Source organism: Dreissena polymorpha, chromosome 9, assembly GCF_020536995.1.
Source record: "Dreissena polymorpha isolate Duluth1 chromosome 9, UMN_Dpol_1.0, whole genome shotgun sequence".
NCBI classification, from domain to species: Eukaryota; Metazoa; Mollusca; class Bivalvia; order Myida; family Dreissenidae; genus Dreissena; species Dreissena polymorpha.
The window spans coordinates 101,952,502-102,024,590 of NC_068363.1; the positions used below are offsets into that span (position 1 = coordinate 101,952,502).

Here is a 72,089-nt window from a genome sequence, read left to right on the forward strand (position 1 = left end):
AGATTTGCAAAACAGATGGATTGTCTGTGCACATGTTTATTATGTAATCTTATTTGTTAACTTATTGTGACTGTTTTTCTTCTTCAACTATTTTATCTTTGGCATGTACAATTGCTAACCTTTTTCATGCACCTGCAAAAATGTAAATTAGTGTACTTATGTGTGATTAGATTTACAAATTGTGGAAGTGATTCAAATTTTATATGAAAATGATGCAAGCAAAAAATTGTTGGCTTTTGACTTTGGCTTATCGAAAGGCGTATTGAACTTGTTTACCTTCCCATTATAACTGTACAGCTATCTTATAATGGGGCTGTAAGCTTAACAATTGTATTTGATAAGTTAATTACATGCTTCATCAAAATAAGCATTGTTGGAAAATTGGCCTATTAGTCCATCAAATTAGATTAATTATGGATTCAATTCCTTTGTTATATATCAGTAGGTTTCATGGTTCAAAACCGAAGATTGCTTGATGGATTTAATGTGTAAAGACTATTTGATTGTGTCTGGAATGTTTTTCAAAACTGGCATTTATGTTCATATCCCACCCCGCCTTATAAAAAGGCCATCTTTAAAAGTACAAGAACATGAATTGTCTGCCAGTTTTGATAATTGTTACAGAGTTATGTGATTTAGTTTATGGCTGAAATGTAATATGTTTAATTGCTACCTGATTCTATTCACAGTTACATGTGGTTGAACAGGTGTTTGCTAATTTCTGGTGGAATGTAACCTGTTGACATGATTATAATGCTTTGCTGTCTTTGATATGTGATTTATGGGTTCTAAAGTATATATAAGCCGTGCTCTGTGAAAAGGGGGTATAATGCATAAGCTTTAAGTCTCGTCCCAGATTACCCTATGCAGTCTGCACAGGCGAATCAGGGACTACACTTTCCGCTTTAATGATATTTTTCGTTTCAAGAAAGTCTCTTCTTAGCAAAAATAAAGTTTAGGCAGAAAGTGTCGTCCCTGATTAGCCTGTGCAGACTGCACATATGAGCCGTTTTTCAAAGTGTCTGGCTCATATATTTTGAAAACCTTTTTTTTAGGGTTTACAGATTTCGGTAGATGATATTTGTATTGTCTGTGTTTGCATAAAAATACTGAAAGTAATTTGATGGTAGAGTCTGTTAATTTACGAATTTAGTATATAAAGGGAAAAAATTTGGAAATTTATTTCTACACTGTCAATACACTAGTAAACACGACAATTGGTGTTAATGAAATGATTTTTAATGGAACTGTTAGTTTGCTTATGCAAGAAGTGCTCATGGTTAGCTATTGTGGTAGTTGGCTTTTCCATGGATACAATAATTATTAAATGGTGGGTATTGTGCTACAATACTGCCACCAATAATTTGCTTTAAACAGCTACTCCTCCTAAACTGCTCCATAGATTTTCACCAAACTTTACAGGCATGATCCTTTGATTCACCTTATTCAAAGTTGTTCAAATCGTTTCAGTCCTCTGCATATGTCACAAGAGTGAAAAATAGATTTTAAAAGTGGAATTAAAAAAATATCATCTGAAACTTCAATTCTTTGCGAATAAATATTTTGTGTGCCCAGGGATTCTATATTTGTCATGTAAAATTGTATGGTTTTCCTCTACAAAGTTTGTTCAAATCATTCCCCAGAGGTCACCATTGACACTGGCATTACTGTTATGTACATAATACAAACTTTAAAAATCTCTAAAAATGCAAGGGCCTTTAGATTTGGAATTTGGAATGTCACATTTCATTGTTGTCCTCTAGCCAATTTGTTCAAAGTTGGCCCTGCTCTGGGGGTCACTTGTTTTCCATATATGCATATTGTGAAAACTTTCAAAACGCGTCTGTTCTAAAATCCCACGGCCCAGAGGTTTAGATGTTTTGTCAGGAAACATCGGATGGTTGACCTCGACCAAGATTGTTAAATAGTCCTCCTGGAGTTAACTCTTTCAGTGCCGGAACCGAATTTTGAAGGTCTTTGCAAACAGTTTGGATCCATATGAGACACCACAGAACATGGCGTCTAATCGGGATCCAAACTGTTTGCTATTCTGATAGTATTCTTTGAAAAAATCTAAGAAAATGCTAATTTTAGAAATTCAGCAGACGACATTTTAGCAGAGGACAAATTTCCCAGCATGCAAAGGGCTAACATTGTCCCTGATCTAGAGGTTAATTGTTTTTCTTTCATTTTATAATTAAATGAAATCCTTTAATATCTTCTCTAAAACTATAAAGCTACATGAAAACGTATATATTGGCTCTTTATCATGATTTAGTAGTCCTGCACAAATTTTGTTCAAAACTGGCAATTTCCCAAGGGGTCACATGGTATATTATGATAGACTTAAATAGAATTACCACATTTACAATCTTCACATGGCATAACTCTAGTAGCAAAATTCCCTTAATCTACAAGGCCTAGAAATTTAGTATTTGGCATGAAACATGTCGTGTTTTTTTAACAAAAGTTTTCATATCTTGTCAAATTACTTCAAGTACATGGTCAAAATTGTTTGCTTATTGCAACTCAAATGGAAGATGTCGCCCCTTGGACTTTCCGATAAAATTTGGTTAGGTCGGGTATTATTCCCGAAATTGATGGTGCTCATAAAAACAAAACCAATCTGTAAAACTGTTTTTTTAATTTTTCAATCCTTATGCTGATCAGAAGTCCTCTGTTGCGTTCTCTGCATTGTCAAGATTTGATGCAAATGTCAGCAGTACATTTAGCAGCAGTTTCAACGAACGGAAAATTGTGAATAACTTTTAAATGAAAGTTTTACCATATGCTTTAATGGAAAAGGTTTAAATTAAGTTGTTATTTTATTAGCTCATCTATTTTTTGAAAAAAAATTATGAGCTATTGTCATCACCTTGGCGTCGGCGTCGGCGTCGGCGTCTGCGTCGGCGTCTGCGTCGGCGTCGGCGTCCGGTTAAGTTTTGCGTTTAGGTCCACTTTTCTCAGAAAGTATCAATGCTATTGCATTCAAACTTGGTACACTTACTAACTATCATGAGGGGACTGGGCAGGCAAAGTTAGATAACTCTGGCGTGCATTTTGACTGAATTATGTGCCCTTTTTATACTTAGAAAATTGAAAATTTTGGTTAAGTTTTGCGTTTAGGTCCACTTTTTTCAGAAAGTATCAATGCTATTGCATTCAAACTTGGTACACTTACTTACTATCATGAGGGGACTGGGCACGCAAAGTTAGATAACTCTGGCGTGCATTTTGACAGAATTATGTGCCCTTTTTATACTTAGAAAATTGAAAATTTTGGTTAAGTTTTGTGTTAAGGTCCATTTTTAGCCGGATTTTTTTCGAAAAAATCTCGGCTTATAGATTGATGTTGTCGGGCGGGCGGGCGGGGGTGGCGGGGTGGCGGGTTGGCGGGGTGGCGGGGTGGCGGCGTGCTCGAAAATGTTAAAGTTCTTATTTCATGGTATAACTTTGGTATGCTTGGACCTAGAGTCTTCAAACTTGACATGAAGGTTGGCCAGGATTAACAGATGACCACTGGTCATTTCAAGGTCATTCATTTGAAGGTCAAGGTCACTGTGACCTTCAATATAAAAAATGTTAAAGTTCTTATTTCATGGTATAACTTTGGTATGCTTGGACCTAGAGTCTTCAAACTTGACATGAAGGTTGGCCAGGATTAACAGATGACCACTGGTCATTTCAAGGTCATTCATTTGAAGGTCAAGGTCACTGTGACCTTCAATATAAAAAATGTTAAAGTTCTTATAACTTTGGTATGCTTGGACCTAGAGTCTTGAAACTTGACATGAAGGTTGGCCATAACTAGTTAGTAACCACTGGTCATTTCAAGGTCATTCATTTGAAGGTCAAGGTCACTGTGACCTTGAATGTAAAAATGTTAAAGTTCTTATTTCATGGTATAACTTTGGTATGCTTGGACCTAGAGTCTTCAAACTTGAAATGAAGGTTGGCCAGGATTAACAGATGACCACTGGTCATTTCAAGGTCATTCATTTGAAGGTGAAGGTCACTGTGACCTTCAATATAAAAATGTTAAAGTTGTTATAACTTTGGTATGCTTGGACCTAGAGTCTTGAAACTTGACATGAAGGTTGGCCAGAACTAGTAAGTAACCACTGGACATTTCAAGGTCATTCATTTGAAGGTCAAGGTCACTGTGACCTTGAATGTAAAAATGTTAAAGTTGTTATAACTTTGGTATGCTTGGACCTAGAGTCTTGAAACTTGACATGAAGGTTGGCCAGAACTAGTAAGTAACCACTGGACATTTCAAGGTCATTCATTTGAAGGTCAAGGTCACTGTGACCTTGAATGTAAAAATGTTAAAGTTCTTATTTCATGTTATAACTTTGGTATGCTTGTACCTAGAGTCTTCAAACTTGAAATAAAGATTGGCCAGTACTAGAAGATGACCACTGGTCATTTCAATGTCATTCATTTGAAGGTCAAGGTCACTGTGACCTTAAATGTTAAAATGTAAAAATTGTTATAACTTTGGTATGCTTGGACATAGAGTCTTCAAACTTGACATGAAGGTTTGCAAGCACACTTAGATGACCACTGGTCATTTCAAGGTCATTCATTCTAAGGTCAAGGTCACTGTGACCTTGAATGTAAAAATGTTAAAGTTCTTATAACTTTGGTAGGTAAAAATGTTAAAGTTCTTATTCCATGTTATAACTTTGGTATGCTTGTACCTAGAGTCTTCAAACTTGACATAAAGGTTGGCCAGTACTAGAAGATCACCACTGCTCATTTCAATGTCATTCATTTGAAGGTCAAGGTCACTGTGACCTTCAATGTTAAAATGTTAAAATTGTTATGTATATGCATGCATTCAAAACATAACACAAGGTTTGCTCATGCCTTGAAAAGTACTTACATTTCATTTTGACCTTTGAACAATATTTCAGTAATTTAAGTATTGCATTGACAAAAACACGAAAGGTACTTTCCTGTCATTTAAATCAAAAATCCGGCTTCAATGCGGTCATCTCCGACCGCGGAACTCTTGTATTCCTTAAGTATCAAAGCTATTGCTTTCATACTTGCAACACTTACTAACTACCGTAAGGGGACTGTGCAGGCAAAGTTATGTAACTCTGACTGGCATTTAAACGGAATTATGGGCCCTTTATACTTAGAAAATTGAAAGTTTGGTTAAGTTTTGTGTTTTGGTCCACTTTACCCCTAAAGTATCATAGATATTGCTATCATACTTGGAACACTCGCAAACTATCATAAGGGTACAGTAAAAGGACAAGTTGCATAACTCTGGATGTCATTTTTACGGAATTATGGCCCTTTTTTGACTTAGTAACTTTGAATATATGGTTAAATTTTGTGTTTCGATCCACTTTACTTCTTAAGTATCAAGGCTATTGCTTTCAAACTTCAAATACTTTCATGCTATCATGAGGTTACTGTACCTGGCAAGTTGAATTTTACCTTGACCTTTGAATGACCTTGACTCTCAAGGTCAAATTATTAAATTTCTCTAAAATTGCCATAACTTCTTTATTTATGATTAGATTTGATTGATACTTTGACAAAACTACTCTTACCTGACATACCACAATAGACTCCACCCAAACCATCGCCCGTGCCCCCCCCCCCCCTCCCAACCCCCCCTCCCCCCCCCCCCCCCTATTTTTTTTTTTTTTTTTTTTTTTTTTTTTTTTAAGATCATCTCACAAATGACCACCACACCCTCACACTATACCCCCCCCCCCCCACCCCACCCCCTCCCCAATTTTTTTTTAAACGGTTAAAAAACAAAACTATTTATTTTGATTATTTTATGTTTGAAATACCGTCCAACCATCGCACCCAAGAATCCCCCCCCACCCCCCCCTCCCCCCACCCGAATCCCCCCCCCCCCCCCCTATTTTTTTTTTTTTTTTTTGTTTTTTTTTTTTTAAGATCATCTCACAAATTACCACCACACCCTCACACTATACCCCCCCCTACCTCACCCCCCCCCCCATTTTTTTTTATGAAACGGTTTTAAAAAACACAAATATTTATTTTTATTATTTTATGTTTGAAATACCGTCCAACCATCGCACCCAAGAATCCCCCCCCCCCCCACCCCCCCCCCACCCTCCCCCCCACCCCCGATTTTTTTTTCCTTTTTTTCGCATTTTTGGAAGAAAATGTAATAAATGTCCACACCCCCACACAATGCACCGCTCTTCACTCCACCCCTCCCTCCTTTGTGATTGAAAATAAGAGTCCCTTCACCTTTAAAAAGAAAATAGATGAGCGGTCTGCACCCGCAAGGCGGTGCTCTTGTTGTGTTTAGAATGGTTAAACATTGTGAACGGCATGATGACAAAAATAAACTTTATAAAACGTATTTCTTATTGTTTGGTTAAAGAAGAACTAGGTCCGGTAAAATCTGGTGAGGTCACGTAAATTTTAAAAGTTATCGAACCTCATGTTCTGAAAAATGTTTTTGTCTTTCGCATGGGTTGTCTAATTGTACATTGTGGAAACTAATGTCCCAGATAAGATAACTCTAGTATTAAACTAATGTCCCAGATAAGATAACTCTAGTATTAAACTAATGTCCTAGATAAGATAACTCTAGTATTAAACTAATGTCCTAGATAAGATAACTCTAGTATTAAACTAATGTCCCAGATAAGATAACTCTAGTATTAAACTAATGTCCTAGATAAGATAACTCTAGTATTAAACTAATGTCCTAGATAAGATAACTCTAGTATTAAAGTGTGAATTCAGATGAGCGGTTCAGGGCCATCATTGACTTCTTGTTTATGCTTTTTCTTGTGACCCTTCCCAAAAAAGGACACTATTTACACTGACTGTTCTTTAATGCCTTAGTTAAAAATCATCATTAACATTTTTGGATTCTTCATGAAATAAGAAAACATTTGTTGAATGGTTTAATTACTGGTGTATTTAATCTATAAATGTTTTTACAGAAACTCAATCAACTTCCATTTCTCATCACCCGGAAGTACCAGTAAATTTGCTGGTGATGACAATATGTTAGTTAGGTACATAGTGTGGGCATTTTAGTTGCAAAAAAGATAGATCATGTTTGGGTTATATTAAAATTGATAACAGCTTTATAAATAGAAAACATATGCTTCTGAATGATTTGTTTAGATGAGGAATTGCAAGTGCACTATCAGATTGGAACAATATGTTCCTGTCCATTTACCAATAGTGGGGATTCTTTTAGATTAATTGTGTGACCTCATGCCTCTTCTGCTAGATTACAACACTGATTGCATATATTTGATCATTCTGGTTGATCATTAAAACACCGAATTGCATATATCGTAACATGATTCCATTTCTGGTAGATTATTACAACACGATTGTGTATATTGTGATGCGATACCATGTCTTGTTGATTATGACAACAGAATTTTTTTTTTGTGATGTGATACCATTTCTGGTAGATTATGTCATCACAATTGTATATATTGTGGTGCGATACCATGTATTGTTGATTATGACAACAGAATTGCATATATTGTGATGCCGTATCATTTCTGGTTGATTATGACAACACAATTGCATATTTTGTGATGTGATACCATTTCTGGTTGACTATAACAACACAATTGCATATATTGTGATGCGATACCATTTTTGGTTGATTATAAAAACAGTGAATTGTGTTTATTGTGAGATGATGCGGCTGATGCCATTTATGGTAAATTTTAATACCACTGAATCTGTATATTTTGACTTTATTTATATGGAAAAAAAATGCTCGTCAATATATATTTGTTTTATTCTTTTAAATTAGGGTCCGTGGATTGAACTGTCCGAAATCATGGCATATTAAAATTATGCAAATTATTGACTGATATATGGAAATTAAACATGGAAATTTTAGTGAGGTAAATAAAACATACTATTATAGAAGAACCCAGTTTAACATTGTTATTTGTTGTTAAAGCAGAGGAATTCCTTCACATTTACCTCTTGCTGGTTCGGAATTATTCCTGATACTTTCCTTACATGGTCCACAATTATTTTTGATTTGCCAGTCCTGTAGCTGTCAGGACCTATTTGTCTGCCCATATTTATTCAGCCTGTTTAATGCATATAATTTGAGGTCCAACAATGTGGTAAATTACAATGTGGTATAATTAGGTAATTAACTTGTACCTAATTTTTGTTTACACAGTACTGGAAGACACTTGTTCAACTTTCTAATGCCAGGCTTAAGAAATGAACTTTCTAATTAAGTGTGTCAGTGTGTGTCCTCTATTTTTCAACGCACTTCTTCTTCTTTCCCGCTTCAAAATGTCAGATAATTTGTACTTATATTGGGAATGGTGTATTTTCAGAGAAAAAAAGTGGTGCCTGTAGTTATTGTCCGCGGTTTCACCGGAGGGGATCTATAGTTTGCACTCTGTGCGTCTGTGAGTCTGTCACACTTTTCTGGATCCTGCGATAACTTTAAAAGTTCTTCATATTTTTTCATGAAACTTGAAACATGGATAGATGGCAATATGGAAATTATGCACGTCATTTTATTTTGTTCCTACACCAAAAATTGTGGTTGCTATGGCAACAAATGGACTAGAAATACTGCTGAAAATGGTGGTTTTCTGGATCCTGCGATAACTTTAAAAGTTCTTAATATTTTTTCATGAAACTTGCAACATGGATAGATGGCAATATGGACATTATGCACGTAATTTCATTTTGTTCCTACACCAAAAATTGTGGTTGCTAGGGTAACCCCATTTTTTTTTTATGAAATGGTGGAATTTCTGACAATGGTGGAGCCGGTAGGGGACCATATTGCTTGACAATAGCCTTGTATGACATGGACTGCATGCAGATATAAGCAAGTTAATATTATATCTTGTAGGAACTATTTCAGAAGGTCTTATTGAGTAACTGACTTTTTAAGTAGCTATGTTCTATTTTTGTATGTTTGCAGATCGTGTGTTGTCAAACTTTACCTTGTTGACACAGGCCACATTTAATCTTTATGAAACTTGGTCAAAAGGTTTCCCCAATCATACTAGGCAGATTTTGAAACCAGGTCAGGTGAGGTCAGGTAGTTTTCTTTATATGGGTATTGTGAATCCTTGTTATTACTCTGGAAGTCATATTTTTAGTCCAATGTTCATGAAACTTGATCAGTAAATAAAAACTTTGCTCTAATAATATCAGGGCTGTGTTTGAAAATTGTTCCAGTGCCTTGAAAAACATTGACAGCAGGGGGAAGCGTGCTTTTCTTTAAACGGCTATATAAGAAACCTTGTTAACACTCAAGAAGTCACATTTATATTCCAATTATCATGAATTTGGTTGAAATATTTATTTGAATGAATTCTCGGCTGAAAGGGTTCTGCTTTGACAATAAAAAAACATTGCCACCAGGGGGCGGGGAAGTTTCCTTATATGGTGATAATGAAACCTTTTTAACTCTGTATTGGCTGTATTATCTTCATGGAAACTGGTCAGAACATTTGTCCCAATGAAATCTTAGGAAAGTAGGTCATGTGAGTTCAAAAACTATGTCATATGAAAAAAGCATGTTTACCATGTAGAAGTCACTTTTTGTTGCCCAATCTTCTTGAACCTCGGTCAGAACGTTTGTTCTAATGATATATCAGCCTGTTTTGAAAATAAAAATGTACCTAGAAATTATTCATATGCGTTCCATAAAGTACTTTCATTATTTTCAATTCCATCTTCTCAGAATAGTTAAGTTCCTTCGGGTCGAAGGTAAGTGCTTTAGGACCAATAGCCCTCTCGTTTAAGGAAAAAATCTCAACCTATAACTGATTTGTTTACGCTAAGACAGTGCAAATATGTCCTTGATTGAAAAAGGGCAAATTTTACACCCTGCATATTCAAGTATTTTTACGGTATGATACATGTAGATACCAAATAATAAAATTTTAATGTTGTTTTGCAATCGTGCAAAATGTACCTATTTTGTCAACATGTGTCATTATGTTAAAAAAATCTGTAGTGTCAAGTCATTCAGTTCAAGTCATAATTAAGAATATATTGGGTTGGCTAATAATGCACAGAAGTGTCTGGCGGCATGCGATTCTCCCATTCAGTTTTTCGTGTCAATTTTTCTGAGGAAATAAACTTTGTGACAGGACCTAATAGTTACCGGTATTTAAATGGGGGCAACAAACAAGGAAATACGGAAATAAATGGGTAGCACTGTGGACTATTTGTCATGAGGTGGCTTGCATTTGGCAAGCTCATCAGAAAAACATTGCCAGCAGAGGATGCAAGTAAATTGCATGTAGTTATAGTTCCGACATTATTTACATGAAGAGTTGAATTTTAAATATGAATTGTCTTGACTGTTAGGGCTCAAAGTCTCACTGATTTTGTGTTAATTTGTTTTTATTCAATTGCGCATCTTATAGCATGGACAGTTTGTACAGTCCATGATTCACTTGAGTTCATAGAATTTATGCCCATTCCTTTGTTGATTCAGAATAGAAATTTCCTGCCCAGACCTTAAATCTTATTAAAACACTGATTAGCTGCACAGTCCTCAGTTCTTATTAGAACACTGATTGCCTGCACAGTCCTTTGTTCTTATTAGAACACTGATTGCCAGCACAGTCCTTTGTTCTTATTAGAACACTGATTGCCAGCACAGTCCTTTGTTCTTATTAGAACACTCATTGACTGCACAGTCCGTAGTTCATATTATAACACTTATATCCTGCACAGCCTGTAGTTCTTATTAAAACACTGTTTTGCTTGCACAGTCTTTAATTAATATTAGAAAATTGTTTTGCCTGCACAGTCTTTTGTTATTACAGAACAATGATTGGCTGTACAGTCCTTAGTTCATATTAGAACTCTGGTTGCCTGCTCAGTCCTGAGTTCTTATTAGATCACTGATTTCATGCACTGTGAGTCCTTAGATGTTGTTAGAACACTGATTGCATGCGTATTATTTGGTTCATATTAGAACATTGATTGCCTGAACAGTCTCTAATTTCATATTAGAACCCAGTTTGCCTTCACAATCCTTATGTAATATTAAAACCATGATTGCATACTCAGTCATTGGTTCATATTTAAACACCGTTGGTCTGCTGTAATTTGTACAGAGGTCATAAATCATAATCAAACTGCATAATTTTTCACATAGCTAAGTGGTCTATTATATTTCAACATAGCTCAGTGGTATACTGTATTTCTAACAAAGCTCAGTGGTCAACTCTATTTCTACAAATAGCTCAGTGGTCAACTATATTTCTACACATAGCTCAGTGGTCAACTCTATTTTTATATAGCACAGTGGTCCACTATATTGTACACATAGCACAGTGGTCCACTCTATTGTACTATTGTGCATGTAGCTCAGTAGTCCACTCTATTGTACACATAGCTCAATGGTCCACTCTATTGTACACATAGCTCAGTGGTCTACTATTTTTTACACATAGCTCAGTGGTCCACTCTATTGTACTATGGTACACATAGCTCAATGGTCCACTCTATTGTACACACAGCTCAGTGGTCCACTCTATTGTACACATAGCTCAGTGGTCCACTCTATTGTACACATAGCTCAGTGGTCCACTCTATTGTACACATAGCTCAGTGGTCCACTCTATTGTACACATAGCTCAGTGGTCTACTCTACTGTACACATAGCTCAGTGGTCCACTCTATTGTACTATTGTACATGTAGCTCAGTGGTCTTCTCTATTGTACACAAAGCTGAGTGGTCCACTATTTGTTACTATATTGTACACATAGCTCAGTAGTCCACTCTATTGTACATGTAGCTCAGTGGTCTTCTCTATTGTACACAAAGCTGAGTGGTCCACTATTTGTTACTATATTGTACACATAGCTCAGTAGTCCACTCTATTGTACATGTAGCTCAGTGGTCTTCTCTATTGTACACAAAGCTGAGTGGTCCACTATTTGTTACTATATTGTACACATAGCTCAGTAGTCCACTCTATTGTACATGTAGCTCAGTGGTCTTCTCTATTGTACACAAAGCTGAGTGGTCCACTATTTGTTACTATATTGTACACATAGCTCAGTAGTCCACTCTATTGTACATGTAGCTCAGTGGTCTTCTCTATTGTGCACAAAGCTCAGTGGTCTACTCTATTGTACACATAGCTCAGTGGTCCACTCTATTGTACATATAGCTCAGTGGTCTACTCTATTGTACATATAGCTCAGTGGTGTACTATATTGTACACATAGCTCAGTGGTCCACTCTATTGTACACATAGCTCAGTGGTCTACTCTATTGTACACATAGCTCAGTGGTCTACTCTATTGTGCATATAGCTCAGTAGTCCACTCTATTGTATATATATAGCACAGTGGCCCACTCTTTTGTACACATAGCTCAGTGAACCACTCTTATCGTACACATAGCTCAGTGGTCTACTCTATTGTGCATATAGCACAGTGGCCCACTTTATTGTACTATTTACAGGTAGCTCAGCGGTCCACTCTATTGTACACATAGCTAGGGGTCCACTATTGTACACATAGCTAAGTTGTTAACTCTATTGTACCCATAGCTCAGTGGTCCACTCTATTGTACACATAGCTCAGTGGTCCACTCTATTGTACACATAGCTAGTGGTCCACTCTATGGTACCCATTGCTCAGTGGTTCACTCTATTCTACATATAGCTAAGTGGTCCACTCTATTTTACACAAAGCTCCATGGTCCACTATTGTGTACATATATCTCAGTGGTTCATTCTTTTTGTTAAATAGCTCAGTGGTCCACTCTATTTTCTTACATAGCTTAGTGGTCTACTCTAATTTTTACATAGCTCTGTGGTCTACTCTATTTGTAACATAGCTCATTGGTCCATTCTATTTGTTACATAGCTCAGTGGTCCACTCTATTAGTTACATAGCTCAGTGGTCCACTCTATTTGTTACATAGCTCAGTGGTCTACTATATCTGTAACATAGCTCAGGGATCCACTCTATTGTACACATAGCTAATAGGTGTTCTCTATTTGTTACATAGCTCAAAGGTCCACTCTATTTGTTTCATGTGTCAATGGTTCACTCTATTTGTTACACAGCTCAGTGGTCTACTCTATTGTACACATAGCTCAGTGGTTTACCCTATTTTTTACACATAGCTCAGTGGTCTACTCTATTGTACACATATCTCAGTGGTTTACTCTATTGTACACATAGCTCAGTGGTCCACTCTATTGTACACATAGCTCAGTGGTCCACTCTATTGTACACATAGCTCAGTGGTCCACTCTATTGTACACATAGCTCAGTGGTCCACTCTATTGTACACATAACTCAGTGGTCTACTCTATTGTACACATAGCTCAAGGGTCTACTCTATTTTTTACACATAGCTCAGTGGTTCACTCTATTGTACACATAACTCAGTGGTTCACTTTATTGTACACATAGCTCAGTGGTCTACTCGATTTGTAACATAGCTCATGTATCCACTCTATTGTACCCATAGCTCAGTAGTGTACTCTATTTGTTACATAGCTCAGTGGTCCATTCTATTTTTACATAGCTCAGTGGTCCACTATTTTTGTTACATAGCTCAGTGGTCTACTATTGGTTACATAGCTCAGTGGTCCACACTATTGTACACATAACTCAGTGGTTCACTCAATTGTACACATAGCTCAGTGGTCTACTCTATTTGTAACATAGATTATGTATCCACTCTTTTGTACACATAACTCAGTGGTGTACTCTATTTGTTACATAGCTCAGTGGTCCATTCTATTTTTTACATAGCTCAGTGGTCCACTATTTTTGTTACATAGCTCAGTGGTCGACTATTGGTTACATAGCTCAGTGGTTCACTCTATTTGTAACATAGCTCAGTGGTTCACTCTATATGTTACAAAGCTCAGTGGTCCACTCTATTTGTAACATAGCTCAGTGGATTTGTTACATAGCTCTGTGGCCCACTCAATTTGTTACATAGCTCAGTGGTCTACTCAATTTGTTACATAGCTCAGTGGTCCACTCTATTTGTTACATAGCTCAGTGGTCTACTCAATTTGTTACATAGCTCAGTGGTCTACTCAATTTGTTACATAGCTCTGTGGCCCACTCAATTTGTTACATAGCTCAGTGGTCCACTCTATTTGTTACATAGCTCAGTGGTCTACTCAATTTGTTACATAGCTCAGTGGTCCACTCAATTTGTTACATAGCTCAGTGGTCCACTCTATTTGTTACATAGCTCAGTGGTCCACTCAATTTGTTACATAGCTCAGTGGTCTACTCTATTTGTAACATAGCTCGGGTACCCACTCTATTGTACACATAGCTCAGTGGTGTATTTTATTTTAGTCTTCTTATTTATAATATGTTATTGACATACCATAATACTATCACCAAATATCTTCATTTAAGATATTTCTGGACAGAATAAAAATCCATTTCACCTAGTTAAAGTCATAGCGTTTATGAAACATTTCTTTAACTGACCGCAAACTGACCTTAATACCTTGCGGGATGGACTGCCATGCATTTAAAGTGAGGTCACAAGTCCACTGCTTATTCGGCTGTTTGATTAAAACTGAATACTCTTAACATCTTTAAAGGTTAATTTTGAAAATGATTTAAAGTATTTTGGTCAAAACCAATACCAGGATAGGGAACATTAATACTTATTTGACATAAATTATAATGGTGCACAGAATGCAATATGGTAACAATTACTATATATTAGTACACAGCCTTTAAGTACAAATGCCATGATGCTTGCAATCTTCTTAATATGAAGGGGCAAACACAAACTGTATTGATGTCAAGTGTAAAACTGTTGTATCCCTAAAGACTGTTTATAAGAGATAAAAGAATATGCTGAACATGCATTTAACATTGTTGCAAAATGCAAATCTGTATTTCATTTCCTAAAAGCCCACCCTGAAATGGAATTTTGTTTACTGACATACTTCTCCAAATAGAAAGTCAATTGAATTACCGGTGAACGTAAATGGGATTAATGTTTGTAGATTGCATGTTTTCTACTTAGAACAGTTTTGGTATTTATAAAATATGAACATTCCATGCATTTATTTCGGCCTACTGGCAGGAAATCTTTATGCCCCCCTTCGAAGAAGAGGGGGTATATTGCTTTGCACATGTCTGTCTGTCTGTCCGTCTGTCCACCAGGTGGTTTCCGGATGATAACTCAAGAACGCTTAGGCCTAGGATCATGCAACTTCATAGGTAGATAGATCATGACTCGCAGATGACCCCTATTGATTTTTAGGTCAAAGGTCAAGGTCATGGTATCCAGAAATAGTAAAATGGTTTCCGGATGATAACTCAAGAACGCATATGCCTAGGATCATGAAACTTCATATGTAGATTGATCATGACTTTCAGATGACCCCTATTGATTTTGAGGTCACTAGGTCAAAGGTCAAGGTCACGGTGACCCGAAATAGTAAAATGGTTACCGGATGATAACTCAAGAACCCATACGCCTTGGATCATGAAACTTCATAGGTAAAAAGATCATGACTCGCAGATGACCCCTATTGATTTTGAGGTGAGTAGGTCAAAGGTCAAGGTCACGGTGACCCGAAATAGTAAAATGGTTTCCGGATGATAACTCAAGAACACATGCCTAGGATTATGAAACTTCATGGGTAGATTGATCATGACTTGCAGTGACCCCTATTGATTTTGAGGTCACTAGGTCAAAGGTCAAGGTCACGGTGACCCGAAATAGTTAAATGGTTTCCGGATGATAACTCAAGAACGCTTTTGCCTAGGATCATGAAACTTCATAGGTACATTGATCATGACATGCAGATGACCCTTATTGATTTTCAGGTCACTAGGTCAAAGGTCAAGGTCACGGTGACCCGAAACAGTAAAATTGTTTCCGGATGATAACACAAGAACGCTTTTGCCTAGGATCATGACACTTCATAGGTAGATTGATCATGACTTGCAGATGACCTCTATTGATTTTCAGGTCACTAGGTCAAAGGTCAAGGTCACAGTGACAAAAAACGTATTCACACAATGGCTGCTACTACAACGGACAGCCCATTAGGGGGGCATGCATGTTTTACAAACAGCCCTTGTATTCAAATTTCATTGGACACTTACAAAGGTTGGCCTTGGTGAAAAGCTGGGTTAAACAGCTATGCAAGAAAAAGTTTACGCCTAAAGCTTTACCTTAGGTAAAGTTAAAAACAATACTCTGTCAGTGGATAAAATCATATAAACAATTTTTGGAGGAAAATCTCCAAGGTGGCAAGAATAATATCTGCTCTATCCTGATGCTTCATGTTCTTGTGCTGTTTTTAGCTCACCTGAGCACAACGTGCTAATGGTGAGCTTTGGTGATCGCTTTTTGTCTGTCGTCCGTTGTGCGGCGTCAACATTTGCCTTGTTAACTCTCTAGGGGCCACATTTATTGTCCAATCTTCATGGTCAGAAGATTGGTTTCAATGATATCTTGGATGAGTTCGAAAATGGTTACGTTTGCTTGAAAAACATGGCTGCCAAGGGGCGGGGCATTTTTCCTAATATGGCTATATATGGCTATAGTTAAATCTTGTTAACACTCTAGAGGTCACATTTATTGTCCAATCTTCATGAAACTTGGTCAGAAGATTCATCCCACTAATATCTTGGATGAGTTCGAAAATGATGCCGGTTGGTTGAAAAACATGGCCGCCAGGGGGAAGGGCATTTTTCCTTATATGGCTTTAGTAAAACCATGTTAACACTCTAGAGGCCACATTTATTGTCCAATCTTCATTAAATTTGGTCAGAAGATTGGTCTCAATAATATCTTAGAAAATAATTATGGTTGCTAGAAAAAAATGGCTTCCAAGAGGCGGGCATTTTTCCTAATATGGCTATAGTAAAATCTTGTCAACACTCTAGAGGCCACATTTACTGTCCGATTTTCATGAAACTTCTTCAGAAGATTCATCCCGATAATATCTTGGAAAAGTTCAAAAATGATTCCGGTTGGTTGAAAAACATGGCTGCCAGGGGGTGGGGCATTTTCCTTATATGGCTATAGTAAAACCTTGTAAACACTCTAGAGGCCACATTTATTTTCCGATCTTCATGAAACTTGGTAAGAAGATTTGTCCCAATAATATCTTGTTATCTCAGGTGAGCAACTTTGGGCCTTTCAGGCCCTCTTGTTTTTGTGTGTTTTTTGACTGCTTATCAATTAAAATATAGACAAATTACCGCAAAATAACTGACATTCAAAGATGTTCTGCACTTTTTATCCACTTTTTGTTTTCCAATAACCTTTATCGTTAATATGATATTTGTGGAAATTTTCTTCGGATGGGGCCAGAGTTCTTTCTTGAATTGCAACAAAAAAAACGACATGTTTAGTTATTTATATGTGGAATTGTGTCTACTCCTTAAAAAAACATTTTTCTATTTTTATGGTCTAATTTGATGTGGGTTAAATTGCTCTTGACATGTTCAATAATGAGAACCATTGATGAAAAAGATGTAAAATGTCAACTTACGCTTCATTTGATACCCTGTTGAAAATGATTATTGATATTAGATGTATTTACAATAGTTTTTCTGGCACTTGATTTCCTTTTAATCATGATATTTCTTTCATTTGGGATTGGCCCTTAATTTACACATAATGATGGTTGGTACATAAAAATGTGTTTACAAATTGACCTGGATCTTGTGCACTCTAGTGTTTTCATGATTTCCAGATTCAGCGTCTCATGGTGACTAAATAAAGCCCCTGTATTTATAGAATATCTTATGACAAGGTTAAGTTACAAACAAGTTTTGTAGTTATAAAATAAAGTACAACGGCAATTAACAATATGTTGCTTAAAAAATTGACAAGTAAAACCTTAGTAACATTGGGCCTAAAGCAACACATTGAAGGGATCCATGTTAACATGTCATCACCTAGAGCAACACATTGCAGGGATCCATGTTAGCATGTCATCACCTTAAGCAACACATTGCAGGGATCCATGTTAGTGTGTCATAACCTTAAGCAACACATTGCAGGGATCCATGTTAGCATGGCATAACCTTAAGCAACACATTGCAGGGATCCATGTTAGCATGTCATCACCTTAAGCAACACATTGCAGGGATCCATGTTAACATGTCATAACCTTAAGCAACACATTGCAGGGATCCATGTTAGCATGTCATAACCTTAAGCAACACATTGCAGGGATCCATGTTAGCATGTCATAACCTTAAGCAACACATTGCAGGGATCCATGTTAGCATGTCATAACCTTAAGCAACACATTGCAGGGATCCATGTTAGCATGTCATCACCTTAAGCAACACATTGCAGGGATCCATGTTAGCATGGCATAACCTTAAGCAACAAATTGCAGGGATCCATGTTAGCATGGCATAACCTTAAGCAACACATTGCAGGGATCCATGTTAGCATGTCATCACCTTAAGCAACACATTGCAGGGATCCATGTTAACATGTCATAACCTTAAGCAACACATTGCAGGGATCCATGTTAGCATGTCATAACCTTAAGCAACACATTGCAGGGATCCATGTTAGCATGTCATAACCTTAAGCAACACATTGCAGGGATCCATGTTAGCATGTCATAACCTTAAGCAACACATTGCAGGGATCCATGTTAGCATGTCATCACCTTAAGCAACACATTGCAGGGATCAATGTTAGCATGTCATCACCTTAAGCAACACATTGCAGGGATCAATGTTAGCATGTCATAACCTTAAGCAACACATTGCAGGGATCCATGTTAGCATGTCATAACCTTAAGCAACATATTGCAGGGATCCATGTTAGCATGTCATCACCTTAAGCAACACATTGCAGGGATCCATGTTAGCATGGCATAACCTTAAGCAACACATTGCAGGGATCCATGTTAGCATGTCATCACCTTAAGCAACACATTGCAGGGATCCATGTTAACATGTCATCACCTTAAGCAACACATTGCAGGGATCCATGTTAGCATGTCATAACCTTAAGCAACACATTGCAGGGATCCATGTTAGCATGTCATAACCTTAAGCAACACATTGCAGGGATCCATGTTAGCATGTCATAACCTTAAGCAACACATTGCAGGGATCCATGTTAGCATGTCATCACCTTAAGCAACACATTGCAGGGATCCATGTTAGCATGGCATAACATTAAGCAACAAATTGCAGGGATCCATGTTAGCATGGCATAACCTTAAGCAACACATTGCAGGGATCCATGTTAGCATGTCATCACCTTAAGCAACACATTGCAGGGATCCATCTTAACATGTCATAACCTTAAGCAACACATTGCAGGGATCCATGTTAGCATGTCATCACCTTAAGCAACACATTGCAGGGATCCATGTTAGCATGTCATAACCTTAAGCAACACATTGCAGGGATCCATGTTAGCATGTCATAACCTTAAGCAACACATTGCAGGGATCCATGTTAGCATGTCATCACCTTAAGCAACACATTGCAGGGATCCATGTTAGCATGTCATAACCTTAAGCAACACATTGCAGGGATCCATGTTAGCATGTCATAACCTTAAGCAACACATTGCAGGGATCCATGTTAGCATGTCATCACCTTAAGCAACACATTGCAGGGATCCATGTTAGCATGGCATAACCTTAAGCAACACATTGCAGGGATCCATGTTAGCATGTTATCACCTTAAGCAACACATTGCAGGGATCCATGTTAACATGTCATAACCTTAAGCAACACATTGCAGGGATCCATGTTAGCATGTCATAACCTTAAGCAACACATTGCAGGGATCCATGTTAGCATGTCATAACCTTAAGCAACACATTGCAGGGATCCATGTTAGCATGTCATAACCTTAAGCAACACATTGCAGGGATCCATGTTAGCATGTCATCACCTTAAGCAACACATTGCAGGGATCCATGTTAGCATGGCATAACCTTAAGCAACAAATTGCAGGGATCCATGTTAGCATGGCATAACCTTAAGCAACACAATGCAGGGATCCATGTTAGCATGTCATCACCTTAAGCAACACATTGCAGGGATCCATGTTAACATGTCATAACCTTAAGCAACACATTGCAGGGATCCATGTTAGCATGTCATAACCTTAAGCAACACATTGCAGGGATCCATGTTAGCATGTCATAACCTTAAGCAACACATTGCAGGGATCCATGTTAGCATGTCATAACCTTAAGCAACACATTGCAGGGATCCATGTTAGCATGTCATCACCTTAAGCAACACATTGCGGGGATCCATGTTAGCATGTCATAACCTTAAGCAACACATTGCAGGGATCCATGTTAGCATGTCATAACCTTAAGCAACACATTGCAGGGATCCATGTTAGCATGTCATCACCTTAAGCAACACATTGCAGGGATCCATGTTAGCATGGCATAACCTTAAGCAACACATTGCAGGGATCCATGTTAGCATGTCATCACCTTAAGCAACACATTGCAGGGATCCATGTTAACATGTCATCACCTAGAGCAACACATGGCAGGGATCCATGTTAGCATGTCATCACTTAGAGCAACACATAGCAGGAATCCATGTTAGCATGTCATCACCTAGAGCAACACATTGTAGCGATCCATGTTAGCATGTCATCACCTAGAGCAACACATTGTAAGGATCCATGTTAGCATGTCATCACCTAGTGCAACACATTGCATGGATCCATGTTAGCATGTCATCACATTGAGCAACAAATTGCAGGGATCCATGTTAACATGGCATCACCTAGAGCAACACATTGCAGGGATCCATGTTAGCATGTCATCACCTAGAGCAACACATTGCAGGGATCCATGTTAGAATGGCATCACCTAGAGCAACACATTGCATGGATCCATGTTAGCATGTCATCACCTAGAGCAACACATTGCAGGGATCCATGTTATAATGTCATCACCTAGAGCAACAAATTGCAGGGATCCATGTTAGCATGTCATCACCTAGAGCAACACATTGCAGGGATCCATGTTAGCATGGCATTACCTAGAGCAACACATTGAAGGGATCCATGTTAGCATGTCATCACCTAGAGCAACACATGGCAGGGATCCATGTTAGCATGCCATCACCTAGAGCAACACATGGCAGGGATCCATGTTAGCATATCATCACCTAGAGCAAAACATGGCAGGGATCCATGTTAGCATGTCATCACCTAGAGCAACACATTGCAGGGATCCATGTTAGCATGTCATCACCTAGAGCAACACATTGCAGGGATCCATGTTAGAATGTCATCACATAGAGCAACACATTGCAGGGATCCATGTTAGCATGTCATCACCTAGAGCAACACATTGCATGGATCCATGTTAGCATGTCATCACCTAGAGCAACTAATTGCAGGGATCCATGTTAGCATGTCATCACCTAGAGCAACACATTGCAGGGATCCATGTTAGAATGTCATCACCTAGAGCAACACATTGCAGGGATCCATGTTAGAATGTCATCACCTAGAGCAACACATTGCAGGGATCCATGTTAGCATGTCATCACCTAGAGCAACACATTGCAGGGATCCATGTTAGAATGTCATCACCTAGAGCAACACATTGCAGGGATCCATGTTAGAATGTCATCACCTAGAGCAACACATTGCAGGGATCCATGTTAGCATGTCATCACCTAGAGCAACACATGGCAATGATCCCTGTTTCATGTTCAAAAGCATTGCAGAAGCTTTGTGTTGGCACAGCTGGCCAGAGAGATCACTGTAAGGAACGATGTAGGAATGCTGTAGCAACGCTGTTGGGTACAACTTCTGGTGCGCATTAAGAATGCCTCGACCTCTTAAGGGTGGATGGGATGACCCTGTAAGGACATTGTGAGGACATTGTGTGAACGCAAAAAAAAAAAAATTTCATATATTGTTTACATATTTGTAAGTGACCACAGAGCATAATATTATCAACACTGTTGCATTGTCTTTCTTGTTTTACAAATAAAATTTCTACTGAAATTAAGTATTCAAATATTATTATTTTATTATGTTGATGCCTGTGAAAATTTGATCCTAATGTAAAAAGTCAATATAATTTTTATATGGATTGATCCCTTTTTCGTGTATGTGTTTGTAAATTTCTGTTCCAGAAGATAAAAGTGACCTAATATTTCATCAATGAACGTACTTGCACTTGTTTGTTCCACTGGATTGCTACTACAAGTGCATCCTAAATTGTACCTCTTGTTAATGGGCCAGTACAGAGACATACTTACGTGAAGATGCAGGATTGCCTGTGAAAACATGCTGTAAATCGTTTTGAGCAAGGCTCATGATTGAAGTTACTCCATCCTCAAAGCTGTTTTCTAAGATATGGCATATTTTTGTTACATAATATTAAGATAATATTTTCTCAATCTTGACAGAACTTGATTAGATGTTAAATGTTCCTGGCAAAACAAAGAATGTCTGAAAGGAAATACTTGTTTTCATAAATATCACATTTTACTGTATGATAGTTTGAAGTGATTACCCAATAACTAGCGCAACCCATTCTTGTTTTGGCTTATCGCCAGGATCGAATTTTGTACTAAGCTAACCTGAGCATAACAAACACATGGTGGACTTTTTTCTATCGTCACGGCGTCATCATTATGTGCCTTGTGAAGACTATTGGTTGCCCAATATTAATAAAACGTGGTCAGAACATTTTTATCAATAATATTTCAGCCACGTTTGGAACTAGTAACATGGCTTTAACCCTTTCCCCACTAAGAAGCAAAGTCAAAATAGGCCCCCCATCCAAGCACTTGTGTGATGGATGGGGGACATTATTAGAATAAGGCCGGTGGCCGAAAGTATACAAGCATATTACTTCAGTGACCAGTCTATTTCGCTGTTTTTAAAGGTCAAAATTTTGACCTTACACCACGTGATTACCATCTATAAAGACAACGAAATGCACGAGGCGCTCATAGATTTTAAAGTCATTTATGTTGGTGTAAAAACTCTAGCTAAAATAACATGTTTATTTTATTTCCCCAGATCATAAGGGATGGGAGAAAAACGTTAAAATTCCTTTTACAAAAAAGAAAAGTATGGGTGGGTGCTTGTATACTTTTGGCCTCCGGCCTTATTCCAATAAGGTCGCCCATCCATCACACAAGTGCTTGGATGGGGGGCCCATTATTTTCACAAGGCCACCAGCCTACAGTATACAAGCATCTTTAAAGACGCCAACATAAACACCCAAAAAGAAACACACAAACTATCTGAAAGTCTATTTTATACAATTGTATTCAACATATATACTAAGTAATCCTTAACATATAAACGTTGTATGTTCAAATCATACACAATAAAGGCAATTTTCATATCATAATAATGATAATATTGACACCATTTCTAATAAGATTCTAATTTCTTCCAATTAAACCTTACATCTGTCCATGATAAAAAGTACAATTTTACAAAAATGATCAATAATTGACTGAAGATGTGTCCATTACGGACGTTTAGAAACATTTTTCATAACATAATTTGGGGGGAAAATCTTCCTAATGGAAATTCATAGGCAAAACAGAGCATTCATAATATCTATTAATACATTATCAAACAAATATAATTGTAACTGGAATTTGAAAACACTTATAAAAGTAATAATATAGATGCACATCAGAAAAGACAAATAACAACCTTCATATTACAGCAGGTATGAGATCTACAACGTGTAATCAAATAAAACTGTGACTTGTTGATCATTTTTAGTACTTTGTGGAAACAACATGTATCTTTAATTAATACTATTTTTTATCTCTAGACTAAACAGCAGTACTAAATGACTGAGCCGGATCACTTTCAGAATGCTCAATATCCCTAAGATAGAATTTTTTGAAATTTTTAAATGATGACCAATCAGCAGTTTTTAATATGTCAGACACTCTACAACCTTTCATGAACGCGGCAGAAACAGAGGCTACCCTAAATGAATGAGCCTGTTTATAAGTGTATCAATACCTGCAAGATCTAACACATATTTTAGCCATCTGGCAATGGTACTGGTGGACACAGCCTTAAAATTTGAATAAGAAACCAACAATTGTCTAGATTTTCTTAAATCCTTTGTTTTAGACAAAAAACTTTTCAAAGTCCTAACTGGATAGAGTCGAGGATCTTCAAAAGCCCTCAAAATTAAAATATGATCATTACCTGGCTTTGAATGCTTTAACTTATCACCACTATTAAACAAGACCCTATCGGCCTCCAAAACACAACGATCTACACAAAGAGATTTTAATGTCTGTACCCTAGCAGCAGTCGATAAAGTAACTAAAACTGTTAGTTTAAATGTTTACATTTTTACAGACAACTTATCAAGAGGCATCCATGTAGAAATCATATTAAGAACTTTACTGACATCCCAAGTAAAATTATATCTTGGTTTTGGTGGAATAGTGTTGTATAATCCCTTCATAAACCTAATAATAATCATACTAAAACCATTGAACATAGGATCAAGAAGCTTCAAGGTTTCCATAATCACAGATTTATGTGTACTTATTACACTGTAAGATTTATTCATGTTCTTCACATAAAACAAATATTTTAAAATTAGTTCTTGAGTTGGACAAATGGAATCTCTATATTGGATGTTACACCACAAAGTCCATTTCTTCCAAGCTGATGAATACTGCTTTCTTGTGCCTGATCGCCAGCTGTCGAGGATGCCTTCCACAATCTGCGGTGAAATGCCTCTATCAGCAAGGGATTTCCGGACACAACTGTTCCAATCAACTGCAACTTCTTCCCCATGGGATGTTGTGTGCGGTTGTGTGTGAGCTTCAAAATATCCTTGTGACGTGGTAATCTGACAAGCAAAGAAATCATACATTGTAGCAAGGATGGAAACCAAATTTGGTTTGTCCAGAAAGGACATACAATCAATGCCTGTTCAACATTATCTTCTCTGATTTTATTTAAAATATTTCCCATAAGACAAAAGGGTGGGAAAATGTATGGAGTAAATTTGGTTCAATTCAATGAAATTGCATTTGTTGCAAAAGCATTTGGATCTGGCATCCATGAAACATACACCTTGAATTGACAATTATGCCTTGAGGCAAATAAATCAATATTTGGACATACAAGTTGTGTGATCAGTCTAGAAAATATTTTCTTTTTAAGCATCCATTCAGTGCTATCTGAAAAATGTCTTGAGAAGAAATCTGCTTCTACATTATCCTTTCCTGGTATATGAAATGCTGTTATGAAAACATTTCTTGCCAAACACCATTCCCAAATATTTTTCGCCAGATAATCTAAAGTAGTATTTGCCATTCCACCAAAATCATTTATATATGCAATGGCTACCATAGAATCTGACTGAATTCCTACATGTTTGTCATGTTTATCTGAAACCCAAGATTTCAATTAAAAAAATATTGCAAGTAATTCTAACAAATTAATATGGTTTTTGATTTCTTAATAGACCATCTTCCATTTGTTGATATTTTTTCCTCAACACAATAGGACCCAAAACCAGCATTGGAGGCATTAGTTTGAATCCATAGAGTAATCGGATTCTGATGTATCTTTTTGCCATGTTTGTTTTGAACATTTTCAATCCACCAATTTATTTCCATCAAACCTGCAGGATTTAACTGAATTTTCGAGTTAAAATCTGGATTCTTTTGCAAAGCCTGAACTTTGAACCTTTCTAATGTTCTGTAATGTAACGGTCCTTCAAGGACAGCATCAACTGAACTTATGATCAACCCAATGAAAGATGCCAGCTCTCTTATTGAAATAAAATTTTTTACCAGGTTTTCCGAAGGAAAAAACTGGTTATTAGATTGGCGAATGCGGGCGGGCTGGCTGGCTGGCGGGCTGGCTGGCTGGCGGGCTGGCGGAATAAGCTTGTCCGGGCCATAACTATGTCGTTCATTGTCAGATTTTAAAATCATTTGGCACATTTGTTCACCATCATTGGACGGTGTGTCGCGCGAAATAATTACGTCGATATCTCCAAGGTCAAGGTCACACTTTGAGTTCAAAGGTCAAAAATGGCCATAAATGAGCTTGTCCGAGCCATAACTATGTCGTTCATTGTCAGATTTTAAAATCATTTGGCACATTTGTTCACCATCATTGGACGGTGTGTCGCGCGAAATAATTACGTCGATATCTCCAAGGTCAAGGTCACACTTTGAGTTCAAAGGTCAAAAATGGCCATAAATGAGCTTGTCCTGGCCATAACTATGTCATTCATTGTGAGATTTTAAAATCATTTGGCACATTTGTTCACCATCATGGGACGGTGTGTCCCACGAAAGAATCACGTCAATATCTCCAATGTCAAGGTCGCCACGACTAAAAATAGATTTAAAAAAAAAAAAAAAAATTACAAAGGGGGTTAATTTTTTTTGGTCATTTCAAAAGTTCAGTTTGAGTTTTCTCCCTTTATCAGATTTTTTTTTCACAATGAAAACCTGGTTTTGTGACAATTTTGTCCCTTGTTTACTTGATAAATTCACACCCATGATCTTAATTTTTTGTATTTTATCCTCTTGCAAGAAAATCTTGAACAGCTCTGAGTCAATCACAAACCCAAAATAGTTAATCCTTTTAACGGGCTCTACGACAGATTTCTCGTCATTAAGAATAAAACCCAATGTTTTAATCATATGTTCAGCATTTTTCTGTCATTATTCATTCCTATCGAATCATCTATGTAATAAGAACATCTTATTCCCAGTTTTCTAAAAGAAGCATACACTGGCTTCAATGTTTATGTAAAGGGTGCCGAACTTTGACCGAAAGGCAAAGACACAAAGGCATATAACTGATCTTGCCATAGAAATTTTAAAAACTTTATGCAGTCCTGATGAATGGGGATAGGCCAATAAGCTGAACGCAAATCCAGGGAAATAAACCATTCATTTGGTTGTATTAGTTCCAAAACAAACGCAAAGTTTCTTGTTTGAATTTATCATAGTGACATACATGCCATACGTCCCGGATTGTCCGGGACAGTCCCGGAAATGAAGAACTTGTCCCGCTGTCCTGGAAATCTGTCAAATGTCCCAGAATATACAAAATCCATATATACATGTACCTTATCTTAATAGGCTTAACTGCACCTCGAATCTGTGTATATCTGCAGCATCTCCATGACAATGCCTACCCGAATAGGCAGACTTCGCTACGTGTCAAAATCGATCAATTAACAGGGGTCCTGTTATCATATCAATTGTCTCACGTTCGCGGTCAAACCGAAAAGGCGGCATTGTTTAATGTGGTTGTTAATTGACTTTAATCTACTACATCATTATTTCTCGCTGCGTAAGGGCAAAGGTTAGTTGTTCACACATCTGAAGTCGAACATCGCTGAGTAAAACATTAAAAGCAGTTTATGTTCGCACGTTTAACCGACAAAGAAGTTGAGTAAAAAAGTAAGCATATAAAAACGTCATCCTCACTAGGTTTATTATTGTCTTGTCCTAAACCCCCAGTAAACATACGTTAAAAATAATAAGTGAATTTGAATTGCGTTCGCCATGTCGTATCAACAACTACGCGTTACACACCGGTCTTAATAACAATAACGCAGTAACGTCACCATCTATGTTTAGAACGCTTACACTGAAAACACGTGGCTTGTATCTAGTAACAGAAGTAGTAATTTAATTTGACTTTAATAGATCAAGTGTATTTCGGATAGGCTTTTGAACTTTTGCAATTAACGATGCGAAACAAAAAAAAACGTACCAAAAATGTCTATAAATATCGCTACATTTTATACATGTCCAGGAAAATCCGCAAAAGTCCCGGACAATTTAACTCAATGTCCCGGAATTGGTCTGAAAAATTATGGCATGTATGATAGTGAACATATTCATTCAGCTGCTTTAAATTTATAACTGGTCTAAATTTACCATTTGGTTTTGGAACTAAAAATATATTTGATATAAATTCTGCATTCTCATGAGTAGAATACTCTATAGCACCCTCTTTTAGCATTTTGTTTACTTTTTGATCAATCAAGGATTTTTCAATCTCTGCAAATTTTATTTGATTTGGAATATTTATTTGTATTGGAACCTGTTCAAAATTAATTTTGTATCCTTGAACAGTGTCTAAAACCCATGAATCTGAAGTTATATTTTTCCATTCATCAAAACATAACATTAATCTTTTAGAATTACTGTGAAACCATTACTATTCGTCAGACAATAATTTTCGTCTTTTTCGTCCTTCGATCGATGGACGAATTCAAGTTCCTAACGAACAATCATGTCCCATATTTGAAACAAATAAGACTGAATTACCGTAGGCATGAGGCATTTAAATCAAGCGTAATCCACGCATATACACAGGGCTCGAAATTAACACTCGCACACTCGCAAAATGCGAGTAAAAAAAGATTGCAAGGTAAGTTATAAGCCACTAGTACTTTTTGCAAGTAAAGAAATAGTGAAAAAAAAACGAGCTATATTGCTAAATGCGTTCGACGGCGTGAACGCTAAACCGTAGGTCAATTTTTTGAACGTCCGAGTACCCATATGCGGAAGCGCGCACCTTGTTTGTAGAGTGGTATACTTCTAGTTCAGATACCCGGATGGTATTGATACAAAGAACATGAAACAGTCGACTTTTCACACTCAAGTTAAATCCGGTTTTTACACAAAGGGGTGTACATTATACAGTGTACTGACAACTGACATTTCCTGTAAAACGCGAATGCAATAAGGCTGTATCGAATGCGTCGACTTCGTTTAGGTATAATAGTGTTGATTAGCGCTAATTGTTAACAACTTTATGACCCATTGTGTGTATTGTGTTTGTCAGGGGTGTTGTAGATTATACAGCCAACACGCGTCGAATCCGGATTAAAGACAATACTATTAAACGCAATTAAAATATGACGATGTGTAATCAACACCTGACTGAAATATATTCCGCGCTTTTATTACAAATTAATAAAGAACATATTGATATGTGTTTGGTTGTTTGGTTTTAACTGCATCTACTATTTTTGTACACATACATAAAAACTGGTACCTTTGTTTTTTTATAACAAAAACATTTTTTTTATAGATTTAATACTGTTGTTTATCAATAAATGCAGCGTTCCATTAAAAAAAAAAACACTTAACGAACTAGATCCTCTTTCGTATAATAGAACAAGCTTGATAACTGCATTGACCAAATTTTATTGAAATTAAGGTCATTCAGACTAAATCCCATACTCATGAAAAATGCACAAGTGTTAATTTTGTTTTATTTAGCTTACACTAATGATAAGCCATAATGTTCGCACCTTCACTAATTGGCGCCAATAAAGGTTAGATTGTTAACAGTTTGACCGGGATTGTAATGGAAAAAGACTAATTGGCAATTGGCTTCGTTGTTTAAAACACTGGTTAACGGTTATTCAGTCCCACTTTTCCGCTAATCATAACAAAGAACGTGTCAATGACATAAAATAATAAGGGACAGTTACTATCACCTGAAATAACAGACTTGTTAATTGGCATATGCCAAACAAGGCACGCCTCATGCAAGTGACTACCAAGTGTCACCCCTCTTTCCCCACCACGATTTTTTCGCAACCGCGTATTACATGTATTACAAACATTACAAACAAAGCGGACGCTTTTTTTTTAAACCAGAAATGGACGAATTTAAGTGCTGACGAAATAGTCATTTTTTCTAAAAGGACGAAATTTCGTGCTGACGAAAATGAATGGTTTCACAGTACTTACAGTAACATCAAAATCTTTCAGTTTGGGCCAGATGATGTTGCTGTTGCTACTGCTGCGGGTTTTCTGCCCCCTCTTGGCAGGTTGTGCTGATAGCCAAATTGTCCATATTGACTGGGTTGTGTGCCCATACCCCTTGGAATAAAGCTGTAGCCGTGTGTGGCATAATTGTATGGCCTCGAGCCTCCAGCTCCCCTACAGCCCCGATTCCTGGTTGGGCCAAAGCCCTGTAAATATTTAGGATACCTGTTATTTGGGACAAATTTTCCGACTTAAACAGTAGCATCACATTTTTTCAATACTTTTGAAACATCATCTTCAAACAAATATGATGTAATGGGGATACTCAGACTACAAATGTTTGAATATTTTGATTTCAGGGAGGGTCTTAACAAATCGCCTCCTTAAATACTCAGATGAAACTGAGCTTGTCCCAGCAATGTCAGTGCATCTGAAATGCAGTCTTTAGCTCCAGGAAGTTGGGCAATATGTGGCTTAATAATATTTGCCAATGACAAAATTGGGATCACTCCAGCTGTTATCAGCCCTTGAATGTCTCTCAAAGACTGGTCTGTTGTCTGAACCCTACTAGACTTCATCAAATCACTCCAAATTTCCTCATTTACACGAGGAGCTGACATAAAGTCGCAATTTGAGGGAACTTTATATTTGTTAATAATTTTGGTAATCTGACATTGCTGTGTACAAGCTGTATTGATTAATGATGCCAGTGACTCAGAAATTGGGTCTCCCATGTCAGGGGCCTTCAATTTTGGCAAATCCCAAGTAAAAGGATCATCGTCACCTTCATTCTCGTTCCCATTGAATAATGAATCACAAATGTTATGTGCCAAATTATTGTCCGAATCAGACATATCCAAATTCCCATGCAACAAGGCATATTCCTCTGGACAAGTTTGAGCAACAAACACAGAATTAGTTTGTCCGAAAAATGCATCTAAACCTAAAATTGATCGTAATTTGTTTACGGAATCTTCATTCAAATTATCAAGATCAACAAAATAACCATTCGAAACAGCAGCCTCTTTTTCTTTTTTTTTTATCGGAAGAAGACTCAACATTTGGAACTTTTTTGTTTTTATCGTTATTGTTAGATTATGAGGCACCCAACGGGTTATTTGGCAATGACTTTTCAATCATGACACTTTTGTTTTTATTTTCATTAACTCTTTACAACAGATTTTAGTTTCTTTGAGGCACCAGACGGGATAGGTTCATCGCACTCGAAGCCAGAGAATTCGCCCTTAGACGATTCAAAAATTGACAGGACATCGTCCTTGTCGTGTTTTTTAGACCTACTTGACATCGTCAAGCAAAAACACAGTAAACAGTATGCCGGCAAGCACGTGCACAACACCAAAGTATGCACAATACATATCAGTATATTTTAAACCTCGCCGTATAATTCCTGTAACAAAACAATAACGCCGGCATACAAAACATGTACAAAGATAATTCAAAATGACAACGCAAAAACCTTCTTTTTTTATAAAAAGGTTGAAAGAAAAGAAATATCAATACACGTGATCTTTACTCACCCAAAGAACGTACACAGCCTACGTTCTTGAGCTATCTGTACATAGACAACGGTCGCTGAAATAACTATGAGCGCCTTGTGCATTTCGTTGTCTTTATAGATGGTTATCACGTCGGTTAATGTAAAAAATTTGACCTTTAAAAACAGCGAAATAGACTGGTCACTGGAGTAATATGCTTGTATACTGTAGGCTGGAGGCCTTGTGAAAATAATAACCTTCACAAAAAGTAATCACTCATATTTTGGTAGATTTTTTTTCTAAGAAGCAGAATTGAATGAACAAGCAAAAACAATTTAATGGTATTAATGTAAAATATTATATTGAATGTTTTCATGTGGTTTCAATGGTTATATTACTGGTTTAAAATTGGTAATTCATCTCCTCAACCATCAGAAATTAACTGTGAAAGTTATCATTAAAACAGTAAATGGAAAATATCCTCATTTATGTCATGATAAAAAAGCGGGAACTTTGTTGGTTTCACTAAAGTAAAGAATTTTTATTTATTTGTGATCTTATGTATGTTTTCTTTTCTTTTTTTATGCCCCCTTTCGAAGAAAAGGGGGTATATAGCTTTCACACTGTCCGTCTGTCTGTCTGTTTGTCTGTCACACTTTTCGTGTCCGCTCTCTATTTCAAATACTTTTCATCCGATCTTTACCAAACTTGGTCAGAAGTTGTATCTAGACAATATCTAAGTCAAGTTCGAATATGGGTCATGCCGGGTCAAAAACTAGGTCACGGGGTCACATGCTCATAACTTCTATCAAAGCGTTTATAGGGGGCATGTGTCATCCTTTGGTGACAGCTCTTGTTACTTTAATGTACTTATTCCACCAAAAGGTACAAAAATCTTGAATGTCTTCAGTAATAGACCTCCTATGTTTTCAGTACAAGACTTTCTGGTAATGATCGAGTTAAAACCATTTTATGAGATCTTATTACTCTGCTGCTAGGCCAGAGATGTCAGTGCTCTAGAACAAAACAGCCAATTGCAGTTGATATTCTGTTGCATGTGACTTACTTACTGTGAACTTCTGTAATTACCATGTTGGTTGTTACATGTGACTTATAAACAAGTCAGAAAAGCAAGAGGATAGTTTATTATTTATTTTGGTGCTTTGCTGTACTTTATTTCTGGAACACAAAGTCATGTTTTTTGCTTGCATACATTGACTCTGATATGTTGTGCAAGATTTATTTATTTATTTTTAAATCTGTTGATGAAACATTTTTGATTTCTGTTTTTAATTTCGTGTAATATGTTATCATAACTTTTTTGTAAAAATGCTAATTAATTTGTTGACATCTTAAGCGGGGACAGAAATGAAATTTTATTTTTTGATAAATTTTTATACATTTCATAAATATATGAGAGAAAGAAAACTTACAGATCCAAGAATCCTTTTCAAATACTGCTTGGTGTGCTGAGTCCTCCTCTAAGAAGAATTTAGTTGACTTGTACGAGATTGCGATGTTTTGGGGAAAATAAATTGTTCATTTCACAAGTGTTTATTTTAACCTGATTGCACAGTGTGAGAAAATTCAGATTATCCAATCTTCAGACTTAGATGCTTTGGTTTATTTACTGTGAAGTTCCTTTTACAAATTTGACCGATATTTGTTGATGATCATTTTTTGGTACCTCCTGCTGAAAAAAATGAAGAAATCAGTTTGCAGTCCGCCGTATGATTCATATTAGACAAAAGTGCGGGGGGGGATGGACTTAAGAAACTGAATTGCTCTTTGTGCAATTATCATTAGTTTATGCATTTTTAGAATAATTTAATGTTGACCTTTTAGCATTAAGAATTTACGATCCGCATAACATCTATTGCGTGCACAATTCCAGCTAAATGTACTTGTAATTTAATAAATTACTCTGGGGTAAGATTTAGATGATGAGGAAGTCATTTAAGCAGTTTGTGTTTAATCAATGTAATATAAAACTGTGGATTTTGATCAGGGTTTATCGCAAGGCCATATATTGAAAAAAGTTAACCTTCCAATTTGAACCATCTGGCTTTAATCTAACTGGACTGAAACCCTTGCAATTATATTTAATAAGTCAATTACATGCTTCATGGAAATATTCATTGTTGTAAAATTGGACTATTAGGCCATCAAATTAGATTATAATTCTGGATTAAATGCCATCGCTATACATCAGTATATGGGTTCAAAACCTAAGATTTCTCGATGGATGGAATGTGTGATGAGTAATTGATTGTATCTGATATTTTCTTCAAAAATAGGAACTTAAATACCAGACCAGACCACCTTATAAGAAGGCCATCATTTAGATGTTAAAACAAAGGTATCTTCTGCCAGTTTTGATAATTTTTACAGTGCTTTGTGATATAGTTAGTGCAATGATGACTGAAGTATTATCTTGTTTATTGACACCTGATCCTGTTAACAGTTCAAAACTGTTCAACAGGTGTTAGCTAATTTCTGGTGGAATGTAACCTGTTGACATGATTATGATTGGCTGTCTTTGATATGTGATTTATGGGTCGTAATCACTCTATAATTGTTGAAGGATTAAAACAGTATCAACAGCTGATAATTTTATGTGTTCACATTAACATACTGAATAATTTTGATGGTAATCTCCGTTCATTTACAAATTTTACAAAAACTATAATTGATTATGTTTTAACAAATAATTAAAATGTGTAAACACATGAATAACTAGTAATAATAATCTAAATGAAACACTTTATATGTTTTTATCTTAACATGTGTGCATGTTTACACTGTATGTACAGCTAATTACCCAAAGATTTTGCGAGGGACTCATAAATTATTGCCTGTTGCATCCATCAGCACAACGAACATTTAAATCTAAATCAGCATCAAATAGAAAGTCTTCATGTTTAAGAAATAGCAATACACGCATGTGATTGTGATTTTATTTTATCATATTGCTATGTTATCTTTTGTAGGTCGCTGTGTAGCTTTGTTAGTCTTTCTGTTTAAATCTGTTAAGGTCAATACATGTCTTTGCAAAAATTATTGATTATGTCTCAACACATATGTTTGAAAACTAGTCATATTCTTAATGAAACAGTTTATATTAGCCTGGCTGTGTGAAAAGGGATTTAGTGCATGTGTGTAAAATGTGTTTAAACGAAAAAATATCATGAAAGCAAAGTGTCGTCCCAGATTAGTGTGTGCAGTGTGCGTGATCAGGGATGACACTTTTCACTATCTTTTGTTTAAAGGTATTCTCTTCTTAGCAAGAATCTGTTTAAGTGGAAAGTGTTGTCCCTGATAATCATGTGCAGACTGCACACGCTAATCTCAAATATTTTCATCTAAACAAGTATGTGCCTTTAAACCGTTAAAATTGTTGCCGTTGCATCCATGGCATCAATGGCAAAATAAAAATTACAAATGATATAGATCATAGGTATGTTTCTGAGTTTGAAATGCATTACTCTCTAGCTTTTAACATAAACAACATTGAGAAAACATTAGAACATCAAACATTATGTAATATTTCCGCACAAACAATGGGGTGCTGTTGTACTAGTAAATAGATATTGGTTACGCAGTGCTTTTTATACCTATGGACCTTTATCGGTTAATGAGTAGAATGGAATTCCTCACATTTACCTCTTGCTGGTCTGACATTATTCCTGATAGATCCCTTCTATAATCCGCAATTCTCTTTAATTTGCCACGCATGAAATCTCCATGCAAAGTCCTGAAGCTGTCAGAACTGATATGTCTGCCAATATTTATTTAGATGGTGTTGTGCCATTATTTGATGTCCTTAATTGGTAATAAGTTTTTTTACATAATGTTTGGTTACATTCCACTTAAAGATGCTAGTTCCTTTCTTTTCCAGGCTAAAGGTATGAACTTTCATATGTACTTAGACTGCCTGTCTTCTACTTTCTCTGAAAAAGGTCAGTTAATTTGCTGGTACACAAGGAATCATATGTTTACCCAATACCACTTATATAAGTATTTAAATTAGACGCATTTATGGTCCCTAATAGAATGTTACATTTAATTAAAGACCTTTCTTACTTATAGATTCAAGATTTAAATGCTTCATTTCCAACCCTTAGATACTGATGAGCAGCAGACAGCAATAAAACCTGAACAGACTTCAAGTCACCCACAGGCTGTTCTGGTTTTATGCTGTTTGCACATATCAATTTTCATTTTGCTTCTGAATGGGGCAGGGTTAACTGAAAGGAAAATAATTGATGCTTAGAGGTATTTGCAATGGACTGTTGATAAAAGCTTCTTTTTTAAACTTATAAGAAATTCTGTCTTTATTATTTACAGATTGTTAAAAGGAACAGCAAGAGCCCCAAAAACTGACTTGATCAGAATATATTAACACTTTCAGTGCTGGAACCGAATTTTAAAGGCCTCTCATCAGGATCCAAACTTTTTGCTATTCTGATAGTATTCTTTGGAAAAAAAATTGAAATAAATGCTAATTTTAGAAATTCAGCAGACCACATTTTAGCAGATAACAAATTTCCCAGCATGCAAAGGATTAACTGTCACTCTATAGTGTTCTTCTGCCTTTATTACTTTTATTTAGAAAATTTATGCTGTAAAATAGCATTGTTTAAAAAAACTGCCCTAAAACATTGGAGCTAATGAGCTCAATAACAATACAATTATTTGTACTCTGTTTTGGATATCATAAAGGCCAGCACAACATGCAGTAAAAAGAATAAGGCTGGTATTCCATCTATCCGCATCCGTATCATTAAATGGATGCTATATTCCATTTATCCGCATACTTGGAACGTATCTTTTTTTTTGGGGGGGGTGGGGGGGGGGGGGGGAATATATGGATGAAACTGAAATTATAATTGAGATAATTATTATGAAGGGCAAGCGTGAATTTAAGTAGATATAAGGTACAAATCATCATTCTGTCTGTTAAATAAATAAAATGGTAAAAACCTGAAACATCTTCTTCTAGTGTCTTGGCTATGCTTTTCGAAACATTTGAAGTTAAATCAGAGTCCTGATATGCAGAACTGCGTTGTTGTATAATTCCGGGTAATTTTTCACGAATTCAATTAGGTTTTCATGTGATTTTTTAGATGACAGCTTCCCTCATCGTGCTAAATGCCGTCCGTATCTTGTCCGCATCCGCATTACAATGCTCACTTGAACGTTCTTTTGCGGTCGGTTATTGCGCGTGCGGATATGCGGATGCGAAGAATGGAATAAGCGCAGTGCATTTCTACTGGTTCTATTTTTTGCGGATATGCAGATGCGGATACGGACAGATGGAATAGTAGCCTAAGTGTGTTCAAATGTTCATAATTATTATTTTTAACCTTTCTGCCAAATGCATTCAGCTTGCTAAATGCTGCAACCCTGTACTTGCATATGTTTTATTTAAAATAAACATTCTATGTTGTAAAATATGTAGGCGTTACCAAACTATTACAACTTGAGATAGTTTGTAATCATCTAATAAACAATTTCAATGAGATAACTCTTCCTTGACTTAAACAGTCACTGAAATTATTATGTATTAATATTGGTTTCATCAACATTTTCATAGTACATATTGTTATATTAAAAATATAGATATCAAATCAGTGAAGTTGTTTTGCGTTCATGCAAAGTTCATCCAATTTCGTAAACACGAGTCATTCTGTTTATTAAGTTCAGTATATGAAGCTATTCAGTTCATGTGATAATTAAAAATATATTTGTCATGTGAATTATGTATGTGTCTAGCCACATGCAATTCTCCCATTCAGATTGGCTCGGTCAATTTCACTAAGGAAATGAACACGGTGACAGTAAAGAATGGTTACTGGTTCACATATGAGACAATATACATGCAAATACTGAAATAAACTGGGAAGAGGACTGCATACAGCAGTTGCCTGGAAAGTCTCTGCCTGTGTTCCGGTATGTTCCTCTGATAATTCCTGTCTCAGCCATAGCTTTTTATGTCCCCCACTATAGTAGTGGGGGACATATTGTTTTTGCCCTGTCTGTCTGTTGGTCCGTTGGTCTGTTGGTCTGTTTGCGCCAACTTTAACATTTTGCAATAACTTTTGCTACATTGAAGATAGCAACTTCATATTTGGCATGCATGTGTATCTCATGAAGCTGCACATTTTGAGTGGTGAAAGGTCAAGGTCATCCTTCAAGGTCAGAGGTCAAATATATGTGGCCAAAATCGCTCATTTTATGAATACTTTTGCAATATTGAAGATAGCAACTTGATATTTGGCATGCATGTGTATCTCATGAAGCTGCACATTTTGAGTGGTGAAAGGTCAAGGTCAAGGTCATCCTTCAAGGTCAGAGGTCAAATATATGTGGCCAAAATCGCTTATTTTATGAATACTTTTGCAATATTAAAGATAGCAACTTGATATTTGGCATGCATGTGCATCTCATGGAGCTGCACATTTTGAGTGGTGAAAGGTCAAGGTCAAGGTCATCCTTCAAGGTCAGAGGTCAAATATATGTGGCCGAAATCGCTTATTTTATGAATACTTTTGCAATATTGAAGATAGCAACTTGATATTTGGCATGCATGTGTATCTCATGGAGCTGCACATTTTGAGTGGTGAAAGGTCAAGGTCAAGGTCATCCTTCACAAGGTCAAGGTCATCCTACAAGGTCAAACGTCATATAGGGGGACATTGTGTTTCACAAACACATCTTGTTCATATATTGAAAGATTTTAAAGTAGCTTTGCACAAATGTAAACTATCATAAAACACATGTTAAACCCATCTCTGCCAACCTCAAAGGTCAAGGTCATATTTGGATGTCAAAGGTTGAATATGACCATAAAACTGCTTGCCCGGACTGTAGAATTTTCATTTAACCCATTTATGCCTAGCGTCTAGAAAAATGGCCTTGGTAAACAGGGTAGACCCAGATGAGACGCCGCATCATGCAGCGTCTCATCAGGGTCTGCGCTGTTTGCTTAAAGGAATTTCTATAAGAAATATTCTAAATATAGAAATAAATATACTAGACATCCCTACTTTTGGAAATAAATTGATCCAATTTAGAAGGATGGGAGAGTCCACTAGGCATAACTGGGTTAGCATGCAAAAAAACTACCATCAGAAGACAGTGTTTCTCGAGCATCACCCCATCTCCCTTCCTCAAAGGTTTAGGCCTTACTTAGTGGTCAAAAGTCCAAGTGTTCCTTTCTTTGATATAAATACAATTTTTACACAAAATTGGAATGTAGGGGCTTAAGTCCACCAAGGACATGTCTTCAAGATTTCATTTGACAACCAGTCAACACGTGGGTAAAAAACATAAACAGTGAAGTGATGTGTGCGCATTGAACGTTACTATTATTTAATCGAACAACTCATGGACATGTGAGTTCAAATATAAACTAAATGTAGCATGTACATAATATATTCTAAAAATGGGGGACAAGTGGAAATAAATTTCTACGAATTATGAAAAATTAATTTTTCAATTAGTCACTAACTTATGTTGTATGATACTTAGAAACCATGTAACAGTACCATCATAAGTTTTCGGACATTAAAAAAAAAGGTGTCCGAAAATTTAAATACGTAAAATATTCCAAAATAACAGGTGTCCAAAAATTTAGAGACAAAAATTAAGTGTCCGAAAATTATAATTATATTTAAATAAAATCAATAAATCAATGCACAATAGTGTTTCTACTTTGAATTTAATTCAACTTCAAAGCTTTACTAACTCTTGCCTGAAATGATACAGCACAAAAACGTAAAAACATTAAACATACTGCTTCCGTAATGTTGGGTGAAACGATTGTTTGCTACCAATATACCTGGTTATTTACCCAATTACACAAATGTTATTGTCCATTGCCCTCAGGCATGCCTCTCCCAGGTTTTATTACCTTAATGCGTTTGTAAAAGACCATGATCGAAGTGTTACAAGATAAGCAAAAACATTGCCTAAATCTGTTTAAATAACGCTATAAAATGTACTGTCCGAAAATTTAGAGTCATTAATGATAGACAAAAAAGGCGCATGTCACAAAAAATAATTATTTTTGCCAAAAAAGGGGGTTTCTGAAAACATAGTGTCTGAAAACTTAGTAAGTACAGTAATTTGTCTATAAATTGGTAGCGATGATTGACCATGTCATGCACCATAGCATGAAAGTGTGACAAAATCAATAGTTTTTAATAAGATGAGAACAACATGAGTTGGCTAGAAAGTGTTATTATATGCTGTTGAGATTGGTGATGGTATGTTTGGGCCTACTGGAGCATCAATTTAAAGTTTTAGTAAATTATAGAAAAAGCAGAGCGGACAAATCTTCTAACATTTGTATGTCTGGATGTATTAAATGTTTTATTTTGGTTCATCATAGTTGACTGAATGCTTGCATAGATTTTGGTTCATTTGAGTTTACTGAATGCTTACATAGATTTTGGTTCATTTGAGTTGACTGAATGCTTGCATAGAATTTGGTTCATTTGAGTTTACTGAATGCTTGCACAGATTTTGGTTCATTTGAGCTTTTACTAAATGCTTGCATAGATTTTGGTTCATTTGAGTTTACTGAATGCTTGCATAGATTTTGGTTCATTTGAGTTTACTGAATGCTTGCATATATTTTGGTTCATTTGAATTTTTACTGAATGCTTGCATAGATTTTGGTTCATTTGAGTTTACTGAATGCTTGCAAAGATTTTGGTTCATTTGAGTTGACTGAATGCTTGCATTGATTTTGGTTCATTATATCCCCATTACCATTGGTAATGGGGGCTATATAGGAGTCATTTTGTGGTCTGTCCGTCGGTTGGTCGGTCTGTCGGTCTGTTCCAAAATTTCATCCAATCTTCACCAAACTTGGTCAGAAATTGTATCTAGATGATGTGTCAAGTTTGAATATGGGTCATGCCAGGTCAAAAACTAGGTCACAGGGTCACATAGTGTGTTTTAAACTGAAAGTTTGTCCGGACCATAACTATGTCATTTATTGTTTGATTTTAAAATGACTTGGTAAATTTGTTCACCATCATGGGTTGGTGTGTCGAGTGAAAAAAGTACGTCGATATCTCAAAGGCCAAGGTCACACTTGGAATTCAAAGGTCAAATGCTTGTCTGGGTCATAACTTTGTCGTTTTTTGTGAGATTTTAAAATCATTTGGCAAATTTGTTCACCATCATTGGACTGTGTGTCGCGCGAAAGAATTACATCAATATCTCCAAGGTCAAGGTCACACTTTGAGTTCAACGATCATAAATGAGCTTGTACGGGCCATAACTTTGTCATTCATTTTAAGATTTTAAAATCATTTGGCAGATTTGTTCACCATCGTTGGACAGTGTGTTGCGCTAAAGAATTACGTCGATATCTCCAAGGTCAAGGTCACACTTAAAGTTCAAAGGTCAAAAATGGCCATAAATAAGCTTGTCCGGGCCATAACTATGTTGTTCATTGTGAAAATTTAAAAATCATTTGGCACATTTGTTCACCATCATTGGACGGTGTGTCGCGCGAAAGAATTACGTCAATATCTCCAAGGTCATGGTCACACGTTGAGTTCAAAGGTCAAAAATGGTCATAAATGAGCTTGTCCAGGCCATAACTATGTCGTTCCTTGTGAGATTGAAAAATCATTTGGCACCAGGGATCATATTTTTTTCGGTTTTGTCGGTCCTAGACCGATTGGGGTCATGAAAGACCGATTAAAAATCCCAAACAGTCGGTCTGATTCTGTTTGCTATTAAAATTCCCATGTCGATTACACAGTGTACATGCTAATACACCCTTATGACATTCTTATCTCGATTAGGTGTGATAAACCATTCTCTGCAGTCTCTAAACCGGTCAGGACCGGTTTATTGCACGTCAGACCTAGAATCAAAAACTTGTGAACAGCGGATTAAAGACGCATCCGAAAAGACGCGTCTGAATGCACGCGCTGTAACTAAACAAAACATGCCGATACATTTTCCACCAGCGTAATAATCCGGTAATATAATTATGAATGAAAGTCGCGGATCTGATCGACAGAACAGCCAAAAGTTATTTTTATGGGCGGAACTTCACATAAAATAATACACAAGAAAAATAATATACATTGAATAAATCTTTAGTAAAACCGTGTTAGAATCGAAATAATTCGTGTACTTTATACTTTGTTGTTAAATAACACACGACCGGAAAATTAGACGCGTGGTTTCAAATGCTTCGCTCTCGTGATTAAATCCCTACGCATCTAAACTATCGGACGTGGGTTATTTGACAACAAATTATTTATTAATTATTTGGTTTGTTGTTGTCAGTAGCCAACCTACGCACAGACATTTGTTTAAGTGCATGTTTGTAAGATTTTATCTCATCGAGTCGACAACAATTTAAAACATCGGTATAGACTTACACAGATAAATAATATTGACAACGATGAAAAAAGTCTGATAAAACAGCACACGAAACAACAATGAAATACCAAATGATAAAACCCGTTGAGAAAACTCGTTCCGTTAAAAAAAGCGCCAAAGGGAGTTTTACTTGTACATGTATTATACCACCGTCATGAATGGCAAAATCAATGGTATATATTTTAACGTAATTTGTCATGATTTCGGATACACATTTTCGGATACTTTTCCCCATTTATATCCGGACCAATTGATGTTGCGGGAAAATATGATCCCTGTTTGGCACATATGTTCACCGTCATTGGATGGTGTGTTGCCCAAAAGAATTACGTTGATATCTCCAAGGTCAATGTCACACTTTGAGTTCAAAGGTCAAAATGGCAATAAATGATCTTGTTTGGGCCATAACCATGTCATTCATTGTGAGATTTTAAAATGACTCTGTACATTTATTTTGTTCATAGTCATAGGACGGCTTTTCAAGTGAAAGAATTCAAGAGTTCAAAAGTCAAAATGACTATAAATGATAATGGCATAATAATTCTTAAAAATCGCCATAAATTAGATTCTCTTGTTTTGTGAAAACAGCATGCAAAATAGTCTGTGTCAATGCAGCACGAGGGGGTATATGTCATGTCTGTGACAAAGCTCTAGTTTGAGTTGACTGAATGCTTGCATAAATTTTGATTCATTTTAGTTGACTGAATGATTGCAGAGATTTTCTCTCTTCAGAGTTGACTATTATGCTTGCATAGATTTTGGTTCATTTGAGTTGACTGAATGCTTGCATAGATTTTGATTCATTTTAGTTGACTGAATGATTGCAGAGATTTTCTCTCTTCTGAGTTGACTATTATGCTTGCATAGATTTTGGTTCATTTGAGTTGACTGAATGCTTGCATAGATTTTGGTTAATATTTGTTGACTGAATGCTTGCATAGACGATTGTTAATTTGAGTTACTGAATGCTTGCTAAGATTTTGCTTCATCTGGTTTGACAGATTGCTTGCAGAGACAGTGAGTGCTGAATCTGAGTTGCCTGAATGCTTTCAAAGATGTTGATTCAACTTAGTTAACTGAATGATAGCACATTAGTTAACCAATTTATGCCTAGTGTCTAGAAAAAACGCCCTTGACAAACAGCGTAGACCCCAATGAGACGCCACATGATGTGGCATCTTATAAAGGGTCTGCGCTGTTCGCTTAAAGGAATTTCTGTAAGAAATATTCTAAATATAGAGATAAATATACTAGACATCCCTAATTTAGGAAATTAATTTATCAATTCGGAAGGATGGAAGGGTCCACTCGGCATAAATGGGTTAATCTTATTTGACTGATCACAAGCACAGAATTTTGTTCATCTAAGTTGACTGAATGTGTGCAAAGATTTTCAGTCATCTGAGTTGACTAAATGCATGGATATATTTTGGTTTACCTGAGTTTTCGGAAACTTGCACAATCCTTTAAACATTAGTAAGATGACCCTGCTATTTATAATCGCATTGTGTACATACTAATATTATGAGATATTCGAGATATTCAGATAATTCTCATGGACCTGTTATAAGGTTTGAAAATCCAGCTGCAGATTTTGATAGAATTTGTTGTTCATCTACATCTCCCCCATGCAGTTCACATACATTTATTGCATATTAGCTGCCAGTTGAATTATCGAAAAAAAACATACATTGTAACACATTTATCAATTACCTTTACTAAAAGGGTTGTAACCAATGGCTGAGTTATTGTAAGTTTACATTTACCAGGGTCTAGATGGCATTAAGTTCTTCTTGGACTGATTCCCAAGCTATAAAACATGTCATAAAATGTCCTTTTTTATTGCGCCACTTCTTTATTTATTGCTCTCTTAACAAGATCTTTTCTTCTTGTTAAAACTGGCATGCACTCTTGTGGAACAATGCCTGATGAAAACCATTCAATTATCATTTAGATTTTTACTAGTTTGTTTCTTTTCTGATGCCCTTTTTTTACCATTAAAGTGTGTGTGTGCATTAATTCTATGGTTGTAGTGAACTACCCAGCTAGCACGTAGCATTCAAATAACGTTACGCATAAGTTCTAATTAGGTGATGATCACACAGAACGTTCCCAGAACGTTTTCAGAACGCTGTAACAAAATCAAACTGTCAGTATTCGTAACTTATTTTAGTTATATGAAATATATATTATGAAAGTCACATTTGAACAGTATATTTTTACGATCCTAGGATGTACTGGTGGACTTTAAAAGTGTAACGTTCCTGTAACGCTCTTACAACGTTTTTGTCGGAACGTTATCGGGAAACCAAATTTCAAAGTTACATTCCAAACGTTCGCAGAACGTTATAAGAACTTTTAAAAATCACACAATATAAACATGTACATTAAATTGTTATATGTTTTCATAAAGAATTTGACGTTTTTTGTTGTGTTTTTTTTACAAAATACGTTTATAGGTAGATTTGCATTTTGACCCGTTTGTGTATCTTCGAATGTGTGCAAGCGCGATTCTCTTGTTATCTAATCCAGCATGTTTATGGTGTACTTAATAAATAACATGTATTGTTTATGAGTTTATTATACATCCATAATAAATATATTATCAGGCAAATAAGGCAACTTGATAGTGCGCGTGTATGTGGTGAGCGCTAGCAATAGACTGAGTAAACTGCGGAGGCGTGTATGTATATACTACCAGAGCGGCACGGTGTATGACTCATGCATTCAATTTAAGGCCTATACTGTTACACAGCAGATCTCCCGTGTGCGCGACACTCGATTCCTTTGTTCACTGCCCTACTCAGTGCTTGCTTATTGGATTTTCTAACTTTGGTGTTGTTGTTAACCTTTTTGTTCATTAATAAGAGAAGTTGGAACCTACAATCGACGATAATCAACAGTTTGCGAGGTAGGTTTTTATTGTTATTTCAATTTGTAATATTAAAATTGATATCATTATTCACTTGCTTTAAATTCAAATTCGGAATGATGGGGAAACTCGTGCCATGGAGACTTCGTACCACATTTAAATATACTAACGTTCACTTAGTCATTTTTGTTAGCAATTTGTTGTTGGCAACATTCTTGAAAACACATGTAATAATGTACACTTCAACACCGTTATTTCGAACAACGATAATCCGAATTCACCGTTAATTGAAAAAGGAATAAAATTAAAAAAATTATCTTAACCTAAAATATTAGATCTGAATTTATTAAGTTCTAAAATTGAAATATATAATTATGTACAAAGTAGTTTATGAAAAGTGTTTGTTGGTCATGACATGATTAAAATATTGATCTTATAGGTTTATTTCAAATTAAGTTATGAATTAATACAGTCATAAAATACATTATTAAATTTAAAGATGTTGTAACGCTTGATTATTTTACCATGTATGAAAATTTGGTTTCATTTATGTGTATGTTCAAGATGACGCATATATGTGTGTGTTATTCATGCGGTACATGTATGCCTTGTCATTTTTTCTCCGTTTTATGTAAAACAAAGAACAGTTGGTCATTCTGATGTTTTTTGTACTTTCAGGAAAACTGGGAAGAAACCCGAACCGATCCGGATTCAAGACAAAAAAAGAACAAGCATGCGATGATATATATTTGTATTAATTACATTCATGCAATAAACTTGTGTTTAATAAAGATGTGTTGGTTTTCAACCTCAATATGACAATTAGATTTAGGTTTGTTTTAGGTTAGATGATAACATTATATTGTAACGTTTTGGGAACGTTAAGCGAACCATACATTTTAATGTCGAGAATGTTGCTGTGCAACGTTTCTGGAACGTTCGGGCTAACGTTAGGATAACGTTCTAAGAACGTTTTTGTGCTAGCTGGGTATGGATGGGTGTCCAGTTCATTATCATCATATCAAAAAAATGTGTTGCATTTCTGATTGATTTTACTATAATACTGTTGAAAACAGCAAACAAACCTCAACAAACATTTATTACTGGTTTACCTCATTGTCAATAAATAGCAAATTATATGACGATTTGTAAGTTATTAATAATTTAAAGACTTTATTATCAAATAAGTTGTCAAAGGGTGCTTTGTTTTCTAGTGGGATTTGTTTTTCGCTCTAAACAGATAACATTGAATAAGTTTTCAAGCAGATGGGTTTCAAGATTCTGGTGTTTTTCCTGTAAGCATCTGTTTTATTTCCAGTTATGTAAAATGTAAGTGAAATTGTCTGCTATCGGGCCTGTATAAACATTGGGATTTTAGAGACACTTACAGACATTGTAAACGATTTCTTAGGATATCTTGGAAGTGAAGTGCAGAACTTTTGTTGCTCAAGTGGTGCAAGAATCTTCTATTTATTTAGTTTAGAATAAAGTTACAGGTAATACTATGTAGACATTTGAGCAAAATTAATTGAAATAGTTATCTATCTACATCCTGAGTTCATTTTTATGAACATATTTTTGCTCCTGTGACAGTCAGAATATTTCATGGCAAAAGTTTATGCAGAGTAATATATGACAATAAATAATGATTCCTAGACTGAACAGATCAGAAATCAGTTTAGCTGCGCTCTGCAAAAAGGTGGTTAAATGCATGTGCAGTCCCAGATTAATCTGCTCAGTCTGCGCAGGCTAATCAGGGACAACACTTTGTGCTTTAACTTTTTTTTTTTGCTAAGATGAGACTTGATTTAAATTTAAATATAAAAACGGAAAGTGTCCTCCCTGATTAGCGGACTGCACAGGCTTATCTGGGACGACACTTTATGCACATGCATTAAACTCCCTTTTCACAGAGCATGGCTCGTATAGTTTTTTAGAATCATTATATGACATCAAAGGGTATGAGTATAAAACAGTCATAATTATGTGATATTTTAAGCATCTACAACAGAACATTTTCACAAAGCCTGTCCGCTTATCGCTGTAGTTGGTAACCCTAGGCAAGCCAGGACAAGCGAGCTTGGTCGATTGTCACCACAGCAGACACTGGTGTTTCCTTTGGGTTTTCTGCTTGCTTCCCCACAGCACAAGACTTTAACAATATTGAATATCTTTCAGTGAACATGAATGCGCTGGATATTGCAGCTATAATTTAAAATTGTGTCCCAACTTTTGTGATTCCTGTAACTTGGTAAGGTAGGAGTACTTTGACTTACTCTTGGTCCTCACAGGCTTGAAAGGACCTTAAAAAATTGAAGTACATACAGTACAGCCAACGAGGAACAAACATAATCCTCGGTTATGCCACGGACAAAATCTTAGTACTCGGCGGCCACATCGTGTAATCACGCGTATCGCCGAGGCACTCAGCATCGATCCGCACAACGACACTGAGTCTGTATTATCCTTGTGTGCTTTCGCGAAATAAATCCGTCGCATACATACGCGGCGGATCGAGTGAAAAGATATCCATCTACATGTACATATGTGTAGTGTAGAAACCTAGATTTGCGCTTGTTTCATAATTATTATTTTCACGTTTTAATAAGCGATCTGACACCTAATGCGCTTTAACAAATTATTGTTGAATTAATTACGCACAACTGTAAATGTTTCGTTGGATTCTCAAATTATCATTATTAAATTTGTAATCCGAAACACACTTCCGAATTTTAATGCTAACGCGACCTTTGGCAAATTCTAGCGTCTAAAACAAAGTGCTAAAATATCCTTTGTCTCCTATCCTAATATCCTAAAAAGCGAGAAAATCATGCAAACATGTTTAACGCCCTTTGGAAAGTGTGGGTGTATTTTGTGTAGTATAAATACATGAACATCACGTCAGGCGTAAATCGCGTGTTCAGTGGAGAAATAAAACGCCCCGATTAGACGTTATTATCCCCCGCCAGAGGTGGAGGGATATTGTTTTGGCGTTGTCCGTCCGGCCGGCCGGCACTTTTGTGTCCAGAGCCATATCTTGGAAGTGCTTTGGCGGATTTCATTGAAACTTCGTATGAATATATATATATGCATAAGAGGATGATGCACGCCAAATGGCATTGTACACCATCTGTTAAAAACATAGTTATGGCCCTTTGTATCTTGAAAAAATGCTTTTTATGCCCCCCTTCGAAGAAGAGGGGGTATATTGCTTTGCTCATGTCGGTCGGTCTGTCGGTCTGTCCACCAGGTGGTTGTCATACGATAACTCAAGAATGCTTGGGCCTAGGATCATGAAACTTCATAGGTACATTGATCATGACTCGCAGATGACCCCTATTGATTTTCAGGTCACTAGTTACTATAGGCACTTTTGTGTCCGGAGCCATATCTTGGAAGTGCTTTGGCAGATTTCATTGAAACTTAGTATGAGTATATATATGCATAAGAGGATGATGCATGCCACATGGCATTGTACACCATCTGTTATAAAACAGAGTAATGGCCCTTTGTATCTTGAAAAAATGCTTTTTACTATAGGCACTTTTGTGTCCGGAGCCATATCTTGGAAGTGCTTTGGCGGATTTCATTGAAACTTGGTATGAGTATATATATGCATAAGAGGATGATGCACGCCAAATGGCATTGTATACCATCTGTTAAAAACAGAGTTATGGCCCTTTGTATCTTGAAAAAATGCTTTTTACTATAGGCACTTTTGTGTCCGGAGCCATATCTTGGAAGCGCTTTGGCAGATTTCATTGAAACTTGCTACGAGTATATATCCCCCGCCAGAGGCAGAGGGATATTGGTTTGGCGTTGTCCGGCTGTCCGTCCGTCTGTCCGTCACTTTTGTGTCCAGAGCCATATCTTGGAAGTGCTTTTGCGGTTTTCATTGAAACTTGGTATGAGTATATATATTGATAATAGGATGATGCACGCCAAATGGAATGTACACCATCTGATAATAACAGAGTTATGGCCTTTGTATCTTCAAAAAAATGCTTTTTTAGTGTCAAATAGAACACTTTTGTATATAGGCGGGGGATATCAATTCAACGAATTTGCTTGTTTCATCATCTCTTTAAATAGTAACAATTGCCAAAATGTATTTGATACTTAAGAAATATGGAGAATGTTTGCGTATCGTAAATATTTACCAGCATTTGCTTTAAAACTGGAATATACGGGATTATCAGGTAATTAGTAGCGATATTAACTGTAAAATATGAACAAAATATAACGAGTTTATATATGCATATTCAAACAATAGTTATAATATGCTGATAATTAACAAAACAACCAATACGTCTTCACCGTCTTGATTATTGATGTGGCTTCAAACTGCTAATTTTTTCAGCTAAAATATAAAAGCAAAAACAACATGCAATTAATGCTAAATCCACCATATGCTAGAGCCTTGACCACTTGTATGTGCGAAAACATAATTATGTGACCTTGTTTATGTGTGAAATACATACACTACGGGCGGGAAACAAACTTAATTGGCCAGACACATTAACTATGCTTACATGTATATGCTAATACAATCCGCGCACAATAAATTTATTATGATTTTAAATATTATTATAACTGTTCTTTTAAAATTTGTCAACTACATGTAACTAATTATTTCACAAAGATTTTTTATTTTATGATGCGCATCGACTGGGCATCATGTCGCGGATCGCGGCATGCCTCGGCGGACAGATGCGAAGCTTCGCGGCGAAATGCGACTTTCCGCCGCATACTGACGCGGCTTCAACGGCTTACGTAGCATCGACTTGTTTTGCTTTGCCGCCGCGGATCGTGAAAGATGTTTGTTCCGCGTTGGCTGTACTGTACACATACAGTTTCACACTCAACCTTAATTAACACTTATACTCCTCCAGAGACGGATTGGTGACACTCCCACCTGTGAAATGTAAATTGTACATGTCCTGTTAATAATTTTTATAATTGAGTCGCGTTCTGAGAAAAGTGGGCATAATGAATGTGCGTAAAGTGTTGTCCTAGATAAGCCTGTGCAATCTGCATAGGCTTATCAGGGACAACACTTTCGGCTTTATGACATTTTTCGTTAGCAAAAATCCAATAGAGGGGGGAAGTGTTATCCCTGATAAGCCTGTGCTTATCACTTTACACTCATGCATTATCCCAGTTTTCTCAGAACGCGACTCAATTAATCAGCACAACTAGGTAGTATTTAATGAGTCCATTAAGATTTTGGGATTTGTTGAGACAGATAAGAGTGAAATTAATCTTTAAATACTGATTTTGAAATTTAAGCATTTTGTGTATGCTTTTAGTTTTATTAGCTCACCTGAGACCAAGAGCACAAGGTGAGCTACTGTGAACACTCTATGTTTGGCGACCTGTGTGTATTGTGAGCTACTGTGAACACTCTATGTTTGGCGACCTGTGTGTATTGACGGCTTTTAAGTCAGATATCACTCAAGAGGCCTTATTAGTAAGCCAATCTTTATGGAACTTGGTCAAAATGTTTTTTTTTAACAATATGAAGACCATTATAGAATCTTGGTTACTTGTGTCCAAAAATTAATTCACTGGGTCAAATATTTATAAAAAAATGTTTCCATTGTAGAGGACATATTGATTACTCATTTGCAATGAAACTCATTCAAATCTGTGTCAATAGTGTGAAAAAAAATCACACAAGAAGTCAAAAGTTCAAAAGATTACAAAACTTTGGTACAGCAAGGCGTTGAGGCGACATTTTAATTGTAATCACAATATAACTAGATCAAAATGTTTATCCTGATAGTTTCTTGTCCGAGTTTGAATGTGGATCAAGTGACTCAGTCTCGGTTAAACTCGGTCAGATTGTTTATCTGGACACTTTAACCCTTTCCCACTCAGAAGCAAAGTGAAAATGGCTTTGTGCAAACAGCATAAAACCAGAACAGCCTGCGAGTAACTCGCAGTCTGTTCAGGTTTTATGCTGTTTGCTGCTCATCAGTATCTAAGGGTTGGAAATGAAGCCATAAAAATGTGAATCTTAAGTGAGAAAAGTCTTACATTAAATTAAACTTCTTAAGGGACTACTAATGCCTCAAAATAAGTATCTAAGTGGGAAAGGGTTAAAGGTCATGTTTGAATCTGGGTCAAAAACTATGTCAGCAGACGGGTGAAGTCAGGTGAGCGCTTTAGGGCCATGATGGCCCTTTTGTACAATTACTTGCATAATGCAAATATTTCAAATTTTGCACTGATAGTAGATAAATATGTTCTGCACCAATTAACAATAATAACAAGAGATTGCCAAGCAATATTGTACCCTACTGGTGAAACTCCACCATTGTTTTCTTGACCTAAAAACAAAATGAAATGACGTGCATAATCTCCATATTGCCATCTATCCATGTTTCAAGTTTCATGAAAAAATATGAAGAACTTTTAAAGTTATCGCAGGATCCAGAAAAGTGTGACGGACTGACAGACAGACTGACAGACTGAGCGCAAACCATAAGTCCCCTCTGGTTTCACCAGTAGGGGACAAAAATGAGTAAACCAATGAAGCATCATAAACCATATGAGAGAATTCACAGGAGTCACTGACATATTCTTAACGGAAACTTAGATTTTCTGTACACCACAGCTTGGCATCTGGAATCCAAGTTTCTTAAACAACAACTTTGTATAAACAAATGTTTCTTTATTATAATTGTTATTCTTGGTTGCCACATTTATAAACAAGTCTGTTACATCATAAAGTGAAACTTTGTCAGAAAGTTAGTCTTTTCAATATCAAGGCGGAGTTTATATCTGGGTCACTTGCGTCCAAAAGTTAGGTACCCAGGTCAAATATTAGAAAAACCTTTTAACCTCTTTAGAGGCCACATTTATAACTAAATCTTTATGGTCAGAATTTCTATCTAAAAAATATCTACTCCCCTGTGAATTCAATGGATTGCTAATGGTCCATCATGGCCCTTTTAATTGTTTATGTGAAGATCTGGGGTTTACCAAGAATACTCTTTCCCATCTAGTTTGTTTAAGGATCACTCACTGTTCATTCAAAATCCCAAACATCACCGCATGCGTGATTTTAAATGACAAACAAACCCATCTATTGAAATATTTCAATATTGTTGGCTTATATAGCAAGCTAATTTAAATATGATTGACAGATGTGGACACATCAACTGAATTTGAATTCAATTGAATATCAATAAAAGCCATATATTTGAGATTTCTACTTAACTCTTTATGTGCTGGAACCGAATTTTGAAGGCCTTTGCAAACAGTTTGGATCCAGATGAGACACCACAGAACGTGGCGTCTCATCAGGATCCAAACTGTTTGCTATTCTGATAGTATTCTTTGAAAAAAAATCGAAGAAAATGCTCATTTTACTAATTCAGAAGACGAAATTTTAGCAGACAACAAATTTCCCAGCATGCAAAGGGTTAAAATTTATCAAGAGCATAAATGGACTTGAAGACAAACTGAAATATACTCCCTTTCCATAAATTGGTTAATAAATTATTTAAATGAAGGTTAAATTAAGAAAATCTAAACTGCAGTGTTGTGCTTTAATGAATTGAATCTATAGAAAATGTACACAAATGAGTTGAAACCCTTAAAAGAATACCATTTAATGAGGAAATAGGAACCACTGATATTCAAAATAGCAGATGCAATTTCTGATAATGATTTACAATCTTAGAGATGGCATTTACTCTATGTCTGTGAACTCTTTATGAAAGTAATAAAGTACTTATACCATCCAAGTTCTTTCTAGCATTTAGATTTAATAACTGTTATGGTATGCGCCCCCCCCCCCCTTCTGTATAGTTGTTTTTACTCTTGTTTCTTGGTACATAATCATGTGATACATATAATTGCCATATGAATTATTTCAGTGCAATATGCAAAGGGAAGTAACTGGACATATGCTTCTTTTAGTTTCATAAGTGTTAATGTTCATGATTGTATTCACCTTTTTGATCACCTGAGCAAAATGTGCTTATGCTTATTGTTAGCTATTGTGAGGCGTCATTGGTCAACAATTTTCTTTAAAATGCACATACATTAAGTCCTGTTTTCACAGATCAAAGCGCAAATTATGTTTGCTAGACTGGTGACCAGGCCAGTCAAGTGATCATGTCTTGTATTCCATCACATTTTCAATTTTCAGAGAATGTCGAGGTCCTGTGCAAGTGCATAGCAGCAGGATTCTTCTCAAATGCAGCCCGCTTCCATCCGAGTGGAGCCTACAGCACTATCCGGGATGACCACCCCCTGCATATACATCCAACCTCTGTGCTCTTTACTGAACAACCACCTAAATGGTGAGCTCATTGCTGTGTTTATTTCATATAGAGTAGAACTGTAATTATACTGCATCAAACTACATGGAATTTTTAGAAAGGGTACCAGTATATTGTACATGTAGTCACCTTATTATGTTGGTTTGTCATTACACTTTAAATGCTTAAAAGTTTTTGTAGAAAGCTAATTCTTTACTTCTTAAGCAAATAAACAGAAACATCAAATATGTCATCACTATAAAGTGAATATGTGCAAGCATTTTTTTATCCTTAGTTATCACTGTATTATCGAATTGTTTACGCTTTAACAAAGCTAAGAAAGCAAGTGATGGGGGTATTTTATGCGTAGTCAATGTATATCTGTGACAAAACTCAACTCTATAATTATTTGTTTTTGGTTTAACTTGTATATACTGACCCCTTCAAATACTATAAGCACATTTTCATGAAAATAACATTATTGTATTTCACTGTTTTCTTCAAGTACATGTATGCTATCCACATGTCAGGGTGGTGTTCAATGAAGTGGTGCAGACAACAAAGGACTTTATGCGAGACGTGACCGTCATCAACCCAGACTGGCTGTGCGAACTTGCTCCAGAATTCTACCAGTTCGGAACGGTATAAAAATCAACCATATATATACTTGAATTATAGTTTCCTCTTGTAACACTTAAATCATTTAGAACTTTTGCATAGGTCACAGGAGGTGGTAGAACCAAGGTTTTAGAAACATTTGGGCCATGGTCTCTGAAAAAGGGGTTAAATGCATGAGCATAAAGTGTCCTCCCAGGTTAGCCTGTGCAGGCTTTTCAGAGACAACACTTTCCGCTTTGATGATATTTTTCGTTCCAAGAAAGTCTCTTCTTAGCAAACAACAAGTTTAGGCGGAAAGTGTCGTCCCTGATTTAATCTGGGACAACAATTTACGCACATGCATAATTCAACCCCCTTTTCATAGAGTGCAGCTAAATTCATTTTCATACTCTTGACTGAGGCAATTAATGACGTCATTTTGGAAACTTGAGGTAAATTGTTGACTGTTAATGAAACCTTAAGACTTTACCCAACCCATATCCTTCATGAAACATTTGGTGTCCATAATTATCTGCTTTGAATTAGCATGACATGTGAACTTTCAAAACTAGCAGAAACCAGCTAATTTAAACTACTAAGCTTACTTAAATTCTAATTAAATTGTAGATAAGAACGATAAAAAACCTTTTATGAATAAATAAAACTCAGAAACAAACATAATTTTATTACTAAAACCTCCAAATAGAAAACAAAATTGTTACAAAAGCTAAATTTCACCTAGACCAAGACCTAGATTATTATAAGCAAGATAAAAACATATTTCAAGTAATGAAAACACAGAGAGCTTCACAACTTAAAGCTTTCTTTAGCTTTTGTGTTTTCTCCCTTTATTCATTGATTGAAGTTAAATTTGCTCGGCATGATATATCTTTAAACATGTTTTGAAAAGAAAAAATCTATTTGGGATCGTCTTGTCACTTCCCAAATTTCAGGTCTTTAATAATTTAGTAGCTGTCCATGTTTGTTTGCTGGTATTTTAGTAGTCATGACTGTGACCCCTTAGGGATCATATGAGTTTATTTCATGTGTGTTAAGTGTTGGTTGCAGATTAGCCTGCGCATTGTGCACAGGCTTATCAGCCCATGCTAAAGACGTCGCACCTCAGACATGACCTATACAATTTGCTGAGGTCTAATATTATTCTCGAAACTGTCAGACCTTGATTGTGTCAGACAAAAAAAACACTACACAAATGTGCTTTATTTAATGATGAAAATGAAACTAGCAATATGTAATAAAAATACATATTGTTTTATGTTTATTTTACTTTGATAGATTGTGTTATTTCAAAACAGATTTTAGATATAAGTCAGAAATAGCTATTTTTTTCGGTTGATTTTACAAACAAGTGCGATTATTACAAGCAGTGAAATAATGCCCCTTGTTTCGTGACATAGGTGACACAACAAGTTTTTGATTGGTTGCAATGACTTTTACTGGTTTAATTCCTTGCAATGATTGTAAATGGTAAGCGGGGAACCAGACAACCATTGCCTGTTGCGTGTCAAGATTTGATGCGAAGTGAGCTGTACAAGCGGCTGTTAAAATGATCAAATTCCTTTTTGTGTTTTTTTTAATCATAAAGCTTTCTTCACTTTTAATTGAAAGACGTGTTTCCATACATTTCAATAGAACTGGTTTAGATTTAATTGTTATGTTTTTGTATTAAAAAAAAATAAAAAATGTAAACGTCATAATAATATAAATAAACTATATAATAAAAGGTATTTTCTCTTGTTTGGTTAAGAAGAACAAGGTCTGGTAAAGTTTTAAAGTTATAGGACCTGTCTTTCGCATCGGTTTATAATTAGGCTAATCAAGGATGATGCTTTCTGTTATGAATTTTTTGTTAAAAGAAAGTCTATTCTTAGGTGCATTATTAAAAAGCTCAGTATTTCCAAGTCCATCTGTCTTTCAGGAGCGAGAAGTGGCAGCAGCAAAGCGGTCAAAACTCGCAGTGGACAGCTGAAGTAGAGAGCGGACGAGTTACACTAGTGGACAGATGAAAGACAGAGCGGACTGAGTTACAGTGTTATGTGGTTTGACAGTTATAGCAAGACAACACATACCTAACACTGAAATTGATGCATGAATATGTACTGTTAAAAGTAAATATGAGCCACACTATGAAAAAAAACCCAGCTTAACCCTTTGCATGCTGGGAAATTTGTCGTCTGCTAAAATGTCTTCTGCAGAATTTTTAAAATTAGCATTTTCTTCGATTTTTTTCAAAGAATACTATCAGAGTAGCAAACTGTTTTGATCCTGATGAGACGCCACGTTCTGTGGCGTCTCATCTGGATCCAAACTGTTTGCAAAGGCCTTCAAAATTCGGTTCCCGCACTGAAAGGGTTAAAGTAATGTCTTAGATTAGTAAGTGCAGTCTATACATGCTTATTAGGGAGGACACTTTCGTTTCTATGGAATTTATGTTTAAAGTAAATCTCTTAAAAAATGAAAATATAGTTTAGGCGAAGTGTTGCCACTGATTAGACTGAGCGGAATGTGCTTCAGTAAACAGTTCAGTTAACATTTTCTGAATGAAAGATGATGAGTTCTGATCTAAAGAGTAAATGTCCTTATGATTGACATATATAAAACATATGAACCTCCAATAAGCATGAAATAACTAGAGATATTTTTCTAATATATGAAATTTATCTTAGGAGTCATGTAGATTTTGGCGGAGACTTTCTTATTATGATCGCTAGTGGCTGATACGGCTGGTGATTATTTGAATGATTGAAGGTGAACATGAACATTCTTTAAGCAACTCTGTTATTTCCAAATATAGGGCCAAGCCCTACTGTCTGTGCTCTAGTATCAAATGTACGGTAATTAATTGAATATAACACTTATAAGACGAATATTGTTTGTGATTTTATTTACAATTAGTGGTTATTAATGAATGATGTTGAATACTTTGTTTAAAAACAGATGTCTAGATTAAACAGTATTTTCCAACTTTGAACTTGGGAGTATATTGTTTGAACCAGTCTTGCCCGCCTGTGGTTGGGTCAATAGTTCAGAGTTTAAGGTCTCATGGGCTGGTGACATAAAAACTGTTTTCTACATTGACCAGTTTGTTTCTGCAGGATATCAATTTGACCTACTGTCTACCATTCAAGTCTGAAGGATATTCTTGCAGAAAGGAAAAAGCCTTTCAATTTTGAGGACAACCAATATCGAAACCAAGGTCACAGTGGCTAGTGACATGAAAGTGGTGTCCATACAATGTCTGAAGAACTCTTAATTTGGTATTAAACAAAAATAGCATAGTGGTTCCCCGTGATTAAAAAGAGGCCTTTTAATTTTTAACCGAATAGTCAAGGTCTCAGTAAAATACTATATAAACTATTGCCTTAATTATTATGCTCCCCCAAAATTTATTTTGGGGGGAGCATATAGTCGCCGCTTCGTCTGTCCGTCCGTGCACTATTTGTGTCCGGGCTATTTCTCAGCAACTAATGACCGGAATTCAATGGAACTTTATAGGAAGCTTCACTATCAAGAGGAGATGTCACATTATCAGCGGGTCCTGGTTGGATGATTTTTCACAGAGTTATGGCCCTTTGAAATTTTCTATAAAAAAATTATTGTCCCCCCAACTACTGTGCCCTCAAGATGTTTCCTTTTATCTGAATATTTAGTGCAATATTGTGACAAAAAAAACTTTGGGGAGCTTCACCAGTCTCCGACGGTTTCTTGTTTCACTTAGAATATTAATAAATCGATGTTAAAGTTTGCGTACCACCTCAAATATTTTCAATGTCCCTTGACATATTGCTTTCATATTTTGCAAACTTCTTTACCAACATGACCCCAATCTATAAACAAGAGCAGACAAGTGTATCAAGCATTTTGTAAGAATTATGGCCCTTTTTCCACTTAGAATATGCATATTATTGATAAATGTATGTTTAAGTTTGCGTACCTCCTCAAATATTTTCAATGTCCCTTGACGTATTGCTTTCATATTTTGCAAACTTCTTAACCAACATGACCCCAATCTACAAACAAGAACAGACAACTGTATCAAGCATTTTGTAAGAATTTAAATGTTGACAACTTGATTGCACATCAGAGGGCTTACATGTTTTTCGAGCATCTCATTATGAAGAGGCACAACAGAGCTTGACACAATATTAACAAGACTGTATTTCTCTGATTAAAACTTCAATATTAAACTTCGTGCAGCATCCCACCACTGTAACTTACCAGATAAGAATAAAATACATGTATACCTTGAAAAAAACAAATCATCAAATCTATTTCATGAATTGTTTATTATAGCCTGCATACAAACACAATAAGAAGCATATAGTGATATCACATAGGATTTTGTACAAAATAAAATAAACATTAAAAAGCAACAAAAAACTATTATCTTAAGTTAAAATCAAGACATCAATCTCAAAACATATTAATTATACCAAATGCACACTTGTAAGTGAAAAAATCATGTTCATTTTAAAGTTGATGTCTTATTCTAACTTAACTTAAAAGTGTTAGGAATCACAACAAAAATGCACAAAAGTTGCTAAAACTTCAACAAAATGAACAACAGTATGATTAAATATAAAAATATTTTGTACTTGCAAAGGACTATAAATACACACATTAAAAGCTGAACATGTATTGTGTACTTTTAATTAGAGACCAAGAAAAAAAATCGCTTATTATATAAGAAATATAAACACTGCATACCTTTAAACACTAGTATTTAATATATAGTATACACTACAATTTCTTTGATCATTAGCACTAATCTACATACATGTATGATTGATTTCTTTAAATGAACCAATAAAACACTTTTTGTATAAAACAATTATCAGTAAAATAAACAGTAACATTTTACAAGAACAGAATGTTAATCCATATAAAACTAAAGAATGGTCAACACCGCTAAACAGAGTGGCTTACTCTATACAATACACAGTTAGATACCGGGTATTCATTGGAATTCACAAGGTACAAATATAGGTCCATTTCAATCCAGACATATTTGTCAGACATATTAGGCACACAATTTAACATTTGCAAAAATCTAACCATAATAAATTGTTGAAAAAAATTCTTAACACATCATGTCAAACTTACACCTTTTAGTTTATTCAATACCAATCTTATATAACACTCCATATGGAGTGAGCAAATTCTTAACTAAATACAACAAGAAACTGTCGGAGATGGGTGATGCTCCCCAAAGTTTTTTTTGTCACAATATTGCACTATATATTCAGATAAAAGGAAACGTCTTGAGGGCACAGTAGTTGGGGGGGACAAGATTTTTTTTATAGAAAATTTCAAAGGGCCATTACTCTGTGAAAAATCATCCTACCAGAACCCACTGATAATATGCACATCTCCTCTTGGTAGTGAAGCTTCCCATAAAGTTTCATTGAATTCCGGTCATTATAGTTGCTGAGAAATAGCCCAGACAAGAATTGCACTATATGTACAATGGAAAATTTCAAAGGGCCATAACTCTGTACAAAATCATCCAACCATAACTGGCTGATAATATGCACATCTCCTGTTGGTAGTGAAGCTTCCCATAAAGTTTCATTGATTTCCCTTAATAAGTTGCTGAGAAATAGCCCGGACAAGAATTGCACTATATGTAAAATGGAAAATTTCAAAGGGCCATAACTCTGGGAAAAATCATCCGACCTGAACCGGCTGATAATATGCACATCTACTCTTTGTAGTGAAGCTTCCCATAAAGTTTCATTGAATTCCGGTCATTAGTTGCTGAGAAATAGCCTGGACAAGAATTGCACTATATGTACAGTTAATGGAAATTTCAAAGGGCCATAACTCGTATGAAAAATCATCCGACCAGAACCAGCTGATAATATGCACATCTACTCTTGGTAGTGAAGCTTCCCATAAAGTTTAATTGAATTCCGGTCATTAGTTGCTGAGAAATAGCCCGGACAAAAATTGTGCACTGACGGACGGATGGACACACGGACAGACGAAGCGGCAACTATATGCTCCCCCCAAAATTTTTTGAGGGGAGCATAAAAATAAACAAAAAAAACAATCACCACTAAGCTTTTAGAAAACATTCAAACTTTGACAGCAAGATGAGATTAACAGACAGACATAAACAAGAGCTGTGTTTGTGCTTTGAAGCCATATATTTAACCTTGAAGGATGACCTTGACCTTTGACTACTCAAATTTAGCTTTTATATTGCAAAAGTTATGACCAAGGTTAAAGGGACAGAATGACAGACAGACAGGCCAAAAACAATATACCCCCTATCATTCAATCCAGGGGCATAAAAAGCACTTTGTCACGCAATACAAATGCAATGAGATGATGAGAAGAACCAACAGTCCACAACTTCAAAACATATAAAGACAACATAAGGTGATTAACATTTTCGGGCATTAAAGCACTCACAATAATACCTTTTTTTGTAAATATAAAACAGGTTGTCAAGACAATACAAATATTAATCACCTAAATATGATGCATGATTCCCAAAGGGATGGTCCTACCTAAAATCATCACAGAGCACACATAAAGAAAATATATCATGGTACTTAGCACCTTCCAAACTTGTTTAAATAGTTTGATTATTGATTTTGTTTGCATTGCACTGATCAATCAAGATGTAGATGGAAGAGAGTTCTAAACTTTGTTCTAGTATTCTAGAAAATGGCACTTAAAAAATACATTAAGTACTAAACTAACTTCTAACAAGAGGGCTCAAATGGCCCTAAATTGCTCACTTGAGCAAAGGGGCTTGTTCAGTTGTGATCCTTTGGGCACGATTTGAACACATTTTTTGGAGGATCTCTTTAAGATGTTGCTCACTTAATATAAAACACCTGCCTCTTGCTATGTTAGAGATTTTTTAAAGTTGTTACTGGAATAAGGTCTACGTAAATCATGTGACCTCAGAGGTGTGGCAAGTTTTGACCTAACGGGAATAATTTGAAACATGATCTGGTGACTTCATTTTTGAAAGCACATGACCCAGATCTTAAACCGGCACAGGCATTGTCAAAACAAACATTTTGCCACAGTTCCATCAATATTGGATCTAAATTGTGGCCTCTAGGCATTGTCAATACAAACATTTTGCCACAGTTCCATCAATATTGGATCTAAATTGTGGCCTCTAGAGTGGTGATGACCAAACAGCTGAAGACCCACTGTTCTGGAAATTCCCAATAATGGGAATTTCAGAATATTCCTATTTCCCCTATTATGGGAATAAAATTAATACCCGATTTTGGTATTGAAATTTATTAACGATCTTTAATAAATATATCCAATACTTCCTCTCTATCGTTAATAACTAAGCAACGATGTCACATCTATAAAGTTAGGTCACAAACAACGTCACATCATGGAACCAAGTCGCTGGTACCTATAAAAACATTAAAACCTACTGTCCACCCACTACGAATTACATGTGATGCAGGGTGGCAGACAAAAGATGATCACAAGAAACGCCCAAGAGCATTTCATGCTCAGGTAGGCTAAAACATAATTTCATAGAACCCTAAATTTTCTATAAATCACAGTGAAATGTCAAGGCACTTCAACTGTCCTGACTCTAAGTGCATCACTACATGCAACAAAATAATGTTACAAGTATACGCAGTCTACCACTACTTGGAGCAATTTCAGTATAAACACATATCTATCAAAAATGAACTTTTCTTCGTTGTTTAAATGAGCCTGGAACAAAACATTTGTTCAAAGAAAACAGATGCCCTCACATTTGACATATGCCTTAAAAACTCGTCTTAAAATGACATAATGAATGAGAAAGTTAAAAGACTTAGTGTTTGATGGCCTAATCTTACCTTTGGCCTCTAAGTGTGAACTTGACCTGTAACATCAGCAGACAGGTTTTACTCACAGTCTCCTCAAGGTGGTCATTCTAATCGCATGATGAATGACAGAGATACATCAGGGCAAGCGGTTTAAAGGCCAGACAAAAATATATACACCCAACACGTCTTGCATGTGCCAAAGCAAAGTTGTGGGTGCATCATAAATTTTCTAGATGTTTTGACAAAAATGTTGATCTCTAATCTTGACAATGACCTTTGAGTGTTACACTTGACTTTGCCTTATAACATTGAACATTTGTGGCAAGTTGTTTTTAAATTGATCAGTATATGGCAAAGTTATGGCGGAGACGATCGACTTCACACAGTAATACAGACGGACAGAACGACTGCTATATGTCACCCTATTCAAAAAGGGGCCTTAAAAACATAATACAGAACTAATACACCTGAGTAAGGTGTATATACAAGAGCTGTCAGAGGACAGCGCGCTCGACTATTCGAGTGCCTGACAGTATAACGTAAGCCATCATGGAGAGGGGTGGGGGGGGGGGGGGGGGGGGGGGGGGGTAATATGTGGGTGAGTGATCATTTAATAGATGATGTTTCAAAAATAAGGAAAAAAAATGGGGAGGGGGGGAGAGAGGGGGGTATAATGTGGGTGTGTGATCATTTAATAGATGATCTTTCAAAAATAAAAATAAAAAAAAATGTGTTGTGGGGGGGGGGGGGGGGGGGGGGGGGTTCTGCGGGGGATGGTTTGAGTGGAGTGCATTGTTGTATGTCAGGTAAGTATTGTTTTGTCAAACTTTAACATAGATTTATCAATAATATGCATATTAGTATAAAAGGGGCAATAATTATGTCAAAATGCTTGATACAGTTGTCTGCTCTTGTTTATAGGTTGGGGTCATGATGGTTAACAAGTATGCAAAATATGAAAGCAATATGTCAAGGGACATTGAAAATAGTTGGGGTAGTACGCAAACTTTAACATTTGCTGCATATTCTAAGTGGAAAAGGGGCCATAATTATGACAAAATGCTTGATAGAGTTGTCTGCTCTTGTTTATAGGTTGGGATCATGTTGGTAAACAAGTATGCAAAATATGAAAGCAATATGTCAAGGGACAAAGAAAATATTTGAAGTAGTACGAAAACTTTAACATTTGCACGCTAACGCTTACGCCGATACCGGGGTGAGTAGGATAGCTCCACAATATATATTTTATATATAATAGTCGAGCTAAAAATGCAATTGTACAATATTGGATGAGAATTGTTTAATAAACTCTCAAACATGTGTGTATTTGTTAAAACAATGGATTATTTTGCAAATAAAATCATTGAATAAAAAAAATACTGCTTTCATCTGTACACACACATTTAAATCTTCCTGAATTTGCCATTGTTATGTCAACATGGCATTGGTAATAAAATTGGAAACCTTATCAACAAATTTGATATTCAATATTTCAGTGTAGTGCTTTAATAATTATACACTTGTGTAGATTTAAGAATAATAAGTAATACCGTATTTTACCATGCATAGCGCGCAGTTTTCTACCTTCAAATTTCAAAATAAAAATTCAGTGCGCGTAATACATTGACACAACGCTTTCCTGGTTGCTAAATTGCAAAAAATCCATTACGTAATCGTAAATCTTCACAATTGCCGCCATTTTTGTTATTGCAAAAAAACTACACCCTATAATGTTATAGACTGAAGGGGCCGTTGTCGAAACAACAAATAGCGGGAAAGGTTAGGAATGAACGGGGTAGTAATTGTTTTGACAAAAATTAAAAGATGAAAAAAAAATGTCTTTGTTGGTGTTTTCACACTTCTTCATTGATTGTTCATTAAAAAAATCGAGGTATATCGATCCCTGTGCGCCGCGGTATTGTTTGTTAAAGTTTTCGTTGTCATGAAAACTCGTTGATTTACAACGCAAAACGTCTTATTTGAACTAAGGCTAATTATTTCAATAAGTATTTCTCAACTTCGCTTTTGCTTTATTTTGATAATTTAATCCAAAGTTTAATGTTAGCATTTCCGAAAATTTGCACTCCATGTGAATTGACAGTTTGACGTCATCAAAGGAAAGCCGCTTCCTGTCTGAAGCAATAAAGCGACAAGTGTCTCGCCGACAAAATTGGCTTCCTTTGTCTAGCAATCAACATGCCGAACCAATCGTGTGTTTGTTCCTCAATGGCAATCGTCCAATTAAATAATAGCACGTGCAAAGCTCCGCCTTCGAACCTTTTGCAAAGAACGGAGGTGGAGTTCAACGGTTAATTGAGCAAGTGTTTTACGTAAGTTGAGTTCCGATTTGCCGAAATTACTTGGCCCTAAGCATTGAAACGACGAATACATTTATCAATGATTTTCCGATCTCTGCATAAATATGCTACTGTGCGAGTATACTACGTAGGTTACAAACCAACAATAGAGATATAGACTCGTTTTATTTTCTTTCAATAGAGACAAGCAAATGATATTTGTCAAATGGCTTTACGCGGATAACGCCAACTGTATGGAATTGAGCGTTCGGGTGTATTGTTTGTCTTACTATAAATACTTATCAACTAGACGCAGTGAAGGCGCGAAATACCGGGTCAAACTGGATTTATCGGGGAGCATCTCTTAATGGGGAAATATTTAAGTCGATGAAAAATAAAATGGGATCCACGGACGATTTGCGTAAAATTGGACATTGAGATGTTGCGGGTCTGCAGAAGAAGATGTCATACGATGTTGTGAGCGGCAGGTAATGAAAATGTTACACTGTTCAAATGTGAGGAATAGGTAATAGTGGTTCGAATTTAACGCAAACATGCGCAGCGGAAATAAGGACATAACGGTGTTCTCGAGAGAATAATCTTAAAAATTGTCGAAAATATAGTGCTTTGCAACCCATGCTCCTGATCGTATAAACGCTCCCTACTTTAAAACAAAAAATTAAGCGCCCGAAAAACTCAGATTAAATGATTGCGCAATATAAGAATGGCGGCCATTTTCGGCCAAATTTTCAGGTTTTTGGTCTTGAATTCTTTTTTTTCTCCATTTTGGCTTTAAAAAATCGCATGCGCGTTATACATGGTAGCGCGCTATACATGGTAAAATACGGTAACTAAAACACTATCCAAAAGTTTGGATTATTATAAATGATAACTGATGCATTTATAAAATAGATGATCAATAAAATGATAAATAAAATAGTACAATAAAATAAATGCACTTAAGTTACACTGTTGTTCTTTGGTATCCATAATTCAAATAGTGTTACAATTAAAATAATCATTCCATTAACAAGGGACTCTGTGAACAAGAGATTGCCAAGCAATATGGTCCCATACCGGTGAAACTCCACCATTGTCAGTAAAAAAAATTTTTTTTTTTTTATATTTGTTGCCATTGCAACCAGAATTTTTGACGAAGGAACAAAATGAAATGACGTGCATAATCTCCATATTGCCATCTATCCATGTTTCAAGTTTCATGAAAAAATATTAAGAACTTTTGAAGTTATCGCAGGATCCAGAAAAGTGTGACAGACTGACTGACAGACAGACTGACAGACAGACAGACGGAGTGCAAACCATAAGTCCCCTCCGGTTTCACCGGTAGGGGACAACAAGCCCAACAGTATAGCAGAGGAAATGACCTCCATTATGCCCTGAAATTGGTACTGAGGAAAATTGAACTCAATAGACAAAAACTTTCATCAGCGTAAATCACCATAAACACACAAACACCGTCATGGACAGAAAGCACCTGCAAAAAAATGCGGAAACAGAAATTTGTGTATAAACAAAGGACACTAACTCTTCAGTTACAAATGATAAGTCTTTCTTCAGTTTGATGCAAAAAACGCGATGACACCTATATGTGCATGTTAAAAGTTTCATAACATCATTTGTATCACAAGAAGCATTCCTCATAAGGATTGCTAAAAAATTCACATACATTAAAAAATGTCAAACAACATTTACACAGTCACAATAAATTAAAAAGTGACACAAAATAAATGTTTAATGAACATGAACAGTTTGTTCGTTTTTTATTTTAAAAACAAACTAATGCCATTGAGGTCTCTTTCAAAGACAAATCGAAAAGCAAATCACGGTTCATTGAAGTTGACTACTGCAAGAAAATAAATAATTACGTTAAACACATTTGCAGACATATTATAAACATGCCTGCCTCAGTGACCTATTGAATACTGAAAAAATGCTTTATTACATTAATTTCATAAGGATGCTTAGAGAACAATATTCATGAAATTAGTAAACGATGAACAAAAAAAAATATTCGATTTATTCTTGGAAAATGTTGTAAGAGTACCATTGACTCTTGTAAGAAGGGGCCAGTGGCATATTCCCTGATGCTATGATCTGATATTCGGTTAATTCTTGTGCACTGGGGCCTGGGAAAAGTTCCCTGGTGCTGTCTGCTGCCCAGTAAACAGCTGAGAGTAGTTGGGCGGAAGTGGTGCCTCACCGCTTGGCCATGTGGGCTGAAAGCTTGACCCCTGCTGGCCCGTGGGGCTACAAACCACCTGCTGCTGACTGGTGGGGCTACAAACCACCTGCTCGTAGGGTGGAGGTTTGCTCTGCATGTGCGCTGCCTCGTCATAAGATGGAAGTCCCCACTGGGCAAGTGCTGGATTGTCCACTCCACCACTGTAGTCATTGTGAATGCCATGTTGACCATCCTACAATTAATAAGCAATTAATACAGACGTTTTCTAGACCATTCGGGAAAAATTCAATTTCAGAATTGGGACTTGTTTGCGCAAAAAGTCCTCTTATATGGAAAAAATTAATAAAATATAACTCTTTACAATAATTCAAAATAGAAGTAACAGAGGACTGCCCTCCTAGATTTAAAGGTATAAGTAACTGTGGACTGCCCTACTAGATGTAGAGGTATAAGTAACTGAGGACTGCCCTACTAGATGTAGAGGTATAAGTAACTGTGGACTGCCCTACTAGATGTAGAGGTATAAGTAACTGTGGACTGCCCTACTAGATGTAGAGGTATAAGTAACTGTGGACTGCCCTACTAGATGTAGAGGTATAAGTAACTGTGGACTGCCCTACTAGATGTAGAGGTATAAGTAACTGTGGACTGCCCTACTAGATGTAGAGGTATAAGTAACTGTGGACTGCCCTACAAGATGTAGAGGTATAAGTTACTGTGGACTGCCCTACTAGATGTAGAGGTATAAGTAACTGAGGACTAATTAGGATAAAGATGTGTTTGTTGGCAATTAAATATTAAACCTGATTCAAAAGTCTCCCAGCCATTCATAAATATCTTTGTTTCCAAATGCTAAACCTTTAGAAGATACCTAGCAAGAGTCAATAGTTTCATGAAAATTATATAGCACCATTGTCCCAAAAAGACAACTATTAAAAACATCAGACAAAATGTTTGGCAATTGAGATCTCTTCAAATTCACCTTGATTTTTTACTTTGACCTTTCAGCTAAAGACAGACAATCTCAAAAAACACCTTTGACCTTACTTTTTAATCTTTACCTTTGACCTTAGAAACCACGCAACATCTCATCATGCCTATCATTGATAAAAGACACAGTCCTTCAAAAGACAGCTCTAACGTTTCATTGACCCTTTCTCATTGAGAATCAAATAGACATTGGGTATATGCATCCAGCATAAAACGTTAACAGCATAAATTAAAGTGGCAGTCTGTTCAGGTTTTATGCTGTTTGCTGTTGCACCAGTATCTGATGGTTGGAAATTAAGCCTTAAAATTTGACTACAGTAAGAAATGTTGAAGTGCATATATGAGTGGTAAAGTGTTGGGTTTTTTTTCGTTCAAAATCGGGTCTGGAATTTGGCCCCAAATCCCAATTGAAAACAAGAGGGCCAAGATGGCCCTAGTTCGCTCACCTGAGAGGAGTCGGTTCATTTAATCTTTACCTAATGTCAAACTTGACCTAGATATTGACCAGACAAACATACTGGTCAAGTTTCATCTTTATTGAACCAAAACTCTGGCGTAGGGAGTGTTTTTGTTTTTGTAAGATTTGAAATGGTGACCTATATTTTGAGTTGACCCCCCTTACCAAACATCAAACTTTGCTTACAAGAATTTGGACAATCTAAGGGCATTAGTTATGTGATTTTTCTCATCATCAAACTTGACTGAGATCTTTCAGCAACTTTGATAAAGAATGCTTGAGAAATGTGAATGCTAGAGTGTTTACAAACCAAATGTGGATGGACGGACAGCGGACAAAGACCAATCCTAAAACCTCACCTGAGCAATCAGGTGAGCTAAAATGTGTGTTTCACCGATCTGAGCCATTTTCCAACTTGTCCAAGAAATCAATATAACCAATGTATTGACTAAGTGTCACGATGATTAGGCAAAATATGTGACTTCTATAGTGTTCGATCACAAGGTTTCTCAATATAGTCACATAAGGAAAACTGCCCCAACCCCCTGGCAGCCATGTTTATTGACCCATCGGGACCATTTGCAAACTCATCTGAGATGTATATAAAACCAATCTTTTCACCAAGTTTCATGATGATTGGGCAAAAAATGTGACTTCTAGAGTGTTCACAAGCTTTATTTTACTATATAAATAAAAAAAAACTGCCAGCCCCCCAGCAGCTATGTTATTCAACTGACCGGAACCATTTTCCAACTCAACTCTCGTATCAAGGAAACAAAAGTTCTGACCAAATTTCAAGAAAATTGGGCAAAAAATGTGACTTATAGAGTGTTCACATGTTTACACTATATACATATAGAGAAAAATGCCCCGCCCACTGGCGGCCATGTTTTTTTACCGATCTGGATCATTTTCGAACTTGTCTGACATATCAATAAAACCAATGTTTTGATTAACTTTCATGATGATTGGGCAAAAATTGTGACTTCTAGAGTGTTTACAAGGTTTCTCTATAGCCATATAAGGAAAACTGCCCCGCCCACTGGCGGCCATCTTTTTCAACAGATCGGAACCACTTTTGAACTCAACCAACATATCATTAAGACAGACATTGAAACAAAATTACATGAAGATTGGGCATTAAATGTGACTTCTAGAGTGTTTACAAGCTTTTTCTTTTACTTTGACCTAATGACCTAGTTTTTGACCCAGCATGACCTTGTTTTGAACTCGATCGAGATATAATTGGGAGAAATCTTCTGACCAAGTTTCATGAAGATCGGACAATAAATGTGGCCTCTAGAGTGTTTACGAACAAATGTGGACGGACGGACGACGGACAGACGGACAAAGACCGGTCACAAAAGCTCACCTGAGTAATCAGGTGTGCTAAAAAAAACATCCAACCTCGAATAAAAATTAACACATAAATGATACACACAACTATTATTATTATGAAAACATTAATAATCAAAGGGGAGTAACTACTGTAAACTTAAATGCAATATTTAAAAGAGTTGTCTTGCATGTTACTGATGATCTTAATTCATGGTTGTTTTAAAGCCTTTTTACTATTTAAATATAAGGAAAACTGCCCCGTCCCCCTGGCAAACATGTTTTTCAACTAACCGGAACCATTTCAAACTTAACTCACATATCTAGGAAACAATAGTTCTGACCAAATTTCATGAAAATTGGGCCAAAAATGTGACTTCTAGAGTGTTCCCATGTTTTCACTATATACATATAGAGAAAAATGCCCCGCCCACTGGCGGCAATGTTTTTTCACCGATCTGGACCATTTTCGAACTCGTCCGAGAAATCAATAAAACCAATGTTTTGACCAACTTTCATGACGATTGGGCAAAAATTGTGACTTCCAGAGTGTTTACAAGGTTTCTCTATAGCCAAATAAGGAATACTGCCCCGTCCACTGGCGGCCATGTTTTCCAATGGACTGGAACCACTTTTGAACTCAACCAACATATCATTAAGAAAAACATTTTGACCAAGTTACATGAAGATTGGGCATGAAATGTGACATCTACAGTGTTAACAAGTTTTTGTCTTTTTTTGACCTAGTGACCTAGTTTTTGACGGGGACACCACCCAGTTTCAAACTCGACCGAGATTTCATTGGGACGAAGCTTCTGACCAAGTTTCATGATCGGACAATAAATGTGGCCTCTAGAGTGTTTACCAACAAATGTTAACGAACGGACGACAGACAAAGACCGGTCACAAAAGCTCACCTGAGCAATCAGGTGAGCTAAAAATTATATATTTTTCCCTAATGGGACCTAAAAATTCCCAATTGAAGGTTTAAAAAAATACACATGTATATAAAAAAATTTTAGATTGCAAAATTTCATTAACCTCCCTATACAAGTTCAAACTTAATAAATATAATACTGAAAACACTTTTATTCTCAATTTTGAAGCATTTTTTTAGTGAAACAAAAACATTAATTGCCACATTTAAGTCAAAACAACACAAATTCACCCATCAAAAGAGACCCATCCCCATTCCCAAAATGGTAAACAAACACTGTAAAGGGTCAAATGCGGTAGGTACAAGACAAAGTGAACAACCGTTCATATCACTACATACCCGTGAGCCTCGCTCAACGATAATGACACGAGGGTTGCTGGCGGCTGCGTCAATGGCGGCCAGGAGGCGTCTCCTGCGCTGGGCTCGACTGTAGATGACGCACACCCAGATCAGCAACTTGAGCATGATCAGTATGAAGATCACACTGCAAAAATAAACTACAAGCTAACATTTCACAATGGACTGCCCAGATGGACCAGAGTTTTTTGTCCTATAGGGAAAAGTACCTGTACTGATCCAATTGGGAAAAATTGAGTCGTGAAAACCTCAAAATTGGGAAAAATTTTGTAGTGAAAATCTTGAAATTGGGAAAATGCGTTGTGAAATCTTCTTACTGGAAAATTAGTGTATTTGATTTTTTGCTAACAAATACCTTTAAATTGAGAATAACTGATGTCAAGTTGTTAATATTATATTAACTATGGTTCTAGCCATAGAGCTTCATAAGGAAATTAATTAAAGTTCATTAAAAATATAAATAAACCTTTATTTGTGAAATATGTAATTTTTCCCATATTGGGAAAGTGCCGTTTTCCGGTATTTTACAAAAAAGGAAAAAAATCGCTGTGGACAATCATCTTTCGTACATCTGTTACACTGGCAAAGAATTAGATGCCCAGAAAAAAGTATTTGTGATAATAATCTTATACTTTATTTTAAGAAAACAAAATCAAACAACAATAAAATCATACTGACATGACAGTCAATGCATGAAGACTTTTCATTACCCTGAATCTTCATTGTTTGTTAAACAAAGTGATAAACTGTAGGGAAAAAAGGAAAAAACTTTTCTAAAATAATAATTGCCTGGTCGTTTTGACAACATTTGAAATTAACTTGCCATGGTAAACGAGCAGCCCGTAATTTGTATACATGTACCTTCATATGCAATACAGAGAAAACAAGAAACCGTCTGAGACGGGTGATGCTCCCCAAAGTTTTTTTTTGTCACAATATTGCACTATATATTCAGATAAAAGGAAACGTCTTGAGGGCACAGTAGTTGGGGGGACAAGAATTTTTTTTATAGAAAATTTCAAAGGGCCATAACTCTGTGAAAAAAACATATGCCCAGAATCCACTGATAATATGCACATCTTCTGTTGGTAGTGAAGCTTCCCATAAAGTTTCATTAAATTGCGGTCATTAGTAGCTGAGAAATAGCCTTGACAAAAATTGTGCACGGACAGACAGACAGATGCACACATGGACAGACGAAGCGGCGACTATATGCTCCCCCTAAACAATGTATGTGAAAACATGTGGGAGAACAAGAATGGTGAAATTTTTAGCTTCTTACACTCAAGAAAAATTGGATTAAACAAAATTTAAAGCTAAATATAGGTTCTACTCTAGTAAGCAAATCAGTGCTTTCCACAGGATTTTTGTTAGGCGCCCCGGTGCTGCTAGGGGAGGTTCGGGAGGGGTGTCCCCTCCCGACGTTGATTTTTTTTTAATTAAACGTGTCAATTCACGTTCTGTGGTGCATTATAACTCAAAGAAAAACAGCGTCAAAAGACGTCATTTGGTGCATGACTCTTCAAAAAAAATCCCCAGTCATTAAAAAAAAACATTGTTTATATTGTTTAATTGTTTTAAAACTTTCCTGCACAGATAGTAAAATCCCGACTCAAACAATTCCCCAATACATCCGTTTCAACCCGACTCTATTACTGTATACTTACTACTTTTCAAGTTTCTATTTATTACCCGATAATCCCGTTTATTCCGTTTTTATCAATCACTTTCTGGTAAATATTTACGATAAAAACTCTCAATTATTTCTTTAACACAAACCTTGCCATTTTTTAAGTGACTATTTATTGATTTGATGAAATATTGCCTCTGAATATGCGTCAATCCCCTGACCTGTTGTGTGCTTGTTAAAACGCTCAATACACGCACGCTTTTGTATGCAAATGACGCGACGTTGTACATGCTGCATAATTTTAGCGCTCTTTTTAGTTGAGAAAAAGATTTGACGCAAAATAAAATTGCACTGCTAATTTGAAGCAAAAATATTTAACGTTGCGGTAACATTTACATTCGGAAGTGTGTTTCGGATTAAAAATCGCGTTAACATCGATTTACGGGAATGGTTTTCGGATTACAAATTGAATAATTCCCATTTGAGATTTCAACAAATATTAACCTTTGCGTTATAAATTCAACAATAATTTGTTAAAACACTTTACGAGTTGAATAAATGTTTTGACGGAATTATGCATGAAATTCACGTTGTCCACGAGGATCACGGCAGGTTGCCATCATAAGTCTTTTAACTATCGATTATCGGA

The 72,089-nt window shown here is 36.2% G+C and overlaps 2 protein-coding genes and 1 long non-coding RNA gene across 3 annotated transcripts in view; 1 reads left to right on the plus strand and 2 right to left on the minus strand.

Moving 5' to 3' along the window:
• Positions 1-23,341: 23,341 nt before the first annotated feature.
• Positions 23,342-32,909, minus strand: LOC127844389 (uncharacterized). The gene is made up of 3 exons (XR_008032702.1): positions 32,684-32,909; positions 29,737-29,960; positions 23,342-24,839 (listed from the first exon to the last, which is right to left on the minus strand). It is a non-coding gene; the product is annotated as an uncharacterized LOC127844389 (long non-coding RNA).
• An 878-nt stretch (positions 32,910-33,787) lies between these two features.
• Positions 33,788-56,400, plus strand: LOC127844381 (probable ATP-dependent RNA helicase DHX35). The gene is made up of 4 exons (XM_052374528.1): positions 33,788-33,900; positions 52,700-52,853; positions 53,342-53,453; positions 55,348-56,400. Exons 1-4 carry the CDS (start codon positions 33,804-33,806, stop codon positions 55,396-55,398), a joined length of 414 nt encoding a protein of 137 aa, XP_052230488.1. The 5' UTR covers positions 33,788-33,803; the 3' UTR covers positions 55,399-56,400.
• Positions 56,401-64,396: 7,996 nt separating this feature from the next.
• LOC127844380 (uncharacterized) overlaps positions 64,397-72,089 on the minus strand; it is a 16,407-nt gene continuing 8,714 nt past the window's right edge. The window contains exons 3-4 of the mRNA XM_052374526.1: positions 69,793-69,937; positions 64,397-65,966 (exon numbers count right to left, since the gene is read on the minus strand). Of these exons, the coding sequence (XP_052230486.1) occupies positions 65,658-65,966; positions 69,793-69,937 (454 nt within the window). The 3' untranslated portion in view covers positions 64,397-65,657. The remainder of the gene's footprint in view (positions 65,967-69,792; positions 69,938-72,089) is intronic.

Coding starts and splice junctions, on each gene's coding strand:
- LOC127844381 (XM_052374528.1), top strand. CDS start 33,804: ATGGGTCGTAATCACTCTATAATTGTTGAAGGATTAAAACAGTATCAA. Junction 52,854..53,341: donor ACTGAACAACCACCTAAATG/GTGAGCTCATTG, acceptor TCCACATGTCAG/GGTGGTGTTCAATGAAGTGG. Junction 53,454..55,347: donor AATTCTACCAGTTCGGAACG/GTATAAAAATCA, acceptor TCTGTCTTTCAG/GAGCGAGAAGTGGCAGCAGC.